Genomic DNA, 72,089 nt, shown 5'->3' on the forward strand with positions numbered 1-72,089 from the left:
GTAGATAGTCCAAGCTAAATAATCGCATAACTTTTGCTAGATGATCGCATAGTTTTATCTAAACGATTGGGCATCGACCTATACGATAGGTCTCTGACTTCTCCCATTTGCCCAGTCATATACGCAATCGTTGTTTCCTTCCTACGTCTGCCTCACACCAAGTCTGAACAAAGCCCACCCTCTAGATTCTCACACCAAGAATACCAAGGTTGCCTTATTGGTGGTACCAGACTTAACTCGACACCGTCGAGGTTTTCTGGAGGTTGTTCCTGGTGCTTTAGAGGAGTCCGTTCATGGTGTTGTGGAGGAGTTCATGTTGCGGAGGAGATCGTGACCAAGGAGATCTTTGAGGACGAGCGTGAAGAGTTCGTGCTGTGTTCGTACGGTGTTGCGATCGTGTAGATTGAGCACTCGTGGTTGTTGTTGTTCGATCAGAGTGCACATCAGAGCATGGAGACGCTTCTGTCATTGTTAGTACAGTTTTTCCCTCTGTACATTTGATGTTTCATGCTGTAATTTCTCTGTAAATTGTATAACTGCTTGTATTGAAGTTGACTATAAATGTTTGTTGATTCATGATTGTAATTTGGAATAGTCTTGTTCCGCTGCTCACGAAAATCATCGTTTCGATTTTTCTTCAATTGGTATCAGAGCCAGGTTCTCTGATATTCCAAATTACAGATCTGAATCGAACGGTTTTTACAGTCGCGGTGGGTTTCTGCATTTGTAGTTAACCGTTTTCTGCATTTGTGGATGAATGTGATGAATGTTTCGGGTTTAAATTGCCTTTTTATTAAAGCTTTCGGTATTACATAATATTAATTTTAAAGGCCCCTGTGTTTGGGCGAAATTAACTTAGCAATTGAGTCTGTAATTCGAAAAGTTGAGTTCATCGAGTCGTCGTGATGAAGCTTCGGCGCATGGTGATGCAGTTCTCAATGAAGAAGAAATCAAGCGTTGATCAGGTCAATAGCCTTAGGTAAACGATCGTAGGGATTTTACTAAGCGATCGTTTAGATATTTTATTCTAGATGATCGTTGTAGTATTTTCTAATCGATCGTTTAGCTAATTCTAAGCGATGGGTAAACCGTTTACCATATCGCGTGGCATTGGTTGCGCGATCGCGTAAGCGTGGTAGACAATCGTAGTGGGAGCATGTGATGCTCGTCGTTTAGTAGAAGGTGCGCACTAGATGATCGTGTAGTTAGAAAGCTTCATCGCTTAGTTACTACCTATGTGATTGCACGTATGCGATATGGATACGCTAGCTAAGCGATTGCTTAGGCGGTGGTGATTCACGCATCGTAGTCGCTTAGACAATCGCAGAAGGTGGGTGTCGTGCAGAGCGCACTAAGCGATCGTGTACTTTAAGCTTCATCGCTTAGTTAGAGTACATGATCATGTTATAATAACTAAACGATCGTTTGGATTTGTCTAAATGATGGTATAGTAATGCTAAACGATCGTTTAACTCTGGGAGTGTTAGTAAGCGATAGAATGAAGGGTTTGTTTTATCGTGTAGACGATCGCGGGGTGCTTAGTACACGGTGGATGGTTGAAGAAGCGATGCTTTGTCGAGCGGTTCAAGACCAGGTTCGCTTGTTTGAACCGAAGACTCCTTGTCTTTGTAACAGTTAGCTTTCCTTTTGTGTTTAAGGTAATTTTACCCGGTTCATCAATTTTTATTGCTTATACATGTGATGTATGGTGCTTTTATGCCAAAGTGTTTGTCATATAGTTAAAAACCCACCTTAGGTTGTGCAATTACTCATGCATCATGTATTATAAATGTTACAATATTGCAAGAAATTACTTGAAAGCATGCACATGCATCATGAAATATAGGAGTTATATTTTGCATGCATTGAGCATTATCATGCATCATCCTTTTATTATAAGTGTTATAGTCTAAGGGTGAATGGAAGCATGTCTTGCTTGTTTCATTGTGTTTTTTGTATAAGTGTTATATAAAAGAACTAGTAATGAATGGGCAATGCATTGAGCATGAAACTTAGGCTATTTATAGTCGTTATGAATGCCTTGCATGTGTTAGCTTTGCATTGTGGTTGTTTCCGTTTATAAGTGTTATAAAGGAAATTAGACCTAAAAATCGATAATTCAGAGTTTCATGCGGACTTAAGGTGAACTCAAGTTTTTTAAAAGGGTTTTAAAATTAGATTGAGATAGACTTAAGTTCAAGTGGTTCTAAAGAGTTTAATAACCTAGATTAATCTTTTAAAATCGGATTAATAGGATTAAATTGGTTGGAATAAAATATTAAATTTGTTGTAAACCTATCTATAAGGGACCTTTTGTCTAAGGCGGGTTCTGGCTAGGCTGGGGTTCTTAAGTTGACGGAAACGTAACATCCCTACCTTGGAACCTACCTGGATAGGTGAATTAGATAGATTTTCAACAATCATGTGACGATTTGGTCAAAGACTTCGTTAAAGAGTTTAATGGATGATGATCAAAAGTTGTTCAACTATCCAAGGTAAAAGTTACTCTTGGGAAAACCTAAAGTCACTTAGTTAAAATCCTTAGTCGTGCTTTTCCTAAGTAAACTAAACCCTAGGTTATAGATACTCAGTGGGAGGAGGAGGCATATCATATATGTCTATGATTCCATTCATGTTTCTCCCTGTATGTTCACACTGTGAGATTCATGCTTGGCCTCGAGATGCCACAGAATGCATCCCCCTTCGGATGGTGTTTGCATGAGTCAATATCAAGGTGGACGGAGAGAGTGTTTATAATAAGTGTGTAAAGGGTGTGTGCCAACACGTCCTATGGTCTCTATCATTGGTTCACACCGTGAGATCATTCTGTACGCCCTCGTGCGCCTTCGATGCGGCCCTCTTCGGTTGGGTTTTGTGCAGTTGGTCAATATCAAGGTAAACTCCATAAATGGATAGGGTCACTTTAGGTTTTTCCCCAATCGGATTTTTTCTTTCGGATTGGCCTTTTGGGACGGACCTTTAGGGCTTAAAATGGCGGGTCACACTTACGGGAGATTGTTAAGTAAGTTAATGATCTCTTGGCCAAATCAATGATGGCTAGTCGTTATAGGAACAAGAGTTGTCCTAGTATTAATGACTAGTGAGTTCTTCTCAATTCAGAGGAGGGATAATTGACCTCCCTTCTACGGCTTTTGTCCTAAACCTTTAAAACATCATTGCGAAACTAGATGTCACATGGGGTTCATGTTAGTTTTGCTAAAACCTTATTGGATGTTTTTGTTTTACAACGAGTATTTGCTTAAAACCTAACGTAGGTCAATGTGTTTTTATTTTCAACAACTCGTTAGTATTTCCATTTAAAGCTTTTAAAAATGACCGATTTATTACAGTGGAAAGAATCGTGTGAAACAAATTTCGTGGCAAACAACCTCCATCCCACTATTCTCCAAAAGAGGAGACAAGATAGTAAATATGATTTATTGGTCTTGGAGACATGTCTGGTAGAGAATGATGATTTTGCCTGGATCCTTGATTCAGGTGCTACCAATCATGTTAGTTCCTCTTACCAAGGATTTAGTTCCTAGCAAACGTTGCCACAGGGAGAAATGACTCTTCGAGTCGGTAATGGTGAGGTTGTTTCAGTTGTTGCTGTAGGCAGGCTGAAGTTATTTGTTGACAAGAAACGTTATCTGTTACTGGATAATGTTTTTGTAGTTCCTCATATTAAAAGGAACTTAATCTCAGTTTCTTATCTCATTGAACAAGGCTATACCGTCTTCTTTTCCAAGAATAAAGTGTTTATTTTCAAGAATGGAATGGAGATTGGTTATGGTTCAATGGAAAATAACTTATATGTACTAAGGTCGTTAGTCATAAAAGCCTTGTTTAACATTGAAATGTTCAGTACGGCAACAACAACTAAAAGACCAAAGGTTTTTCCAAAGGAAAATGCCCATCTTTGGCATCTAAGGTTAAGTCACATCAACCTCAATAGGATTGAGAAGTCGGTAAAAAGTGGACTTCTAAAGAGTTTAGAAGAAAACTCCTTGCCGATATGTGAATCATGCCTTGAAGGCAAGATGACCAAACGACCTTTTACTGGAAAAGGTTACAGAGCCAAGGAAGCTTTAGAGCTTGTACATTCAGACCTTTGTGGTCCGATGAATGTTAAAGCTCGAGGTGGGTATGAATATTTCATCACTTTCATAAATGATTATTCAAGGTTTGGGTATCTCTTCCTAATGCAACGTAAGTCTGAAGCTCTTGACAAGTTCAAGGAGTATAAGGCTGAAGTTGAAACTTGTTAGGTAAGAAGATAAAAACACTACGATCTGATCATAGTGAAGAGTATATGAACCTCCAATTCTAGAACTATATGATAGAACATGGGATTACGTCCCAACTCTTGGCCCCAGGTACACCTCAGCAAAATGGTGTATCAGAAAGGAAAAACAGACCTTTTGGACATGGTTCGGTCTATGATGAGTTATGCTCATCTTCCAGACTCGTTTGGGTTATGCAATGCAGATTGCATGTTATATCCTGAACAACTTTCCCTCAAAAAGTGTTTTTGAAACACCTATTTAGTTATTAAGAGGTCGTAAAAGTAGTTTACACCACTTCAGGATTTGGGGTTGTCCGGTACATGTGGTAGTGACTAACCCAAAGAATTTGAGACCGCGTTCGAAGGTTTGCCTCTTTGTGGGCTACCCCAAGAAAACGAGAGGAGGATACTTCTATGATCCAAGTGAGAACAAAGTGTTTGTTTCCACTAATGCTATCTTCTTAGAAGAAGATCACATGAGGGATCATAAGCCATGAAGTAAGCTCGTTTTACATGAGATCTCTAGTGAGATTGAGACTGCTGAGGGTTCAACAAGAGTTGTTGAACAGGCCGACAGATCAACAAGAGTTTTTGAAGTTGGGATGTCTAGTTAACCAACTCAAGATAAGAGACTACCTCGACGTAGTGGGAGGGTTTTAAACCCACCAGATCGTTACATGGGTTTGACTAAAGCCCAAGTCTATCAGGATTCTCCTGTCCATAGCCACATTTTATGATTATAAAATATGGCAAATAGACGTCAAGACTGCCTTTCTGAATGGTAATCTTGAGGAGACCATCTATATGACTCAACCAGAGGGGTTCATAGTTCCAGATCAAGAGCAAAGAGTTTGGAAGCTTAATAAGTCCATTTATGGGCTGAAACAAGCATCTCAATTTTGGAACATCAGATTTGACACTGCTGTCAAGTCGTTTGGCTTTGACCAGAATGTTGATGAGCCTTGTGTTTACAAGAAGATCATCAACAACTCAGTAGCTTTCCTGGTACTGTATGTGGATGATATCCTACTCATTGGGAATGATGTAGGATATCCCAATGATGTAGGATATCTAACTGACAGTAAGAGTTGGCTAGTTGCCCAATTCCAAATGAAAGATTTGGGTGAGGCACAGTATGTTCTCGGGATCCAAATCATTCGGGATTGCAAGAAAAAATGGTTAGCCCTGTCTCAGGCATCGTAAATTGATCAAATGTTGATCAGGTACAGGATGCAGGATTCCAAGAGGGGTTTGTTACCTTTCAGGCATGGAATCGTATTGTCTAAGGATCAATGTCCTAAGACACCTCAAGAGGTTGAAAAGATGAGATAGATTCCCTATGCTTCTGCTGTAGGAAGCTTGATGTATGCAATGTTGTGTACTAGACCCGACATTTACTATGCAGTAGGGATTATCAGTCAGTATCAGTCTAATCCAGGATTTGATCACTGGACGGCGGTCAAGACAATCCTCAAGTATCTTCGGAGAACGAGGGACTACATGCTTGTGTATGGAGATAAGGATCTGATCCTTATAGGATACACGGACTTTGACTTCCAGACCGATTGAGATTCTCGCAAATTGACATAGGGGTCAATGTTTACTCTGAATACAGGGGCTGTAGTTTGGCTAAGCATCAAGGAAGGATGCATCGCAGACTCCACTATGGAATCCGAATATGTAGCGGCTTGTGAAGTAACTAAAGGGGCTGTTTGGCTGAGGAATTTCCTTACAGATTTGAAAGTTGTTCCAAATATGGATTTTCCTATCACTCTTTATTGTGATAATAGTAGGGCTGTGGCAAATTCGAAGGAGCCTCGGAGTCATCATTGGGGTAAGCACATTGAACAAAAATATCACCTGATCAAGGAGATTGTGCGTCGCGGTGATGTGATAGTCGAGTAGATCGCATCGGAGCACAATGTTGTTGATCCCTTTACAAAGGCCCTCACGACTAAAGTGATCGAGGGTCACCTAGAGAGTCTGAGTCTGCGAGACATGCGACATCTTGTCTAGGGCAAGTGGGAGATGATATTGGGGTATGCCATAATTTATTGTATATTGTACATTTTTATTGTATTGTACATTAGTCTCCCGAGTCATTAGGACAAGTGGGAGATTGTTGGGATTGGTGTCTTAATTCTCCCAGAGTCTCGTTGTTTTGTAAAGATACACATTGTTCAATGAATAAAATAAGTGTTATTTAATTCTGGCATTTACTCATATCCAATAAACAAAGCTCCTTGGTTATCTTATGTGAACTTAAGCATGTATATGTGATATACAAGTGGATCGTGTCTTAAGTGATAACCTAAATCGGTCTGTAGTATAAGGATTAAGGTGGGATACCTGATCTTGGTGACACTACAGATACGGCTCGCTTTGTAGAGGTTTGCAAGTTTGTAAACTACTACAGATGGTTGATTCGAACCATTCGTGTGCAGACGTGGAACGGGGGTGTCCTATACTGTGAACCCTGAATCCTAATTTCTCTACTTGAGTATGTTCCCTACTAAGACTAGTGTGATGAGTAGGTTGATGTGGAAACTAGTGTGGAATGGTAGAGGAAAAAGTGGAGATTTGAAGAAAAGAGGAAATTTGGAAGTTTAACTTTTGGGGAAAATTTGGAAATTTGGCTAAGTATAGAATTTTGTGTGTTGATGCGTTGGAAGAATGGTTGGTGTAGGCATGCGGCTGAAGAAGGGAAAAAGAGATGATGCGTTAGAAGGCACACAAGTAGGCGAGGCATGCATGGAAAGGCAGCCTATGAATCGAGCAGCCTCGACCAGCGCCCATGCCATGCGTCGAGCAGCCTCGGCCAGACGCTCATGTATCAAAGCAGAACGCCTATGCGTCGAAGCACCTAGCCAAGCATCAAGGCGTTGCACGCAGCCCATGCGACCAAGCACGCCCAATACATCGAGCGGCCGGCACACCCATGCGTCGAGCGACTAGCCTATGCAGCGCACCTATGCGTTGATGGCCAGCACCATGCGCCCATGCCAAGCAAGCCGTGCGATGCTACCTAGTGAGCCATGCGTCAAGGATGGACGGTCACCCTATGCGTTGGCGATGGTTAGCTTCTTGCGATGGCTAAGTTGAATTGTAATGAGAGTGAATTGGCTTAGTATGCGTTGATGATAGGCTATGCATTGAGTATGGATTATGTGTTGAACATCCAAGAGTTGGACGCATACAAAGGATGAGATCAGCAGAAAAACATCATCAAAACCATGTGTCTTCTTAGGAGGAAATCCTTAAGCCTTAAGGATTTGAGATAGTGGCATCAGATTGGAGCCTCATGCATTGGCAATGTGGAGGAAGACATTTAGCTTGCGATGATCACAACATTGCGTTGATGGGGTGAGAATGAGACACTTGGCCATGCGACCAAGTAGGTGGTGTCAACTCTAGAGAAGGTTTGAATGCTTATAAATAAGGCCAAAAGACTTCCTTTTTAGATCACAATTCAGAAATACAATAAAAAGAGTGGGAGAGTTGAGCAAACATTGCGTTGGAGCCAAATCCATGCGTTAGTCATAGAGGACGCATTGGACAGTGATGTCTTGCAAAAGGATGCATGAACTTGGGATGAAGAGTTCTCCCAATTTACTCGTGCGTTTGGAGTGATTATAAAGCCACCTAAAATCTCTGAAAGTCTAGTTTTCAGGGTAGGGTTACCAAAGGAAAAGCTCGAAGGGATCGGGCTGGAAACTGAGAAGAAGACAGAAGGGTCAGGCTGTCGGATTAGCTTGGGCTAGTCTTGAAGATTCTGTGATTCCGGCCAAACCATGAGAATTCCTGAGCTCAAATGTTAGGGTAAGCTTTCTGAGAAATTTTAGAATATGTTTGTAGAAGGAAGTATCTCAAAATAAGGTCTATAACTATGAGTAATCTAAGCTAAAATTTGAATCTAGATTCTAGGGGTGAAAAGGGAGCCCGAGGTAGAGAAGGGAGCTACTAAAGTGAAAAGCTCCTAAGCAATCAAGGTGAGTGGCTAAAACGTTTTGACTAAAACATTTGCTTAAAATGTTTGATTACAACATGTTATAGAAAGCATGTTTAAAAGAAGATTATTCTCATGCCAGCTAGTTTTACAAAGTAATTCCAAGCAAACCATGAGTTATGTTTTAAACGCATGCATGTGTGAGAAATTGTTGAAAAGCAATTTATATGTGTTAAATATACTCAGCATGCGTTAGTACCTTTAAAGCCATGTTTTTATATGTGTTATACTTTACATGCTTTAAAGAGAAAGTCATTTATGACTAGTTTTACTTAAAACACGATACAAAATGACATTTGAGAAGGTATCTGCCCAACTAGGTACTGAAGGATATTTGAGAAGGTATCTATTGGTACTGAAGGACGTTTGAGAAGGTACCAAACCAACCAAATACTGAAGGATGTTTGAGAAGGTATTTGAACAGAAGTACCTAAGGTATGACGGTACTTAGTATGGCCACATGCACGTAGGTAGTTAGAGTCAGAGATTGAGCAAAAGGGTTCTCTCTTGACTAGTTGGTGTTGGGATTGTTTTATCCACAGTAAGGGTTATTCTCAAATGAGAAATAGTTTTACTGTTATATGATTAAAATAGTTTTATATGTTTTATGCTTGGAAAATGTTTATACTATAGTACAAGTACTGTAGAAGCTTATATTTCAGTTAAACTCTTTATTGAGATTTTGCATGAGAATCAATTATCTTTCTTAAGTCACTCACTTGGTGCAAGCTTACCCCATTTTCAAATATGTTTCCACCCGCCCCCCCACAGTTTAGCGGTCCAAAATCCTTTGACAGATAGCTCTATATCTGGCTCTGCCACTAAAGGAATAAGAGAATTTGTGATACCCGTCGGTTTAGTGGTTACTTGTTATATTGGGGGTACACATGTTACTGTGTTCATATAAAGGACTAAGGTTTTTTGGGTTTTGGGACTCGTTGAATCTAATGTTTGTAATGACTCTAAATATGTTATGTTTCTGCAATTATAATTTTAGGCACTAAAAGACATTCACACTGTATATAGTTTAATATTATTGGTATCAAGAGTTATTCCGCAAGGAGTTTATTTTTTTTTTTTTTTTTTTTTTTTTTTTTTTTATTTCTTTTTTGTGCAGTAAAGTGTCAGCTCAAAGGTTGATAACTATACAGTCATCCTTTTCTCAGGCTTAGAGGTTAGTCTGGGGCGGGGTGTGACATATACCAAGAGTATGTATAAGAACCTGGACCCAGAGATGACTAGACCTCTATATATAACATCCGTTGATACTAGAGACTTGCATCTCACCTAAACGACCATAGGTGACACACCTCAATCCTAAGTGTTTTGTGAATCTCATGCCTAGTTGAAGGAAATCTTTGATTAGTATGGGTGAGATGTGGCCAGATTGGTCTAATTCAACATGCCTACCTTTTTGGGCGACTTGTCTTGATCTTGGGAGCTAGGAAACTCAAAATTCACAATATGGAATTCACTCATTCCCGAAGCAGGGATAAGTAAAGAGATTGCTCCCATAAGGGCTGATACTAGGGCTTGAACATAGTGCCAAAGCTTCTCTTTAGAAGAGAAGACTCCAGTCATTGTAGGACTATGATTTATTGTTTCATGAGAGGGATCAGCGGTACTTTAAGGAGACAGATGTAACTATAGGGCATAAACGGTTATTGGCCCAGCTGTACTACGAGCGATCTGTGATGGGTTGTCGCACTGCTGATTGGTTAAGATGGGACACATAATATATCTATAAGTGAGGAGAGTTCAATGTCGGTCTTTAGTGGAGTGCCTGGAAGTTAACGGATGGTGGATCCCGTGACTAAAGAGTTTAGTCAGTTATTCACGTACCATTAGAGCTTCGGATCTATAGGTCCATGAGGTTTCCCTTAGTAGCTTGAATTCATGTTGAAGGATCAGTTCTTGGTGTTGATTTGAAATGTTCAAATTGACAAGAGGTATTTTGATTATATATGATATAATCGGTATGATGTATAAGATACATCTAATGGAGGATTGATGTAAATGAGATTTACATTAAATACCATGGAATAGAAAAAGAACTATGGTTTATATGTTTCATGAGATGAAATATTAAAACTATATGTTATAAATATAGTGTGATAATTTGGTTATCATTTATATTTATAATAATATTAATTATTAAATAATTAATACTTTTTCTTTTTAAATAACCAAATATAGTGGGTGGTTATTGCATCATGGTAACCGTGAGTATAAATGAAGTGGTTTCCTATTTTGAAAAAGAATTTTGAGTTTTCTCTCCGGCGAAAAGAAACTTACAGAAGTCGTCAAGTAATTACAGATTTACTAAACGACGGCTGGGCTAAGTAAACAATCATGTAGGTGCTAGCTAAACGATCGTTTAGTATTTACTAAACGATCGCATAGCTTTGCTAGACAATCGCTGGCCCAAGGTAAACAATCGTGTAGATAGACCAAGCTAAACGATCGCATAGCTTTTGTTAGACGATCGCATAGTTTTATCTAAATGATTGGGCATCGACCTATACGATAGATCTCCAACTTCTCCCACTAGCCTAGTCATATATGCGATCATTTTTTCCTCCCTGCATCTGCCTCACACCAAGTCCGAATAGAGCCCACCCTCTGAATTCTCACACCGAGAATACCAAGGTCGCCTTATTGGTGGTCAGACTCAACTTGACACCGTCGAGATTTTCTGGAGGTCGTTCGTGGTGCTTTGGAGGAGTCCGTTTGTGGTGTTGTGGAGGAGTTCATGTTGCAGAGGAGATCGTGACCGAGGAGATCGTTGAGGACAAGCGCGAAGAGATCGTGTTGTGTTCGTGCGGTGTTGCAGTCGTGTAGATCGAGTGCTCATGGTTGCTATTGTTCGATCAGAGTGCACATCGGGCCGTGGAGACGCTTTTATTATTGTTAGTACAGTTTTTCCCTATGTATATTTGATGTTTCATGCTGTAATTTCTCTGTAAATTGTATAACTGCTTGTATTGAAGTCGACTGTAAATGATTTGTTGATTCATGATTGTAATTTGGAATAGTCTTGTTCTGCTACTCACGGAAATCATCGTTCCGATTTCCTTCAGATTAAGCTTGCAAACTTTTTCTCTTGACCCTGTTGTATAAACCCTTCTGGTTGAGATATATAGATACTCTCTTCAAGATATCCATTTGGAAAAGCTGTCTTGACATCCATTTGCCATATTTCATAATAAAAAAATGTGGCTATGGATAAGAGTATTCTAATAGACTTTATCAGGGCAACTGGAGAGAAAGTTTCTTCGAAATCTAACCCCTCTCTTTGGTAAACCCTTTTGCCACTAGTCTAGCTTTATAGGTCTATACCTTACCAGCTTGGTCTCGTTTTCTCTTTTGATCCATTTGCAACTGATGGGTTTTACCCCTTCCCGTTGATCTATAAGATCCCAGACAAAATTGAAATACATAGATTTCATTTCAAGCTCCATGGCTTTAATCCATTGGTCTTTGTCCACATCGTTCATTTCTTGATTAAAAGACAATGGATCCTCTAACCAATCATTTGGTATGATGATTTGAGTTTCAGTTAAACCCATGTACCGGTCAGGCTGTTGCACAACCCTCCCAATACAACAAGGCATTCTAAACTCTTGAGAAGGATGTGAAGTATCAGTTTCATCAACAACTCTGGTTGACAGACCTGCTCTATCAACAACTCTTATTGAAGGACCTACTCGATCAACAACTCTTGTTGATGCATTTGTCATTTCTCTGGACATTTCTTCTATTACTAGATTACTATGAGGTTGATGGTTCTTTATATAATCTTCCTCTAGGAAGGTTGCACTTGTCGATACAAACACTTTACCTTCCTGAGGATCATAAAAGAAACCACCTTTTGTTTCTTTTGGGTACCCTATAAATAGACATACTTTTGAACAGTGTTCCAGCTTTTTAGGATTTTGCACCAACACATGTGCTGGACAATCCCAAATCTTGAAGTGACATAATTTTCCTTTACGTCCCATCCAGAGCTCGTAAAGCATTTCAAAAATGCTTTTCGAGGGAACTCTGTTCAAAATATATACCACAGTCCCAACTGTGTGCCCCAAAAAGAATTTGGTAACTGAGCGTAACTCATCATGGAACGAACCATGTCCAATAAGGTTCTATTTCTCCTTTCTGCCACACCGTTCTACTGAGGTGTGATAGAGGCTGTGAGTTGAGACTGAATTCCATGTTCCATCAAATAGTTCTGGAATTCTATATCCATATACTCACCACCTCGATCCCATCGATCGAAGTGTTTTAATCTTTTTACCTAATTGGTTTTCAACCTCAGCCTTATACTCTTTGAACTTTTCAAAAGTTTCAGACTTTTGGCGCATTAGGTAAACATGCCCATACCTGGAATAATCATCTATAAAATTGATGAATATTCATACCTTCCTCTTGCTCTACATTTAGAGGCCCACAAAGTTCTGAGTGAATAAGCTCTAGGGGTTTTTTGGCTCTAAGACCTTTTCCAGAAAAAGATCTTTTTGTCATTTTACCCTCAAGACAGGACTCATATGGTGGTAATGAACTGTCTTCCAACTTGTTTAGATGACCGTTCCTAACCAATCTCTCAATCCTGTTGAGATTTATGTGACCCAGTCTCAAGTGCCAAAGATAGGCATTTGGAGAAATCTTCCTCTTCTTATGAGTCCCAGCAGTTTTAAACATCTCTATGTTCAAAATAGCTTTGACCTCAATTGTTTTAACATGTACAAGTTATTTTCTAATTTTGCATAGCAAATCTGTTTATTTCCCATTTTTTTTTATGAACACTTCACCATTTTCGAACTTTATAATTTTGTTTTAGCAAACAAGAGACAGATATTAGATTCCTTTTCATAGAAGTAATATACATTTTTCAAATAAATGTACTTATCTCCTATAAATAACTTCATATCTCCCACTGCTTTGGCTGAAACAATCTCCCTGGTCCCTACCTTAAAGACTGTTTCACCTTCTGTCAATTGTCTCCAAGAACTTGTTTCCTGTGAGATAGTACATACATGATTAGCGGCACTTGAATCAATTATCCAGATTTTATCATTTTTCACTAAACATGCTTCGATAACAAGTAAATCATATTTATCTTGTTGTTCGAATTCAACATTCTCATCTACATAATTTATAATTTTAGATGAGTTGGGAGATAGAGGACAATCCTCTGTTAAAGCTCTGTTGGTGTAATCAATCGCTAGTAATTTGTTTGTTGATTTGATTTTACTATTAATAATATCGGAAGTGAGTATTCTAGAATTCGACATGCTGATAAAATTCAAACAAATTCTAATTAGCAAATTGTAACTAAATCCAAAATCAAATTTTTAGCAAAAAGTAATAATGTACCCATAACCATTATTTATTTGCAATGATATTTTAGTGAGTCAGAATATGTGCTACTATGGGGCAGTCAGATACTCCTTCACTAAAACAAACAATTTTAACCAAACACTATCCCCGGTATAACTCTTGTTCCCATAGTTATTTAGTTATCTTTTTCGGTCAAGATCTTTACTAACAACTTAGTACTTCTTGTAAGTGTGACTTGCCATTTTCATATCTTATAGAACGGTATGAACTTGCCTCCAAAATAGAAGACAATATCCAAGACGAAACTATAAAACCTTTTTAATTTTACTAAAGCCTGTGTTGTTCCGAATCCTACGTTACAACCCTCCGAGGGATAGTCGTCGCTAAACAACTAGCAAAGGGCTGCCTAAAGCAAACCAGTAGGCGCAACATAGAAATCTCACGGTTCAGACTAAATGGAGAAGACCATAGGATATATTGATATATATCCTTCACCCACTTACTATGAACTACTTCCTCCATTTCCCTTGATATTGACTCATACAAAAATACTTTCCGAATGAAGGCTACTTTCAGGGTGACACGAATCGTCATATAAATCTCACGGTATAAACTAAGTGGAGACGTGGCAGTTGAAATCTATATATCGAATAATAGATTTATATTTGAACAACTTCCCCTTATTCACCGAAATCTAGATTTAAGCTAAAAAAATACTTTCCGAATGGAGGTCACTTCCAGGGTGACATGAAGTATCGCTTAAATCTGGATTGTGAACTCATAGAGACGTGAGAGCTAAAAATAACATATCGTATATGTTATTAATCTCCCATTGAAGTTTTCTAATAACTCTATCATATAGAAGTTATTAAACTGCCACTGAAGTGTTCAATTGGGTATATTTATACTTAGGTTCTTTTCAGCTAATAAAACAACCCCAGGTCTATGTGGTTTATCCAAGTATAACTCTTATAATTGGATTTTAACCTACGATGTCTAGGTGATAAACCATTTTATTACCTCACATCACTCACGTATGCTCATAAAATCGGTTACCAACGCTCAATTATTCGGCCATAATCCCCAGGTAGGAGGTGTTTCGTAACCCATCAACTTAAGTACCCCCAGCCTTAGACAGGATTATATACCGATTGAGTTTGTAACCTAGGTTTTATAAGTTTTAACAATTAAACAGGTGGTTAACTCTTTCAACCAACTTCTTGTAACAACTACAGAATGAGTCGCATCTAATAGTGTTACCAGGATGAGATACCTAATTTCATCCATATACTTATTAGACCATTTAGGCTATATACTGTCAACTTGATCCTGTTTATGCCATTTATAAAGTTACAACATTCAGACTATAGCCAAGGATGCGTTTATTTCATAATAAGATGCAAAATCAACAAGTCATTTATTGATAAAATAGAATGTTTAACATGAATTGCGAGTTTTAGGACATTCCCAACAACTTCGTGGTTAGGCCTTATACAAACTCTTTGTGCAGGACGCCCACGCTCGCATGTCCCCCCACACGAATGATCAGGATCAGACCATTTATAGCAAGTCACAACACTTGTAACCATTCCACAAAGCGGGTCGCATTCGTAGCGTTACCAGGATAAAGTTTCCCTCCTATATCCATATACTACAAACCATTTTGGTTATCACTTAAGACATGATCCACTTGTATATCACCACATACATGCTTAAGTTACATAATGACAACCAGAGATTTTAGTTTATTGGTTTGTGGTAAAGCAAATAAAACATCTAATGTGCAAAGTCAAGAAGTGAAGCAAATATCATATATTTTACATCACAAACGTTTATACAAACTGTTTACAAACTACAGGACACGAGACTTTAGGGCATCATCCCCAATAGGTCACACACTAAGAAAAGTACATAGAAAGCAAACTAACTAGCAAAAGGAAATACATAAGATGAAAACATAGTAAAAAGTGGTGGAGGTGGATATGCGGCTATAGGCAACATGCCTTGGACAAGCATGACCGTGATATTCTCTCCACTCAATTGTTTGATGTCCCCGTCAACCTACTCTGCTCGAACTCAGCAAATTGTTGAGCAATTGCCTTGAGGTCTTTTGCGCGCTCCCAACGAACTTATCTGTCTTGGAGGCTTTTCCGCCTCTCCAGGAACTCTTCCCATCTTGGTCTTGGTCTTTCCACTTTTTTGCTTCTCCCAGCAAGTCTCTCATTGACTTATTCCTCTATCATTCTCTTCATCGTGGAAATTGGACGGGTCACCACCCTACATCGCTCCTAGCATGGTCGAGATGATAGGGTTTCAGTCTACTTACGTGGATGATGGGATGAATCTCCATCCATGATGGTAACTGCACCCGATAAGAGGCTTTTCCAACCCTTTCGATGACTTCCACCGGTCCTCTAAAGTTTCTCATGAGGCGAATTCTCTTTGTCCTCGACTTATAAACTGTCTTAGGCATAAGTTTACCCGAACCCTGTCCCCTGATAGGAACTCTCGGTGTCTGGGCTTCCTTCTTCTCATTCTTCTGCTATTTAGAGGCAGGGACTTATGTGAACTGTCTAGCTTGACAACACGACACTTCTCTAAGACACACAAAATGTCTTGGAGGGCCATTCTCTTTCGTGGTTTTGACTGGCTCGTGGGAAAGGTCCTTCTCCAATTAGAGAGTCAAGATCATCTTTATCCCCTTCTACTGTTTGATCCTAGCATGCACAATGGTGGGCGTGGACCCTATGATCACTAAACATTTGGCGAGGGGGATTGGTATTACCTTATGTTCAAGCAAGAACTCCATCTCCAACACCACATCAAAATAATCCATTTTAACGATCACGAAATCGGTAAGGCCACTCCAATCCTCCAACTTCATGACTGTTCTCTTTGTCATTCCTGTAATTGGCAAGGCTGCAGAGTTCACAACTTTCATTTTACCTGCGCTTCCTTCCCAACCGAGATTCAACCGTCTGGTTTCTGTTTCGGACATAAAATTATGAGTGGCTCCTGAGTTGACCATGGTACTTTTGGCCAATCTATGGTTGACCCAAGCATCTACATACATCAGCCTGCCCCTTTAGGGCTCATTTGTTTCTCCCGTATTCTTCTGGAGGATAGCTAAAAATCTTAAGGTCCTGACTCGCAGGGTCTCATATTCTTCGACTTGTACCTTCTCATCCTCTACCTGAATAAGTTTGCCTTTCTAGTCCTGCTAATGAGACTTGAAAAGCATTAAAGGCTGCTCGTTTCGAACATTATCTCGCCTTGTGCTGTCCCTTGCATATATAACATGAAAGGGGCCAATAGAAATTCTGCTGATTCTACCCCCGCCACGTATTTCCAATCGTCTGCTGAAATGGTTTTCCATCCCCACTAATGTATCTCTCTCCCCCACTATTCCTCGATGGGCTCGAACCATTTCTCTTTCTCCCCCTATTAGGGGATCTTGAGTGTTGCCTCATCTCTTGAGATTCATTATTAAGTCGAACAATCGTTCGGCCGTCGCGTATGCGGCTGGGAGATCCTGTATTCTCTATTCATACAGTTTTGTCTTTGCCCACGGTTTCAGACCTTCGACAAAATAGAAAACTTTGTCTTTTTCGGACATATCTCTTATGTTCAACATCAACCTGGTAAATTGTTTCACATAATCCCTAATGGTGCCAATATGTTTCAAGTCTTAGCTTACGTTTTGCCAATATCTCAACATTTTGTGGAAGAACTGAGTAAGCGACTCTTGTTTCAGTCTCTCTCATGTGTCGATGGTGCACCGACCCTCTTGGACTCCATGAAACGAGACCTCCACCATCATTTGGCATCCTCTGCTAGATGCACCATCACTAGGGTGATCTTCAACTCTTCAGTCGTTGTGTTCGTAGCTCTGAAATACTGCTCCATGTTAATGATAAAAATTTTCTAGCGCTTTTGCATTGTAAGCCCCACAGAAGGGCTTAAGTTCGAGTACTTTTACCCTGTTGAATTAGACTGCCCCTATCTGGGGCTTGATTTCCCTTCGCTTTCATGGTGAGGTTAACTCTTGCACTAATGTCTGCAATCTTTGCCCGAATGACATCAATGATGGATCGAAAGTCTTCAGATAACTTGGTCACCATCTGAATTAACACTTTCTATAAGTTGTCTAGTTCTTCCACAGAGGCAACAGAGCCCGATGAGCCATCCCCTTGCTTGCGAGGGCCAGTTCTTGTAGCTTTTGCCTTTAGAGTCTCAACTTTTGTCAACAATTCCCTGATGGGCATCCCGTCTAAGTGGCTAGCCACTGCGTCGATCTCATCGGCCTTGTCAACAAATTCTTATAACCAAGTTTCTAGGAACCGAACCTAATCAGGGACTTCTATTAGATAGAGTATTTGCTCTTCTATCTCGACCAACTGGTCAACATAGGACTTGCCCAACTGTTTTGTAGCAAACATGATCACAATTTCTCAACTCCGCGAGCCGACTTGGCTCTGATACCAACTGTCACAATCGCACCTTCGATTGTACGACACTTATTCTCGCCCTCGAATAAGTCAGCCAATCTAAATCCAAATAGCCAATGGCACAATGGGAGTTTCAAACAACCTCCACCCCCCGTTCTTCATAAAAGGTTTTGGGAAAGGGTTTAGAGGAAAAGGTTTTCACAAACATTTGAAAGCATGTGTACACAATGAACATTAGTCGTACAACTCGAAAGCAATAAACAACAACACGACTTTATAGCATACAACTCACTGGTATGAGGATATACTGATTAGTCTTACCCACAAATAATACATTCTGAACAAAAACACATTCGTCACCCTTGCATATGGAAATGGGCGAGTGGTCACATACTAAGAAAAGTACATAGAAAGTAAACTACCTAGCAAAAGGAAATACATAAGATGACAGCATAGTAAAAAGAGGTGGATAAGGACATGTGGCCTTGGGCAACACGCTCTGGACAAGCATGACTATGACATAAGGCAGCATTGCCATGCTGCCCAAGAGCGTTGCAACGCTAAGAAGATTAACGGAGTGCCACGAGCGCACATGGGCAATGCAGCATCGCACCAAAGTCGCAAATGCCACCTTGATGCTAGAGGGCTAGATTGACAAGAGCATTGCAATACTGTACTTATTTTTATAAATATTTTTTCTTCATTCTAAGGTCAATTTCTATGCCGATTTTGATGGAGGCCGAGGAGATGCCTAGTTTTCTTCCTTCCTCTCTATTTTTTGAGCATCAATAGGTTAGATTTTTATTTTTCTTTTGGGTTGTAATCATAAATAAGATTTTCTTCTCAAATTTGTCTATGAATTTGTGAGGTAATTCCTGTCTAATTTTTGTGAGTAAGAGGTTTCATGTTCAATTTCTTGAGATTTCTTTAACTGGATTTAATATGCTTCAATTCTATGCTTTCTTTGAATTTTGATATAATTTAGATTTGCATTTATGTGTTTGACGACCCTATCATAATTGCATATCTTTGTTAGTTAATTTCGAGCTTGTGCATTTCCTTGTGTTCATCTATACTTGAGTTTACCCCGATAACATAGGATTGAAGGTGAATGGTTTAATTTATAGGTTGGCTTGAATCTTAGTAATACATATTTAACCTAGGTTTAAATTAATTGAATAAGGTTGTCCAATCAATTATGGGACACAATTGAATCCTCAAACTTCGTGTATATGAATTTTATTGCAATAGAATTAATAAGCTGGCGCTTCTTGCATCCGACCAAAACGTCACCCGCTCTGGTATCTCGGCTCGGTACCACCAAAACGTTATCTTCTATTCCTCATGCTAATTGCTATCGTTCGTTATTTCAAAGTTTTTGCAGAGAATGGCAATTGGCGCTTCGCTCGTTCGAGTTTCATCATTGAAGCTCTCTTCAGTCTCACATGGTGATGATTTCTCACCTTCGTCAAAGTTGGCGTCCTTCATGGGCGCGCCGCTTAATTTTCTTCCCTCTTATCGCTCTGGTATGTTGGTCCTTCTATGAATGTGTGAACTACCCTCAAATGTTGTAGCCTGTTTGCTTGTGGATTATTTGGAAGCTTTACGACTTCTATTTGTCTTTCTTATCATTCGTTTCAGTAACGAATTGAGCGCATAGGAACTATTTAAGTTCATTTTACGTGTTAATGGGTCGGTCTGATCTTGTTTCACTTCACTCATGTTCATCTTAGTTTTTTCGTTCTATGCAGGGAAACAAAAGAAGTTTCATGAGAATCTTGTCGTTGTATCCAAGAGAATATCGGGTCTGGAGGAAGCCATGAGAATTAGGAGGTACAGCAGACTCGCGGGCTTTAAGGCTCTTTAAACACGTATGGGACTGTTTGATTTTTCTTTGATCCTATACGATTTTCTCTTATTGATTCCGGTCGAATACCCCGCATATATACATAAGTTGCTGGTTCATAGGCTGCTTGATGCCTTGATGGCATTTCTTTATAGTTGTGCCCTTTACTAAGTTATACATTTTATGATATTGTGGAATCTACGTTTGTGAATCTTTGATAAAGAAAATAGATTGCCACCTCTTTATTAGAAATCTTGAATGGTTATGAGAAACCCCAAAAGTTCTGAATTTAAATGAAATTGGTCCTCTATATGTCTCTCCAGAAGATTCGTTGAATGATACGAGGTGTTCCTCTCATTTTTAGAAGCAGTATAGGAGAATTAAGATGACCAATCATTTGACACAAGGAACTGATCAACAATATGATTGAAAAATGGTTGTCTCCTCATATTCAGCAGTGAGAAACAAGAAACGGAAACATTGTTTAGAGATATAGATTACTTGCGAGTAAGTTGAGATAACCCATACTGCCAGTAGAAGTTCTGTTTCCTACAAAAGATTCTTCAGAAGCCCACCTAATGTCAAGTGAAGTCACTTCTGACGCACCAACCATTAACTAAATAGACCATAAGTTCTTTTTGTTTATTTATTATTTAATTATTTAATTAATTATTTTATTTAATTTTTAAATTTTAGTTGTTAGAGATCATGTTTTAAAGTGGAGGTGTACTGGTTTTGAGATAGCTTGGAGGAGGAAGGGAAGCTGGGTTTAAGGGAAGAGAGTCTCTTTGAAGGTGAAGGTTGATCTTGAGAACCAGATTTGGAGGGTGGATATGAGTTGGAGACAGAAAGCCAAGGTTAAATGGGCTAAGGCAGGGGATGAAAATTCTTCCTTCTTTCGTAACTTTCCTCAAGAGAGGAGAAACAAGAAATTGAATGAGTTTCTAGACAATGGGGATATCTAGAAGGAGGAGGAGATCATCTCTTTCTTTTCAACTCTCTATGCCCATTTGCCCCTAGCTCTTTTCGGATTGGTTGGATTAGAGTCCCATCTTTAATAGAGAGAAAGGGTAAAGTTGGAAGCCTCCTTTACACCTGGAAGGAAATTCGGGTGGTGGTCTTTGGGTTTGGCAGAAACAAATCCCAGGGGCCTAAGGTTTCACGATGGCGATCTTTCAGGGTAGTGGGAATGCATAAAGGAGGATTTTTGGAATGTCTATAGCAAGTTTTACGAGGGGGCCTGCTGCTATGAATGAGAGAGTTAATGAAAACCAGGTGAAGGATTTTAGGCCGATTAACCCTGTTACGAGTATGGCTGATCATTTGTAAAAGCCTATAACTGTTAGGAAAGTTCTTCCTAGTACCATTTTCAATTCTCAGTGAGCTTTAATTCCTGGTAGGCAGTTCATTCTAGTATCATTTTCGATTCTCAACGAGCTTTTGTTTTTGTTAGGAAAATCTTAGATCAAATGTTGATTGTAATGAATTCTCAAAATTAATAAAATCTCCTTTTAATATTATTTATATTATTAAAGGTAATTGCAATGGGTAGCATTTTTAGCGACAATAACCAAGTGTATAACAATGTTTTAAAAAAATTGCAAATATAGTAAAGTCTATTAGTGATAAACGTCTATCAATGATATGCTTTATCATTGATAGACTTCTATCAGCGATATGGTCTATCACTAATAGACTATCTAAATTTTTGTCATATTTGTAATTTCTCTACATTATGCTATATCTGCTAATACTTTGAGATTGACTGCTATTTTTGTAACCATCCCTATTATTAAAGCCTTAAAGGGGGTGTATATACAACTACAGAGGACTTAACAAGATAACATCAATTAACCAAGTGATGGTTAAAAAATATAACTACCATAACAGAATATAACAGCCTCTCAATATATATTATTATGCCTCCTCAAACGAAGGATGATGAAGGCATGAGTTTGGAGTGCAACAAAAGCAATCGACCAGTAGACAAAGTCTTTGTAAAAAGACCAGCATGCTGTTGACTAGTAGAAATATATTGCAGCTGGCGATCCATTGACTTTCTCTTGAACGAAATGAAAATCAATCTCAATGTGCTTAGTTCTTCCATGAAAGACAGGATTTCATGCAAGTTCTAGAGCTGATGGATTGTCACAAAAAAGAATGCAAGCAGTAGGTAAGAACAAACACAAATCCTTGAGGACTTGATGAAGCCACAAAAGTTCAGCAGCAACAGTAGTAAGTGTTCAATAAATAGTCAGCTTTCGTGGGGCTTCTAGAAATTGTAGCCTGCTTCTTAGACACCCATGAAACATGATCGTTACAAAGATAAGCATCAAAACTAGTAGTTGATCATTGATCCAAATGACCCCTTGCCCAATTAGAGTTAGAATATTAAAGAAGAGCCAAAGAACCAGGTTTAAAGTGCAGACCAGCAGCCAAAGAACCCTTTATATCATGAAAAATACGCTTAACAGCAGCCAACTGAAGCAAAGTAGATGAGTGCATGTATTGAGACACCTTACCTACAGCAAAGGAGATATCTGGTCTTGTAAACGTTAAGTAATGCAAAGCTCCAACCATACTTCGAGAACACAAGACCTCCTGGGCCACTTGCTAACACCTCCTTATACGAATTAAGATCAACCAAGAGAAAAGGATAGAATTAGATTACCTTTTAGATCGAAGATCTAGAAGCAAGATTAAAAAAATCTTGTTCTAAATTTAGTCACTCCACAATCCAACTTGATCAAGGTTAGATTGAATGGCATAGATGCATTCTATCACAAGAATTGTAAATTTCTAATGAAAAGTCTCAAATATGAGATCTCAGATTTCATTCATAAAATTTCTGATTCCAATGAAAGAATAGGAGGCTTTATATAGTTTTTTAGAGATTGAGAACAATTTAATGTAAATAAACCAAAAGTCAAAATAACTATTGGGACACTCACACTTCTTCATGGTTCATCAACTTCAGAAGAGCCTTAAAGGAAGATGAGATCCTAGAGTTCCAAATCTTATTAGCTTTGTTGGTTAAGCAAGAAATAAACAGTAGGCAAGACACTCGCTTTTGGTCCCTTGAAACTAATGGCTCCTTCTCAGTTAAATCACTGGTAAACCACCTTTCTACGGCCCCTCCACTTTCAGCTAGCCTTCAAAAGGGTCTTTGGAAGACCAACAGCCCTAGGCGAGTTAATATAACAATTTGGATAATGCTTTTTGGAGCCCTTAACTGCTCCTCTGTGCTGCAACGGAAGCTGCCCTCTTTTTATATCTCCCCCAATTGGTGTATCCTATGCAAATCAGCTGAGGAAGATCTCCAACACCTTTTCTTCGATTGCATTTTTGCCAGGAGAGCATTCCTCAAATGCTTCACCACTTCTTGGGTCTTCAACAATTCCTTTAAAAACAATGTACAACAACTACTTTCTGATCCAACTCTCAAGAAAAACTCAAATTTACTTTGGATTAATGGGACAAAAGTAGTGCTGGTTGAAATTTGGTTTGAAAGAAACCAAAGGGTGTTCAACGGTAAGAAAACTCCTTGGTTTGCTCGATTTGAGGCGGCAAAACTCATTGCTTCTCTTTGGTGCTCCCTATCTAATTGTTTTGAAGCTTACTCCTTACAAGATATAAGTTCAAATTGGCAGGCATTCATTCAATTGGAAGCATAACTGGCGGCTCTCCTAGTTCAGTTGTTTGATGTGGCAGCAACTTTAGATTTTTGTCATTTTGGTTGTGATTATTAACTTTGTTGTATTCTTGGTTTTGTGCAGCTTTAGCTTGTGAAGCTTTTAATTGTTTTCTTTTCATTGTTGTTAACCTTTTTGCTAGTTTATAAGGTTTCATCAGTTTTGTTGGATATGATGAGGGCGCTATAGGAGTGTTAACCTAGTTGAGATGCCTGGGTGCACCTGCTGATCCTTTGGTTTCAATCTTGGTTATTTGTATTCGCCTTCATTTTCAAGTACACATCTCTTGTACTATATCTTAATGATTAATAAAGGTCGTTTCCTTCTAAAAAAAAAAAAAAAAGAAAAAAATAGAGTCAAAATAACGCACTAAATAAGTCCTCTTCTCAATCTCCATCTTTCCAACTACAATCTTCAATGCATCCTCATTAAAAGCAACTTCCATCTTTCCAACAACCATCTTTAATGCATCTCCATGATTACTAAGACTTAACACTTAAAAAGCTAGAAATTAATTAAAAACAACAAAAGTTTATTAACGGAAACTCAATGGTCATGATTCATATCATTCCAAGTTGAAATCAGGAAGAAAATAGTGTAATATTATTCTTCTATATTATGATAAATCAAATACAAGGTCTTCGACCAGCTACCAATAAAGAAAAAAATCTTACAATCACAAATGATGAATATACACTTAATAAACAGCTAATATTACAAGAGATAAAAGAAATCCAATAGATAGAGTATAAGAGAGGCTTTTACATTTCCATTTAAATGCATTGTTCTATGAAAAATAAGAAAAGAGTAATCACAAATCTATATCTAATATTAGGCTCTTGCATAATTAGTTGGTATAGATGAATGTTGTCATTACTTTTTTCCCATTGGACTGTAGAATCCAGAGCCTTTAGTTAATTTTGACTCTACCACAAACATCAACACGAAGTGAATGTTGATAAAAACTTATGAAAACATTAAAACTCAACCTCCCAATTTAGTGATGAAGTTGGTGTGTAAAAGCTTCTTTATACGTCTTCCAGACCAGTTATGATGGGCTGTATCAACATTAACTGTAGGGTTCCAAAAGAAATATGTAAATAATGAAGCAAGAATTTCATGCAATTGTGTAAGTTATAGGTCGATAGTTCCCAAATTCCCAACTATGGCAAAAAGTTCAGTTTTGAGGCAATGTTGGATTTTTTAGATAAAGGAAACATTTCAATGATAAACGAAATTCGGAGATAACCCCAAATATCTAGAGGTGATTACATAATAGTGTCAATTATTGACAAAAAGGATAAGGAAAGGAGAAAAGGGTGCTTTGCATTACACCAAGTAAAAGGAAAAAACAAGGTCCATAAAACAGTTAAGGGGGGAGAGTTGCACAAACACCAAAAGAAACACCACAACCAACTAAATCATTTTCTTTGTACCACTAAAAAGGCCCACCAACAAGGAAATCAAGAAGGTGACTGATTGGCAAAGTGAACATTCCAAGTAAAACCATCATTGATGAGTTGTTGCATCCTCTCTAATAGCCAAGGTGGCTGATTTGTCATAGTGAACCAATGTGTAAAAGCCTTGTAGTTCTCTCTGGAGCTTCGTCTTTTTGCTAGTTGTTTGTGGGCTTTTAGGTCTGGAGGGAAGAGGGATGGATGGGATTGCCATAACACAAAGTCCATGATTTGACAATAAGGAAGCTAAATCCCGAAGACTAAATGGCAATGATGATGAAACTAAAGATGGCTATGAGGTGAAAGTCTTTGTAGATGAATTAGGATTCTTCTCAATGTCAAAGGGATTGTGTGGGTAGAACTAAGGTCAGATGGGAGAATACAAGGTGCCAGTTTGTGAGATTCGTCTAGTTGGTCTCCAAAGGCATCTCCATCAAGAGGATACTTGGAAAATTCTGCCTCTTTGGTAGGGCTAGATAGGTATCCTTCCATGTTAGAACCAGCAAAAGGAATATTTGTCTTGTTGACAAAGGTGGAAAATTGATTGCCAATGTAGAAGGTGGTAGGTCTTTCTCGGAATGTGACCGTGGTGAAAGAGGGTTATGAAAAAAGAAGGCGAAGGCCAATTGATGGTGCTAGGGTTTTGATTTTGGAAACTAAAGGATACTGAAGGCTTAGTTTGAATTGGTAAAGGTTGTGGGTCCACCGTTTAATTTGTGGCAAAGGAAGTCCCATATTTTTAGGAGAATCGATCAAAGGAGCTGAATATGTGGAGGGTTGTGAAAATGAAAGAGAAGCCGAATTGTTGGGGCTAGGGTTTGGATTTTGGTTTTGGAAACTAAAAGATAATGAAGGCTTGATTGAATTGGTAAAGTATGAGTCCACGGTTTGATTGGGCAGGGAAAGAATATTTGATTGCTCCATATTTTTAGGAGAATCGATCAAAGGAGCTGATAATGAGGAAAGAGAATGCACAACCAAATTATTGGAGGAGGAAGCAAGTGAAATACCTTGATCACAGTCCGGAGAATCAAGGGGATGATCGGCCAAAATATGCGATGATGAGGCATGAGATTTTCCAAAATCCCGTAAATCATGGGGATCCTTATTTTCAGGAACCGCATTAACAATCTTTCCATGTGACAATTTCCGACGGCCACGAGCTCTGATGGTCATGGGTTGGATGTGGATGGTGAGATCAACGCCGGCCTAACTCTAAGGGTAATCGAATCTCATGTGGAATGAAGCCCCACTCATTTTCCTTGACCTTCATGCGTGCATATGAAAGATTCAAACCTCTTTCCGTTTGATTTGATGGTTGAAGATAGCCACTACAAGAGTCACCAATAAGTTTGAAGACCGTTTTTGATCGAAGTGTCATTGGTAGGCTAAAAATGTCAATCCAACCACCATTGGAGGCCACATATGCTGCTTAAAAGATAAAGGGCTCATTGGAGTAAAGAATCTCAATTTGTGTTGGTCGATAACTATCCAATCGGTATGAGCACATAGAGTATTTGAGATTTCTGAGTTGTAGACACGTAGCAAGGCTTTTTCATCTGAGATGGGGTTAATAGTGCAGCAAGTAGAGCGAGATAGATGTATTGATTCACAAATAGATGGCCAAGAATCATTGGCATTGTAGCGTTGAACAATCACCATCGCTTTCCAGTCTAATTGTGGGTGAGTATGGGATGCAGATGGCATGGGATTGATTTGATTAGGTGGGGTTGCAGCTTTGTTTAACAATGGGGGTGAGCAGATTTAGGTTGGATAGCAGCCCTCAAGTTTGGGGTTTTGGGATGGTGTTTAAGGTGATGGAAGGACTAGGACTACTTGGGTAGTCGGAAACCAAGGAGAAGAAGGAGAACCATACCATTTTGTTCTCCATAGATGGAATCAGGATGTTGGTATGTCGGCCAGATTGCTCCAAAAGGTTGAGTTCCGCAACAAAACCATTCTTGTTATTGTGTTTTTCAAGCCACAAGGTATCACTGTCATCATTCAATTTCCCGAAGAACATATGGTTGCAAGGATCTTTGTAGAGAGAATTGAAAGATGAAGCAAGCCAATCAAGAGTCTTCCATGAAACAAAAATTGTGTGTGTGTGTGGTCGGCTCTGTATGGTTATCTTGAATTGTTTCCGTGTTGTTGATGTAGTCGGGGAGAGGGGGAGAATTTTCCGATCAATGTGTATTGATAGGGTGTTGGTAGAGGTCGAGGTTGCGGCGGAGGAAGCATGGTTGACGGAGCTAACTATGGAAAGGAGTGTTGGATCAACACCAACACGTAGCGAATGGAACAGGATCCATAAGCACTCTAATTTATTAATTTTGGTTGAGAAGAAACATGCTAAAACAGAGTTTAATGGGTTTCAAGAACATATCTTGGCAGAACCGTTGAAATCTCTATTTCCAGTTGCAAAATCCTCCAAATCCTTGTGTAGACCACCAAAGATCTTCCCTACTACCCTCTTGTGCTCTAGATTGAGTTGTGGGACTCAAAATAAGCTGGAATCAAAGGGAATATGGAGAAAGCTCACTGAATCAACCCATTGAAGAACACCTTCTTCATCCGAATTTTTCAGCAAAAAATCAATTGGTTCATCACTTAATTCTTCACTCTCATCTCTTCAATATATTGCAGACTATCATGCAAAGAGATGTGCTGCATGGGATGCAACTCATGCTTGGAGTAAATCAAGGAAGAGGTGGTGGGTTCCTAGTGAGCAAGTTGAAGATGAACTTGAAAAACCCATTTTTCAAGTTTGTGTAATTTTTCAATTTCCAAAAATCCAAAATTGATTTTAAAATCATATTTTATTTCTAAAATCAAAATTTATTAATTTTACCAATTAATTTTCTAATAAAATTAATAAATAATTATTTAAACAATTTAAATAATTCTAATTAATTTAATATCCAATATTAAATTAATTTTTACACAAATTCNTTTTTACACAAATTCATCTTCATATATTTAAATCATATTTAAATATATTTTCTCCAATTCCGTTTGATTCTAATTTGAACATTTCAAATTAACTTATCACGCTACTCTAGAGCTAATCCATTTCCGAGCTAGTAGGGGGACCTCATGGACCTACAGATCATGGACTCCAACGATCTGAGATTAATCAGCTAAACTCATTAGACCGATCTAACTCCTATTCGTTAACTAATGGATCACTCCATTAAAGCCCATAGTTGAACTCCTCTCGCTGTAGATATATTATGTCCACTCGATATGATTAGTAAGTTAACCCTTCACAGGTTGTTCGTAATAACGGTTGGGTCAACTCTCTGTTTTACCCTCGAAATTACCTCTTGTTCCTTAAGTCCCCACTGATCCCCTAATGAACAATTGTTTTGTGATCCGATCAACAAAACCGAGTCCTTCTCATGCCAAATGAGAGGGCGGGATCCCTTGTTCAAACCCCAGAATCAGTACTTAAGGGAACAACCTCTCTACTATCCTTAAAACGGGTAGGAGTGAATTTTATCTTGCACCGTCCCCAGTTATCTATCCAGTCTTACCTCTGAAATGACAGTCTTATTGAGCCGGCGCTGTTGAGCGAACCCTCACCTATGTAAATCTAAGGGTAATTCCAGATAAACAGGAGTTCATAGTTAGCTTAGGATTAAGGTCAAGTTACCTAGGTCATCGCTTTGAAATAGTCAGTCTTAAATAGTAAACAGCGTTATAAAGTAAGAGTGACTCATTTCGTGGTCCGATCTTGTACAAACTCTTTTGCACAAGGATACCCCCACTCCTTATGTCCAACATGAATGAATTAGGATCACTTCGTTTGTAGCATTTTACAACTCCTTGTAACAACTACAGAGCAGGCCGTATCCAATGGTGTTACCAGAATAAGGTACCCAACCTTATCCATATACTATAGATCATTTTGACTATTTACTTGAACCTGATCCACCTTTATATCTCCACATAAAGTTCAAGTACTCATCCGATAGTCAAGGGACTTTTAGATTTATTGGATTTCTATTCAAGCAATAGATCTATTCAATAACACCTTTATTGAATTTTCAGAATAAGTTCCATTGTTTACATACCACGAATTTTAGGACATAGAACCCAACAAGGAAGATGATTTATGGGAGAGAGGAAAGAGCCATCCCCACCCCCCCCAACTTGGGTAATGTTGAGGCAACGTCGGATAAGGTTCCAGTCTACTCACCTTCCTTCCCAAAACTTAGTCTACCATATTTTTAGCCTTGCAACAACTTTGTTTGTTTGGAAAAAGGCGTGAGCTGTGAGACGAAAGAATTGCAACCACCATACTGCAATGACTGGCGTGGTGAATGACTAGGCTTGGACATAACAATTATACGGATAGGGCTGGTTGGAGAATTAGAGAGAATATTTAAAACCATTTTTAATTAATTTTTTTGCCAATTAATAAAAGAATTGTTATGCCAATCAATCTACATAAGTAGATAATGATCCAATATCATTCCGTTAGGTTCACATATGCCCATGTGTTGTCTGTTTCTGTTGAATGTGTCTGATACCACCACTTTACTAAAAATGGTGTAAGCATGCTTTCTTGTCCTATCTTTCTTAGATATGTTCATTTCATTTAAACAAGCAGTCTTAGTATGCCTGAACACAGTTCAATTATTGGTGTATTATGTGGCCATATAGGCCCTTTTGATTGTAATCAGATGTCATTTCCTAAAAGTCGTTGCTTTTGTTGTAGTTTCCATATTATTTTATTATAGCTCTAGCTACTTTAATAGTTTATTTATTTTATCTTGTAGAGAGCGAGAGCTTGAAATTGTAAGAAAAGTTAGAAAGAGACAACCATTGAGGCGTGGGAAGGTATCTCCACGTCTCCCTGTGCCCGATCATATACAAAAGCCTCCTTATGTTGGTTCTTCTATACTGCCAGAAATTTCAAGTGAGTATCAAATGCATGATTCTGAAGGAATTGCTCAAATGAGGGCTGCGTGTCAGCTTGCCGCTCGTGTGTTAGACTATGCTGGAACTCTAGTTAGAGTAAGTTGTTGGCTTCTAGGTTCAATATTGGTTGCTTTATCATCTAGTACATTGGTATTGGAACCCTGGTTATAAATAGTGTGTAATTGTTTCTGATTTAATTTTGTTTAGACATCATGTTTGGAGGATGTGGATGTGTTAAATGTTAAATGACATTTGAGTTGCTCTTGACACACGTTTTTTGTTTCAGCCCTCAGTAACAACCAATGAAATTGACAATGCAGTGCACCAGATGATTATTGATGCTGGTGCTTATCCTTCACCTCTTGGCTACGGGGGATTTCCAAAGAGTGTTTGCACATCAGTTAATGAATGCATGTGTCATGGAATACCAGACTCTCGTCAATTGCAGGTTCCATATTTGTATATCAAATACTTACATAAAATTCATGTTTTTTACACTAACAATAACTCTTTTATGCAGAGTGGTGATATAATAAACATCGATGTGACGGTCTATCTAAATGTATGTTCTTAATTGTTCCTCATTCTAGATTTTAGTCCATCACCGTATATGTTTCCTTCTTTTTTTCGTACATATAACATTGTTTGTTGTATAGCAGTGCTCTTTTTCCCCTTAGTTTTAGCACCTCTTTGTTCTAGAATCTACTTAAATGTTTGATTTAGTTAACTCTACCTACATGCTGGAAACCTCTATTCTGAAAGCTATGTTTATTTCCCAATTCAAAGATGAGGCGGATTAGAGGGGAGAAAAAATTGTTGAGTGAAATGTCTAGTCTCTACTGTTTAGTCACCATAATACCAAAACCAAATAAAAGCATGAATCTTAGTAGGGTTTCCTTTAAACCAAACCAAGCAGGGAGATTCAAATCTTGGATTAATAAATTATTCACATAATGATAATAAGACTGGCAATATAATGTTTCATTACCACCATTGAAGGGACGATAGTAACTTGAATAATGGACATGAAATACTAAACTCTTATTGGCTGTTTGGCCCAAGAAGTTGGAGTTGGGGTTAACTTCACTCCTTGTTTAGTCCAAGGAGTTCGTGTGCCCCACAAATGAAAAACATCAATTTCACGCCCTATTAACTCCTTGCATTGTGGGTCCTACTACTAAACAACTCCTCAAATTTCACAACTCCACTCTTTGTCCCAAACACCCTCTTAAAGATTTGAAGCAACCTGTAAATGAAAGATTCCAAATTGACTTGATGATGAGAAGGAAAAAAGGAAGGAGATAGTGGCAATGATCCAATTGCAGATCAAAGGAAATAAAGATGTAGAAGTGAAATACTAAGGGGAGTTGGGGGGTTGGGGGAGTGAAGTTGTCAACTCTCCTCCTCGTTTGTCCCAAGGATTTCATGGTCCCACGACTAAAAATATCAATTTTATGTCTTAACTCCTTACACTGTGGGCCCATGATTAAACAACTCTCAAGAATTCACAACTCCACTCCTTGTCCTTGAACACCCTGTAAATATCTACCGGTACCGGTAATTTAGTTTTGATCAATTAACAAGCGTTTCTATTTTGATAACCCATGGGGTCTGTTTCGTTTTATAATTACTAAAGGTCTTGACCATTGAACTTGAGCTAACATTGCATGGGTGGCTATCCCAGCTTGTGATAAGGCAATCCTAATCCTCAACCCAAAGATCCAAGCTTTCGTTGAAGCAAGAACCCATGAAACTAAGAAACTAACTGATGCAACCTGGATTTATTGAAATGTAAATAGTAATGGAACTATAAGATAAACCAAGTTATTTGAAGTACTTGGACCCTCGAGGTTCTTTCCGGTACCCCCTTCTCAAATTCCTCCTAACTTCTCTTCTTTATTGAAAAATGTGGTTTAGTTCTTGGACAAATATCTCATCATTCTCCTGAAGCTAAGTTTTCATATGCAAATTTATTCCAAGAGATGAAATCCTGAAAGTTGGTTAACTTGGCAGATTAAAAGGAGAAAGACAGCCTCGGTTTTCTTTTCTTTGTAAAGGAATCTCTGAAGATCTTAAAAGATCTATTACAAGGAAAAGAGCGTGGATTGAGATAATCTTCTGCGTAAAAGATTGGAGTTTTCTTTGCTCAGTTTGAAGTTTTAGTATCTATTTTTACAACCATAAGCTTTATCTCCTTCAGTTTCTGTCTTGTGAAGATTCCTCGTATGGACTTTGTTTTGGAATGTGCGAGTCTTCTCAACAGATTTTTGAAGTTTTGGGTTTGAATTCAGAAGATTTTTTTCCTCTGCAGTTTTGGCTTCTAGTAAGGCTGTGGTATGCATTGCAGGCCAGCTTTTCATGCTTCGAGTTCATGTTTTGAATACACATTGAACACCTTTTAATTCCCAAAGTTTCATTTGAAGATTCAAGTTCAACACTCTGCTGGATGTCGTTCCAATTCCATATTCTATTAATTATGGTCTCTTTGATTAGCAAAGCCTTTTTTCTTTTAGATGGATTAGCCTTTCAGTTCTTTCATTGTATTTTTTTTTTTTGTTCTTGTATTTTTTTCACTTTTATTTTTGTTTAAGCTTCTTTTTGTATCTTGTATTTTGTATTTTGAGCATGAAGCTTATTTCATTATTTCAATGAAAAAGTCTTGTTTCCATTTTAAAAAAAGGGGGTATTTGGACCCTCCCAATCTTGAGATCACACTCAAGCCTTAATTCATTCACTAAATATTCCCTATCTTCCCTATTCTCCTTATCTCTATTTATAACCTATTGGATGATATAATATTAAATTTGCTTTCACCCATCAGCTTAAGCTTTTGGGTCAATTGGTGATTTAAGATGGTATGCGAGCATCTAATGTTTTAACCCTAAAAACCCTAATTTTCTGAAAACCAAAAAACCCTAGCTACTGCCACTTCCACCGCCAGTCATCTCCAATCGCTTGTTGCTGCTGTTCAATCACATCTCTGCCAGATGTTGGATCTCAGCCATCGATCAATCACCTTTTGCCCCGATGTTGCATCTCAACCACCTGGTTCGTTCGTTTGTCGTGATGTCTTTGGATCTCGTCAGTTGTTTGCGAGTTGTCACTGTCGGTCGTCCTTGTCTGTCGTTGGTCCCTGCTATGCACTGCCCACCATTTCTTTGACTATTCTCCTTCATATTGCAATGAAGAAGTTAGAATTGCATATGATAAATTTTCACTAATTGCAGGAGGAAGCATTACGTTAATTAAAGATATAACTCTAAAGTTTGGCCTCTATGTTCCTAAATTAGCCTGTAACCTCTTATCTGTCAATAAACTTTCAAAAGATTCTAATTGTCATTTTACTTTCTTTGAATCCTAATAGCTCCCTAAAAGAGCTATTTTTTCTAGCCTAAATCGGGCTAGCTTTTATAAATTTAATGTTTAAATGTGTTTTAAGGAGACTTTCGAGACATTTTGGATGCAAATCGGGCCAAAATAGAGCAAAAAACGACAAGAAAAGATCAAAATGATCAGAATGCCCTTGGTTGTATTGCCACACTATCATGCGGTGCTGAAGGCAGAGAGTAGCAAAATGGAAGGACAACGCTGCAACGCCATTCACCATCAAGTAGGTGATGCACGTTCGCGATCGGCGTTGCACACAGAAGGCCCCAGATCACGTGTGCAATGTTGCGGTAAAAGGTCTCAGCATTGTAGCACCACCCTCGACGACGACGCCAATTTAATGTGACCAAGAATGGACCTGTCGTGGAGTCCTCGATCATCAAATACATTTATCAGTTATAATTACCGATCCTTGCAACTAGCCAACTACTACTACTAACGGGTAGTATTAGCGGCAAGAGTGGGTTGATCTGCAAGGAAGTGCGAGATTTGTTCATTAAGCTGATTCTTTAGTTAAAGTGGTCTATGGGGGGTTGTGTGTGGTTATAGAGAAATAAAGTTCGGAAAATGAAGGACAAAAAGGTAAATGTTACATAAGATTGGATTAATTTAGTCTAGGAGCAGGTAGTAATCCGATGGGATTTGATCAATGAATCTCATAATAAAACATACATTCAATTTGCAAGCACAGAACAACTTACTTGGCTCAACGAACTTGTTTGCGCAGCGCCAAGTTGTTGGAAAAGCCAAACATGCGCCCGAACCATCAATTAAGACTAGCATCCTAATTAAACTAGATGATTTGTCCTATTGGGTCGATAGCATTAGTATAGATTATAAATGTATGCTTTAAGGTTTATGGTTCCATTGAGACGATTAACTAATTGGATTCTAATTAACCAACTGGTTTGTTCTTTGAAGTTGAACTTCGGTTGAGCATGCAAGCAAGAACTATGGATAGCCTATATTTTTAACATACATGGATTGAACTTTTGCCACTTAGGCGATTAAAGCGAAACAAAACATGGGAGGAATCATTCAAGCCCAAATCTAAAGTTAAGGACATGCATAAGGGTCCAGGGCGTCAATCCATTCACAAATACATATTGAAATAAATCAGAGTTCAAAGATGCAAGAAATCTCAATGCATTAAACCATGTGTGAATTTGAATGGAATATAATATTTTGTATTCCGTTGAATAATTGTAAGATACATAGCCTTCTTATATAGGAGATAGGCTAAATACATAAAAGGAAAAAATTATAATGAGAATAAAATAAAATCTTTGGACTTTGGTGATATTACAACTAATTATCTTATTTACAACCAACACTCTTCCTCGAGCTAGTTTAAATATATCTTCCATTGCTAACTTGGAAACCATTTTATCGAACTATAATTCTCGTAGTCCTTTAGTCAACACATCGGGAGTTCAGTACTGGGCAGATATGGAATACATATCACACCAGTTTCAAGTTCTTTCCTTTTTCCTGCCCTAGCTTCATCTTACAACTCAGATGCATAGTGACTGATCTTCTTTGCAATCTTTGCTTCTTTCTTTGTTTCCCGACCTTATTCTTCATTGTTTCTCCTCTTTCAGTGTTGGCCTCTACCACAACACTTTGTATAGCATCTACATTTTCTTCTTTAATCTATGTGACTTCTTGAGGAGTTGTATCCTGAAAAGACTGGAATATCATCTTCATGTTCTTCCTCATCTCCAATCGATCCATCACCTTGTCCAACCGTTCACAAGCACTCTTCACTATTTCTTCACATAAGCTCTTATTGAAATCAATGGTCAGAATTGAACGACTCTAATACCAATTGGTCGAACCCAGATATATTGAAATGTAAACGGCAAACGGAATTACAAGATAAACCAAGTTATTCGAGGTACTTGGACCCTCCCATTCTTGAGATCACACTCAAGTCCTAATTTACCCCAAATATTGCCTATCTTCCCTAATCTCTTTATTTCTATTTATAACCAAATTCCAAAACCAACTCCACTAGCTTATTACCAATATACCCGTGATATCTCTCTAGCACCCTAATACCATTCCTATCATTGTTGATAGAATCCAAATATATTGAGATATAATCGGTAGCAAAAATACAAGATAGACCGAGTAATTCAAGCTACTTGGACCCTCCCAGTTTTGAAATCACACTCAATCCCCAACTTACTCACCAAAATATTGCCCGTCTTCCAAATTCTCCTTATCTCTATTTATAACCAAATTCCATAACCAACTCCCCTAGATAATTACCAATATACCCTTTATCCATCTAACACCCTAATGCCATTCCTATCACTAACACCTCCATATACAAAATTTCTCAATCAAGAGAACAGACTAGAATTACCTCTTAGTTTGAAGATTTAGAACCAAGATTTGAACCTTCTTCTAGATTGAGTCACTCCACAATCAAACTTGATCAAGGCTTGATTGAACGGTTTGTATCATTCTATCACAAGAATTGCAAGAAGAACTTAGAAAATGCAAGGATAGTTACTGAATACTGAGTATAGAGACTCAAACTTGAGTAATGGTTTCATTCTTTACATGCTAATCTCGTGGCCTTTTATAGCCATCACATAAAGATAACTCCCAACCCTTCCAATTTCCAAAAACCAGATACAAAAAGACATGGCCATCATTGACAAGTTTTTTAACCCCTAAAATTAATTATCTAGACAATTTAACAGTTAAAAGCTGAAAGTTAATTAAAGACAACTAAAGTTTATTAATGGAAACTCTATGCTCTTGATCCATATCAGCTTGGATTCTCCACGATTATGATAATTACTTCTAGCTTTAGGAATAAGGTTGCAAGGAACAGTCTATGTGCATGACTATGTTACTCACCGTCACTGGGAGAATCATGCGAGCAGGGGTTGCGAAGAAGAATGTTAAAGGGAGAATGTGGAATCACTGATTTAAATTTAACTTTTTCTTAGTATCTATTTTAACGAAAAAAGTTGGATTTAACATTAAAATAGTTTCTTTTACATTGATGTAATTGTTTCAGTCTAAAAGGATTTAAATAGGGTATAGGTATTGTTGAAAATAGGAATATTTATTTTTTGTAATTACTAGTTTTTTCCTTTGCTGTAATTTCCTTTTGTGCATATTTAATTCTTTTGATCTTTCTCCTCATTGTACCGTTGAATTATTGCCTTTTATGATTTCTACCTCTCTTTAAATTTAGGGTTCTACCTTTGTATAGGGGATGAATAAGAAAAATTCTGTCTACCAAAACTTCATGGTATCAGAGCATTTTTTTGAAACCCTAAGCTAAGCTTTGCATCAGGAGCCATAGTCTTCAAGAACAATTTAAGTTTCGCGCCAGAGGCAATAATCTTCAAGAAAAAAATCCAACTTCGTGTCAGAAGCTCTTAAGTTCATTCTTCAGCATCACGTCAGAGCCTCACCTTCAGCTTTGCATCAGTTGGCAATTTGAAAGCATTGGTCATAGGCAAAGAGGAAGAAGAAGAAAAAATAAAAAACTGGAAAATCATTGCTGATCTAAGCCTTTCTTTTTTCTGACGAGGAGGAAGAAATTTTTTGGGATTTTTCTCTCATCGTGGGTTGCATATTTTCTGGAATTTCTGAGACCTTCTCATGCAGTTTGTGGGTTGCAGACCTCTCTCTCATCCAAGCTTGTAAGCTATATTCTGTCCGTGGCAAGCTCCTTTTATGGGTCAGTTTCTCAGATTACTTGCAAATTTTAAACTTGTCTGAGCAATTAGGTTAGGCCCAAATTTTATTTTGCAATCTATTCTTTTCTAGCTTAAACTACAAAAAACAAAGCCTCTTCATCAATGGCATTTCCACTCACAACAATCTTGAGGGAACCTTACTTCCAATCGCAAATCACAAATTAAATGGGAAGAATTATCTCTCTTGGCACACTTTGTTATGATGTTTATTTGTGGAAAAGGAAAGGAAGATTACCTATCAAGCAAAACTTCTATCCCAGACAAAGATGATAAACAATACAAGGTGTGGAAAGCTGAAAACAATATGGTCATGTCATGGCTAATCAATTCCATGACAACTAAAATTGGTGAAGGATTTTTACTCTTCTCAATTGCGATTGAAATTTGGGAAGCAACTCTTGAAACTTACTTCGATCAAGAAAATACTTTGGAATCCTTTGAATTAGAAGGAAAACTTCATGGCTAAGGCAAGGTGATATGCAAGTTACTCAATACTTCACCCAACTTTCTCGTCTATGGCAACAACTTGATACTTTTGAAAGTCATAAGTGGGAGTGTACTAAAGATGCAACTACATACAAACAAATTGTTGAAAAGAAATGGGTGTTCAAATTCCTTCTCGGTCTCAATAAAGAATTAGATGAGGCATGGTTGAATCCTAGCTTTTAAACCCTAACCTAATATTAGAGAAGTTTTTGCAGAAGTAAGAAGAGAAGAAAGCAGAAAAAAGCTAAGTAGAAGAAAGCAGAAAGAAGAGAAGAAGGATTCGCCTTACTTGTTTGAACTCTTGGTAATGAGGTCCACACTCCAAATACAAGTTTCCATGATAACCATTATAATCGAAATTAGAATTACAATGGAAATGAAAATCGACCACGAAAGCCAAGGCCATGGTGTGAGCATTGTAAAAACCCAGGGCATACCAAAGATATATGTTGGGTCTCTTCATCTTGATTGTTCCCAAGTCTCAAGTTAAGGAGTTAGGTGTTAACAAATCTATTTTTGTTGCTTCTAAAGACAATTATGATAGTAGAATAATGTTATGGCATAAACGTTTAGGCCATCTCAATTTTATGTATTTGAAACGGTTTTTTCCAAACCTTTTTAGTAAATGTTCTCACGTACAATGTGAGTTGTGTGAATTGGCTAAGAAAACTCGATTTTTGATGAAAGTAATAGGAGAAAAGTAGAAAAGTGCATGCAGAGTTTACGTGGAAAACCGTTGAACAGGGAGAAAAAACCATGATGTAGAACACTTTCTATTATTTTCTAATACCACATACGAGAGAGGACACTCATATAAATAGACTAGTAGGAAACCCTACTATAGACTAGGGCAAAGGTAAATTACTAAAATGCCCTTAGGGCTAAAGTCCTCTATTTTCGACACTCCCCCTCAAGTTGGGGCATAGATATGAATAAGACCCAACTTGTTAATACAAAAATCGAAGCTTTGCCTGAGTAACCCTTTTGTGAGGATATTTGCGACTTGTTGACCAGATGGAATATACGGAATACAAATATTGCTATTGTCGAGTCTTTTTTCGAGGAAGTGTATCGATTTCCACGTGTTTTATCCCATCATGTTGAACAGGATTATTTGATTTGCTTATTGCTGCTTTATTGTCACAATAGAGCTTCATTGCTATCTTGACGAAGATTTGACAGAATTTTCTTCAATCAAATTTCTTCACATATTCCTAGACTCATAGCCCTGAATTCTGCTTTAGCACTGCTTCTAGCAACCACCTCTTGTTTTTTATTCCTCCAAGTAACAAGATTACCCCTTACAAAGGTATAGTACCCAGACATTGACTTTCTGTCTACAATCGAGTCTGCCTAGTCAGAGTCGGTGTACGTTGAAATGCACCGTTTTTTAGATTTTCTGAACATCAAACCCTTACCAGGAGTAGTTTTCAAATATCTCAGAATATGTTCCACAGCCTTCATATGCTCTTCGTAAGGTTCTTGCATAAATTGGCTGACTGCACTGACAGCATAGGATATGTCCGATCTAATATGGAATAGGTAAATTAATTTCCCAACAAGGCGCTGGTATCTCTCTTTATTGACTGGAACTTTGTTAATAGAATCACCAAGCTTAGTATTAAATTCCACAGGAGTATCAACATGCTTGCATCCAGTCATACCGGTTTCTTTTAGTAAATCAAGCGTATATTTCCGTTGAGAAACTGAGATCCCCTCTTTTGACCGAGCTACTTCCATTCCTAGAAAATACCTTGGTTTTCCATGGTCTTTGATCTCAAACTCCTCAACTATTTTCTTTTTTAGCCTGATAATCTCGGTGGCATCATCGCCGGATAAAACAATATCATCTGAGTACACAATAAGAACAACAATCTTCCCTGACACTGACTTTTTTGTGAACAGAGTGTGATCAGAGTGTCCTTGAGTATAACCTTAGGATTTCACGAAGGTAGTGAGTCTGTCAAATCACGCTCTTGGAGATTGTTTCAACCCATACAGGGACTTCCTTAGTTTAAATACTTGGTGATCAAATTGAACCTCGAAACTGGTGAAGGACTCATGTAGACTTCTTCTAACTCCCCGTTAAGAAATGCATATTTTACATCAAGTTGATGGAGAGACCAGTTTTTGCCTATAGCCATCGACAGGAAAGACACGAACGATATTTAGCTTTGCTACAGTAGAGAAAGTCTTTGAGTAGTCTATTCCAAAGGTTTGAGTGAAGCCTTTAGCAACCAACCTAGCCTTGTACCTGTCAAGCGTCCCATCAGACTTATACTTTATGATGAACACCCACTTGCATCTGACTGTCTTGTGCCCTTTAGGAAGAGAAACACGATCCCAAGTATTGTTTTTCTCAAGAGCTCTCATCTCCTCCATAACTACAACTTTCCACTCAAGAATCTCCATTGCCACATGTATACTGCTCGGTATCGTTACTATATTCAGGCTCGTAGTGAGAGCCTTGAACTCAAAGGACAAATTACAGTTAGACAGATAACTGCGCATAGGGTATTTAGTGCAAGATCTGGTACCTTTCCTTAAAGCAATGGGAATATCAAGGGAGGCATCATGGCCTTTTGTTCTGTTTGATCCTTCATCAATAACACCACATTCAGTCTCCTGCTGTAGAGTTCCATTTATTGAAACTTCTTTCACACACTCATCCTTACTTACAACAGTATCACCTTCTGGATTTGTTTCCTCACAGCTGTTACTTTCAACAGCATCAACATCACACATGGTGTCCTTGGTATAGTCATCAGTACTGTCGGAAGTTTTCTCATTCTCACCCACATTACACAAATCATTTTTAGTGCAAACATCAATATCATTAGAGACAGAAATACGACTACCTTGAGCTGATGCTGGTTTGACTCATGGGCCAAAATCGGAGAAGCAATAGGTGATACTATTTCCTTCCTGAGATTCTTCCTGTAGTATGTTATCCACGAGACTTGTTTGATAGGAAGGCCAGTATTGTTAATAGACAAGATAGGTTCAGGTTCAGGAAGTAAATCTAATGAGATCGAAGATATGGACTAATTAGTCTCTTCACTAGAACTCTCCCCCTGAAGATGACTAATGGGAAAGAAGGACTCATCCTCGAGAAAGGTAACAACCATCGAAATGAAATACTTTAGTGATAATGGGTGGTAACACTTATATCGGCGTCGATGAAGGGGATATCTAACAAAAACACATTTCTGGGCACGAGGGGTAAATTTGGTGCGATTAGGACCATGAGCATGAACGAACAACACACCCAAACACCCGGAGAGGAACGTCAGGAATGAGGCGTGTGGTTTGGTATGACTCTTTAAAACACTCAAGAGGAGTGAAATTTTAAAACACGTGAAGGCATGTGATTAATAAGATGGGCTGCGGTTAAGACCGCATCCCCCCATAAGTAGAGGTAGACAACATGAGGGAATGAGCAACCTCAACCAGGTGGGGATTTTTCCGTTCAGCCACCTCATTTTGTTGAGGAGTATATGCACAAGCAAGAGCTTTGATGAACAATCCCTTTAGACGATAAAAATTCACGAAAAGTATTATTGAAGAACTCTCGCCTTTATCACTTCGAAGAATGACAATTTTGGCATTAAACTGAGTTTCCACAGTGGTGTAGAACTGTTGAAACACTAAGGACGCCTCAGACTTATTAGTAAGAAGGAAAACCCAAGTAAGCCGAGTGTGATCATCAATAAAGGTCACGAACCAACGTTTGCCAGTAGAGGTAGTGATTTGTGAAGGACCTCAAACGTCACTATGGATAGTGAAAGGTTTAGACGACTTGTAAGGCTGGGATTGAAACGAGACCCAATGTTGTTTAGCACGAATACACATATCACAAGCCAAAGAGGAGATATCAACATTAAGAATTAAATGTGGAAACAAATATTTCATATATTGAAAACTATGATGCCCAAGGCGAAAATGCCATAACATAGTCTTTTTCAAGATAGAATAACAGGAAGAAACAAACTAGCCTTACAACAGTTCCTAGAGGAAGCATCAACATTAAGGAAATAGAGCCTTCTATCGTGCCGGGTAGTGCCAATCATCGTCCTCGAGCTCAGGTCCTGAAATAAAACAGTGTCAAGTGAGAAAACAGCTTGGCAACCCAGATCTCTCGTAATCTTACTGATAGACAATAAGTTGTAAGAAATTTTGGAACATGTAACACATCCTGTAAAGTTAAACCCTTAAATAGTGAGAGATAGCCTTTTCCAGCAACAGGAGCAAATGACCCATCTGCAATCGTAATCATTTCATTACCAGCACTTGGACATTATGAAATGAATTGATCAGATGAGCCTGTTAAGTGATCCTTAGCTCTCGAATCAATAATCCACGGTTTTTTACCATAGACACTAATAAAACCAAAGGACTAAATCGTACCTGACTGAGCAATGGCACCAACAGCACTCAGATCATTCTGACTATTTACTTGAGGTTGAGAGCTCCCATTTGTTGAATCACTCACAAGAGCTCGTCCAGAATTTGACTTATCATGTGACTGACGCCGTCTACTATTTGATAGTCTCCCATGCAACTTCCAACACTAATCTTTAGTATGCCAAGGCTTCTTGTAGTGTTCACAAACCGGAGGTGGCTTACTATTTTGCTTATCACCTTCAAGTCCAGATGACTGCGCATTAAACACAGCAGAATCTGTTGAAGAGATAAGAAGATTGTTCATGGCACTGGACCTATATTCCTTGAGATGAACCTCAGAGCAGACTTCCATAAGAGAGGGTATTGGTCGCTGTCCCAATATCTGACTACGTACCATATCGAATTTAGAATTCAAGCCAGTAAGAAAATCATAAACTCGATCTGTTTCCTCAATTTTTGAGTACTGTACTCCACCACAAGGATAGTCCCAGACAACTTCACGACACAGATCCATCTCCTGCCAGAGCAAAGACAACTTGTTGAAATAAGACGTCAAATCCATAGTTCCCTGTTTGCATTCATGGACTTGTTTACGTAGCGTATACAGTCGAGAAGCATTCTGTCTCTTTGAGTATAACTTCTGAATTGCGTCCCAAATATCCCGAGCCATCACAGCATACAACAGGGGTTTGCCTATCTGTGGTTCCATGCTATTTACCAACACAGACCGGAGTAATGAGTCATCTCCTTTCCAGATGCGTTCTTGAGGATCACCAGGCCTAGGTTTCGGTATCTCACCCATTAAATACCCGAATTTATGACGTCCCTCAAGAGCCATCTTGATAGACTGAGACCACGAGAAATAGTTCTGACCATTCAATTTCTCTCCAGTAATAAACCTTGCAAAATTTCCCATTGATCCAGACAAGAAATTCGTTGTGGGTAAAGCAGGGAAAGAGGTTACCGGATTTTCTGAGGACATCGGCAGGTTAGAAGAGAGATCTGTCTGGATGTTCATGGTTGTCCCAAGGGCTGTCTCGAGAGCTGCTATTTGTTGCGGAAGATGAGTGAACTGTTGTTGAACCTCTATGGGAGATAGATTTGCGGAGCCTATTATGCCTTGACCCCCTGGAATAGAGTGCATAGGTTGTTGTCCGAGATAGGGTGACGAAGACTCCCCAACCTCAAAACTACTCCGCTTGTTATTGTTGGTGCCACTGTTCAATGTCGTCGGAGGATAATTTCTGCCGCTTGGAGCTGTCGGAACCAGATAATTGTTGGTTGAATGCGGATGGTGACCAAACCTAGCTGGATCAACAGATTGAAGCTGAACCGGCGTGCCAGGAGTAATATGAAGGCTAGGTTGTGGGTTGTGATAACTGGTAGAAATACAAGTTATTATAGCTCAAATAAGTAAAAACAATGAGAGAATGCGATGACAAAATAAGTAATATCATGTTCGAAAGTGCTAAACTGATAGGAATTGCGATCGCAAGCGCTCATCGCATAAAAGCGGTTAATTTACTTATTTTGTGTAGGAAAAATGCGATGGCGCAAGGGAAATTGCGATCCAAAGGAATAAGGCGTCAGTGCGCTTGAAGGTTGCGATTTATGAAGCACAGACACAGATATGGCTATACATACTGATACGATCGGATATGGCAATTTGTCAATTTCTAAAAATCTAAGATACGGATACGTCTAAGGATGTGTCATTTTTTTATATATATTTTTAATATATATATGTCTAAAAAACGAGGATACTGATACGTTGAAGATACATCTTTTTTCTTTAAAAAAGTCTAGGATATAGATAAATTTAGCATACAAGTTAATAACAATAGCACAAAATAGAATACAAACACAGAAATACAATACAAAAAAAGCAACATCTAAGATGTTGAAGTACAATAGTTAATAAAATGCAATAGAAAAGTGACTCATGTTGCAAAGAAGAAGAAGAAGAAGATTAGAGAGAGAAGTATAAAGAACTTATTGTTGAAGATATCCAAATGGTTTATATTTTGGTGGACTTTGTGGGGATTCAAATGTGAAGCTGAAGATTAGATGATTCTAGTCTAGGGTTTGGTCCGTTATTATTATTATTTTTTTAAGTTTTGAACGCGAGTTGTGAGCTTTTTAAATAGGTTGTCTAATTTTAGATTAGGAAAGATTTAGATGAGTTACTTGTCTTTTTTCTTAAGAAAAAATGTACGCATAGAAATAGATACGTCAAATCGCATGTCAGATACGTATGAAAGTATAGATACGTCAAATCGCGTGTCAGATATTTATCTGGGAAGTATCTGGAAGTATTGGTATCTGATACGTGTCTGATACTGATTCTTTGCCTCACATATCTGTGCTTCATAGGTTGCAATCGTGAGAAGCTTCTTAAAAAGGTGGTCGCATAAAGACTGCGCATCAAGGTGACAGCATAATAAATCACGATGGGACGGAAAGCTAATAACGGTTGAATCCGAATTTAGTTGACAAGCCGTTAAAGCCACACTGTAGCAGGTACACTCAACTTTTGGTGACCACTAATCGGCGCATTAGAGTAGGGGAATTAATGACGTCCATCATTGCAATCATTAGTAAGAAAGGTTGCTTCACCTTGAGCTCTATAAATACTAAAGGCCATCAGTGTAAAAGGGTTAACAAGTTAAGAAGTTAGAGAGTTAGTAGTCTGTCACGCACATACTCATACATATACTTAGAGGACGGAGAAGAGCAAGGAGACGAGGAAGTCGAGAGATCATTCCCAGACAAATCGAGAGACTACCGTTTGTTACTGTTGCACCAATAGTAACAAGCAGAGTAGTCTTGAGGTTAGGGAGTCTTCGTCACCCTATCTCGGACAACAACCTATGCGTGCTAGGAGTAATATGAAGGCTAGGTTGTGGCTGGTGATAACCGGTAGAAATACAAGTTTAATTATAGCTCAGATAAGTAAAACAATGAGAGAATGCGATGGCAAAATAAGCAATATCATGTCCGAAAGTGCTAAACTGATAGGAATTGCGAACCCGTCTAGAGGCTTGGATGGCTCGGCTCGATTGTGGAGAAGGCTGGCTGGACCTGTTCGAAGAAAGTCGGCTGGAACGAACCCTCTAGAGGCTTGGACATGCTGGTAGTGCTCCTCTCGGCTGGTTAGCTCCAGTAGGGCCAGTCGGCTTGAGAAGGTGAGGAAGAGCAGTCTGAACATACCGTTCTACGACGGTGTGCACAACAGTGACTATGTTGACAGTGGTGGCACCACTGTTGCTGGCTGGTGGTGATTGTGACTCCCCTGGTTGATTTTCATTGATAACGGCTAGGGTTTCATCTCCATACTCTGATACCATGATGAAAGTTAGGAGAAAAGTAGAAAAGTGCACACATAGTTTACGTGGAAAACCCTAGAACAAGGAGAAAAAACCACGATGTAGAATACATTTTATTATTTTCTAATACCACATACAAGAGAGGATACTATAAATAGACTAGTAGGAAACCCTACTACAGACTAGGGCAAAAGTAAATTACTAAAATGCCCTTAGGGCTAGGTCTTCTATTTTCAACAATTTTCATACCTTATAAGTAACTACAAAACCCTACCATCCTTTTTCAATGATCCATAGCAATGTGAGCAGGGCTAGTAAGGTTAAAAGCATAACAGGAGCTACACCGTAGGAAAAGAAAACACATTTGTTAATAAGGAACAATATCAAAGATTCGTTTGGATGTTGATTTACTTAACTCACACTAGATCTGATATTTGTTTTGTAGTAAGTTTTGTGAGTCAATTTATGAACAATCTTATGAAGAAAATATGCAAGCTGTTTATAGGATTCTCAGATACTTAAAAGGAACTCTTGGAGAAGGATTGTACTTCAACAAATCAGAAAAAAGAGACGTTGAAGTCTTCACAAATGCTGATTGGGCAAGTTCAAAAGTCGTCAGAAGATCAGTTACAGGATATTGTACCTTTGTGTGGGAAAATTTGGTCACTTAGAGAAGTAAAAAGCAATCAGTTGTGTCTAGGAGTAGTGCTGAAGAAGAATTGAGGGCTCTTACTCAAGGAATATGTGAAGGAGTATGGCTCAAAAGCATCTTATCAGAATTAAGAATCATGTTTGAAGAACCAATGAAGGTCCAATGTGACAACCAAGTAGCAATAAGTATTGCTAAAAAAACCTTGTCCATCATGATCGCATAAAACATGTGGACATTGATTGACATTTTATCAAAGAAAAAATCGAAAATAAAGCATCTCTCTTAACTACATACCCACCAAGATGCAGACTGCAGACATACTTACCAAGGCTTTATTCAAAAACGTCTGTGATGCATTAAAGACCAAGTGGGATTTAATTAACATCCACAACCCAGTTCAAGGGGGAGTGTTGAAAATAGGAATATTTATTTTTTGTAATTACTAGTTTTTTCCTTTTCTGTAATTTGCTTTTGTGCATATTTAATTCTTTTAATCTCTCTCCTCATTGTACGATTGAATTATTGCCTTTTATTATTTCTACCTCTTTAAATTTAGGGTTGTACCTTTGTATAGGGGATGAATAAGAAAAATTCTGTCTACCAAAACTTCAGGTATCATATATATTCACACACAAGGATATATATAATGCATTTATATTAATAGATAGATATATAACAAAACTTGCTTTCTCCTTGCACCCCTGATATGTTGGACTTCAAATGAAGTACAGCACAAGTTAGGGTTAAATCGCCCAATTGTCTGGTAATGAGGTTTCAAGTTCCCAGTGAATTTCTTTAAGTTAAAAAATTTGCATGCACAACTTCATGCGAGACCTGCCCTAATTCATTGAATTTTGATTAGTTGAAATGCAGTATGTACGTGTTAGTTTTTTTCACAGATGGCTAACATTTTCCCCTCAAATGTTCAGGGATATCATGGAGACACATCAAAGACATATTTTTGTGGAGACGTAAGTGACGGAATGAGGCGTCTGGTGAAGGTACTTTTTGTTAATTTCGGAATAAGTTATTTTATAATGAATGGCTTAATATTGAAGGTTGTTCAAAGTTTATAGTGTAATCATCGAATGCATCTCCTTTGCCACTTCTTTAGTAGGCTTATCGTTTGCCTCTTTTTCATAGTTTTTGGGCAGCCTCCCTTAATCCGATCCCCTAAGACGTTCCTTATTGATTTGATTATATCTCTGTTTCGTGTAAAAGAGAAAAGAAGAAAGAAAAAATCTCTTTGAATAAATTGTTCATATCTTCTGTACTAATTTCTTTCTTTCTTTTTTGTTATTTTGAAACAATCTTGTGTACTAATTTCAGTTCTATACTAATCTAATCCTAGTATTCTATCTTATAGTATTTATTTTCTTTTTCCCCTTTATTTTTTAAATTCTTTTGGTGTTTCAGGTTACAGAGGAATGCCTCGAGAGAGGTATCGCTGTATGCAAGGATGGTGCTAGTTTTAAGAAAATTGGGAAGAGAATCAGGTATTTCATATACTCTCAATTTGTTTTATGGGTGGAACTACTACTTGTCCGCTGATGGAGTGCCAATTCTTCACCTCTCCCTTTTTTAATAAAAAATAAAAAAATAAAACGAAATTTCTTCAGAAAAAATTAATACTGTCGGGTCATTCATTCAAAACACTTGTGTCAATAGTTAAGAAACAGAGGATCATGGAAGATTTTCTCCCCCCATTAATCATCTCTTTCCAAGTTTTTCTTAGCACTGTTAATGAAGTGCCGATATGAACATCAACACCCAGAAGACAAAAAAGAAAAACTGCTGATAAATTCATAGGGGAAGTTGCTCAATTTTGTTAAGAGTCTCCCAACTATCCACTCCCTCGTCAACTATTTCCCAAGAAAATATATGACAGTTTTCTGATTCTCAAGGCTCTTGATAGGAATTCTAAACACAAACAGGCTCTTTTATAGCGCAATTTTAGTAAAATGATGAAATGTACAACAGGAAAACTCCAATTCAAAGGAATAAAACCACCTTCTAATTTTCACATATCAGGGAGAGTACTAGTACAAAAAGAACTAAGTAGGCACTTTGAAAAATGGCCACAAACATACTAATGTCCCAAAAATCTCTTTTGAAAAAGTAATGTCCCGAAATCCTAAAAAATACTACAAGTTCTTGAAAGGCACCAGTTCTTCTGGAACCATAGCTCTTAATAGATAGGCCCACCACATTTAGCGATAAATTTCTGCCTTGTTCCTAAAGGGTGGATATAAGGCATGACAAAGGGGAGTCCCCGAGGCTGCTAGGAAAAACCATGTATGTATGTATGGGATATACTAAAAAATTTTAAATCCTCTGCCACACCTTGAGAGTAAGAGATGAGCTACTGACTACCATGAAAAAGAGAGAACTCATTTAACTCTATTCCTGGTTCAATTTTAAGTGGACCTAGCATTTTCTCTATCCTGAATGGCTTACTAATGTATTCCAATAGTTCACATGTTTACACGTTTATGCAAGTGTATATATTTGATCAGGAGGCGATAATTTTTTTTACACAATTCACTTAATTGTCAATTAATAAAGCTGTAGATTAACTGTCCTACTAATTATAATTCAGTGTGGTTATCATATATATAAGCAATGTGCTCCCGCTGTCAACTTCATTACTATGATGCCTTTTGTTAATTTTATCCTGTGTTATGTTAAAAGATCGATATTTTTCTACAATCTACACTGTTTCAAATGATCTACTATGCACAATTACCAGTGAGCATGCTGAAAAGTATGGCTATGGGGTGGTGGAGCGTTTTGTTGGTCATGGTGTGGGATCTGTATTTCATTCTGAACCACTTATATATCACCACCGTAAGTTGTCCTCTCTCTCTGTCCTTTTTGGGGTATCCTTTTGCTGCATCTTACCTAAATGATTCTGTTTTTTTTCACTTTGTAACTCATTGTTATTTGGTATGGCCAGGCAATGAGGAACCTGGACATATGGTTGAAGGTCAGACGTTTACCATTGGTGAGTGGTCGCCCTTATTGCTCTAAAATCAATATTGCCTTTCTGGCTAAATTCAGCTATAGAAGCTGTTGCTAACTTTGATCTTTAGCAAATTTAATGTGTTCGTTAGACGAAGGCGTAATTCTGTTAACATGGGCACTACATTGAATTATCAAGAATAAAAAAGGAGAAAAATTAATTTTTCACTGGACCGCAATTTAACAAAATGAATACATGTGATGTTTGTGCGTGCTGAATTTATTAAAATTTATCAAAGGGATGTGGCATATATTATTGGTTGAAGAAAACTAATATATATTTTATAATGTCATTTACTCGTAGGAAATTTCTTTTTCTACTCTTTTCTGCCTCAGAAAAAAAATGGAAAGAAAGAAAAGTCATCATTAAAGGATCAAATATAGAAGATAGGGAAAACTAGTCCTTCTGCAGAAAATCCACAGGAAGAAGGTCCTCCGATTGCTTTGAATATATATATATATATGTATATAGCTAGCATGAGTCAAACCTTTCATTGATAAGATGGAAAGAGAGACTGTTGCTCAAAAGATATAAACTCCAAAAGGAGTGAAAAAGAAGTAAAGAGAATATAAAGAAACTGCAACCTAACAAATGATAGGCTTAAAAACTTAACAAAGAATTAATCCATTAAATTGAATCAAGAGAATTAACATCAAACTGGCCATCCATCGAATATGGACAAAGAATCTCAACCTTCCTTTTAAGTAACTTTATTTGATAAAGAAGCTTCTTCTTGCGAATTCTATCTAATTTATTGTCGATATTCGAGATGTGAGCCATCCAAGCTGAAAAATTAGCATTAGATATCGAATGACTCCATAAGAAATGTTGAAAATCAATATCAAAGAGAGCCAATGAAGATACAATTCACAGATCTTGAAAAGGAATATCCAGAAAGGAGAAATGCCAAAAAACTTTTTTTGAACTTCCAAAAAGGATTCAGTTTTCTCGAATAATGAAGGTCAATAAAGAATTCGAGAGAAATTATGCTAGGCCAAAGAATTCATCTATGTTATAACCCATTCTAGACCATCCCTCTCAGTATAATTACTTCAAAAGCTCAGGTTTTGAGCTTGCTCGGCACTCTATATATATCTTTTATAGCATTCCAATGGCTGTCAGCCACAGAATAGTTGTGTAGTTAATCTAGGATCGAGTATGCGGAAGGCTAGCAAGCTCTCCAAGTATCCTTAGAAATGAATCCTTCAGTCTAAACAAGTTCTTGCCCTTTGTAATATGAAATCATGTTACAACTCTAGCTGAATCTGCAATAACAAGTAAAAACCCCCCTGTGGGCATCAGTTCCATGCTCTCAATAATCCAGTGATGCCCTTCAGTCTCCGCAGCCATTTAGAAATAAAAGCTAGTTCTTTGCTACTCTGAATATGAGGCTCTTCGCAGTTAACGTTGTCAACAGAGTGCTGAGCAAGCTCGAAACCTGACATAGATAACACCCACTCTCCCAATGACAAAAAAATTAGTTACTCCTCTCCTTATGTTTGTTTTTGGCTGTGACATGGTTAATTATGTGCTGTGGTGAATAAAAAACTACTGCTCCATCTAAACCCGACCTCTTTCATTTTCAATCCTTCCAAGACACTGAAACTCCTTATGTCTCGATAAGTTATTCTCTATTTTCTTATCTAAGGAGTATGTACTTTCCTCTCTGTAGTTTGATAGGAAGAAGAAACCACTGTGCACAAGTATGTAAGGTTAAATCTGTGTGCATGATTGCATGTTTAATAGTAATTTTGAAATAGTTAAAATCATTTTCGGCATGCTCAAAATCACCCTGAAATACACATTGAATCACTTCAAATTAATTTAATATTTAATTTTACGCTTTTGAACCCAATTTTCATTTCATAATAATTAGTTTTTGAGTCATTAAAAACATGTTTCATAATAATTTTAAAATTGACAAGTGATTTCAAAACATGTTTTATGATGCGGTGATTAGTAAGGAAATTACCTTTACATAAAAGTTCAAACATGGAAATAGAGGAAAGATGACTATTGAAATTCTGGCTGTTTCTCTTATGAAACTTTTTTGAGGGAGGGAGGGGGAGTGCATGCCAATTACGTGTTAAGCTTGCTTTAGCCTCTCTTATGGAACGAAAATGGAACATGAACCTAGACCGACCATTTTATTTCAACCTTATATTCGTAGTTTTAATTTGTTGATTGCAGAACCAATTCTTACGATGGGAGGCATTGACTGCATTACATGGCCAGATAATTGGACCACTTTAACAGCTGATGGTAGTCCAGCTGCTCAGTTTGAGCACACTATTTTGATAACTAGAACGGGAGCTGAAATTTTGACCACCCCTTGAAATTTCATGTATCTACGCAACTAACTCTCTATTAGCTGTGATATATGTCTACCACACATCCATTAGTCCATTGCACATATGATTTAAGCAGCTCTGTCGAGAATTATGCGCCATACATAGGGTAAGATGGTATTGTTGATTGGAACTTATTCGAAGTCATCATGCCACTCGTGTTCTAGGTGACATGAGAAGATTCATAGTACTACGATATTACAGTCTTTCCATTCGATATTTATCACATTATTAGATGATATTTTATTTCATCTGTTGCATTGTTAAATGCAATTTTTTTTTAACGAAGAATTACACAAAAAAAAAAAAAGAAAAAGAAAAAAAAGAAAAAAAAGAAATATCCTGTAGTAATAAATTAAGGGTTAGGAGATAAACAAAAAGGGCTCCAAACTTCCAAAAATATTTTGGAAGATCCAAAATAAATGATATTGGTATTTACTAGCAACATATAACGAAGGAAGTTCAATTGATACGATTGATTCGACAGAAATAAGGAATACTGTTACAAATGTCAATTATGGAGAAAATTTTCGGCTTTAGCACGACTCAAAATCCTGTAGAATCTTTATTCCATATTTACTTTTAAGTTGCTAATTTGTATATTTTAATGACATATATCGGACTTGATATTTTTCTTGTTTATTAATAGATATTTAGAAAGATAAAGAGAATTATAGGTAGTTACAAAAATCACAATGGATATTGTAATTTAAAGATGGCTTGAAGGTCAAATGGCGTCGACATTGATAAAGTTGATATTCTTTAAGATTCTGGATATTTTCTAAAATATAGGTTCGAAATGACATATTTTTGCAGTTAACCCTTGATTCAAATCCAATATTTTTATTGGGATAATGTCCTCGTTGAATAAATTAAAACTCATTTTATAAAAGTCATTACTTTTACTTGGACGGTTGGTTAATTTATTTTTTCTACACTAGTTTTAATTCTAGATCTATATTATACTTTTGTTTTTAACATTTAATTTATTTCAAAAACAGGCCAATAGAATACAAATTTTTACTAAAATTGGTGTATATTTATCATTTAGGTCTCATCCACATTTTTTTTTTTATAAAACAGAAAAATTAAAAAAATGTTTGATTCTCTCTTCCTCATGCACAATCTTAGGACTTCACGTCTATTGATGTTTTTTAGAAAAAAAAAACTATTTGGGATCTTCTTCCTCCTCCCTCATCCTTATTCTTTCTTCCTCCTCCTCCCTCCTTTATTCTTTCTCCTCCTCTTTTCTCCTTCTCGACAATGTGATTGTAGACGGACGGCCTCGCCCAAGGCAAAACTTCCAATGTCGGGCAGGAATCTGACACAGGCTCCAGCAAACGATGATGTGGTTGCAGGCAGACTGTGGGAGGTGGCGTGGTGCGAGAGCGAAGCTTCTGGCATCGGGCGTGTGCAAATCTGATATGAACTCGGGCAGATCTAGTTGAGGGTGGCCCAAGCTCAAGTAAACAGATGGTGTGAGACAACATGGCGAAGCTTCTGGCATCGAGTGCAATCAGATCCATGTGCGGACTCGGGCAAATCCAGGCGACGGAGCTAGGCAAGAAGATCTGGTTAGGGGGAGGGGGTGTTGGATGAGATGAAGATGGGAAGAAGAAGAGATGATGAGGAGAATTGTTGGACACACAAAACAAGAACAAATGTATATTCATATATACTTTGATATATATAATCATTTATTTTATATAAATGATGACGATTTTTGTATTTAGATTTCTTGTTTTGTGATATATACGCTTATATATATGTTCCGTGTTGAACACTAAGCCCATCTGTGTTTTTTTTGAACTACTTTGAATTTATGATATATGATATCATTTGTATATATGCTATGAAATTTATGTTCTAAGGTATATTTAAAAATAATCATGAATATTTGAGTAGATATTAAATATATTTATTAGTATATTTCATATATTTGTTTAGAATGTTTCCAAATAAACAATGGAATATACTACATGCACAAGTGAACAAACAATGGAATATTTCATATAATATAAAAAATCAACATGAAAAACGAAATGATGATTTATGTCAAGAATTGAATCAATTTCTAATTTATATATAGTGATATATTTCTTATATTTGTTAGAATATTTTTAAATATCTAACAAAATGTTCTGAGGTATATTTTATATAACCATGAATCCGAAAAAAAAATTACGTGAAACCAACAAAAATAGAAAATAAAATTTCATTAAATGCATTTTCTCTCTCTGATTAAATTAAATATAAATGTAGATTTTCTCTCCATCGTTAAGAAAGCTTCGTAAAAGGATGATAAAGAAAGGTAAAGTTGTCCAAAAATAATACTAAAAGCCTTTCTTGAAAAAAAATTGAATTTAAAGACATTTTTGAAATATATGGCCTAAAAAGGATGTTTTATGTAAAAATATATTTTAAAAAAGGAATAAAAAATTTTTGCACAAAAAATTATGAATGGAGAATCTAGTGGGATACAAAAATTAGATGCTACCCAGTTGGAAAATTTCTAGTACTCTCGTAGTGCCATACTTCCGGCGTTTGCATTGGAAACTTGTCCTAATAAATATTTGTGGACTCCACATACATCAATTCGAGTGCTCCCATAGTGTGGAAGATTTTTCTACCTCTTCCATCAAATGGGTGTCGTGTGATTTCAATGTCATTTCAATTTTGATATATATATATTTTTATAGCTAACTGGGTTAATTGGAGAATTATGGTGCCTTTTGTTGTTAATTTAGAAAAAAAAAGTTAATTTAAAACTATTTATGATAAAGGAGTTAAATTTTTATCCTTATTAGAATGCGTCTATTAAGGAGAAGCATTCTACACTATACATACACACACACATATATATATATACTTTAACTTGTCAAAACTGAATGCATCTCTTGAAGACACACATTTAGTTTAAAAAAAAAAAAGGAGAAAAAGCGACGCTCAATATATCTATTGAGTATACGCATTCAATATACCAAGAAAAAAATTGATAAAGATGGGTCTGTCTTTTTTAATGGATTTTTAATTCTTTTAGAATAAAATGAACCATCTTATTAGCTTTGTTTTTTATAGTGATAATAATGACTCATTTTAATTTGATTTACACAATAATCTTACTTTGATTAAGAATTTCTATTCTTTCATTAATTTAATATACTTGATATAAATTTCTTGTAAAATAATGTTCAATTTGTTTAATTCCAAACTATTGTTATTGTGTTTTATATAAAAAAAAAAATATAAAAAATAATGTTCAATATCTTTTCCCTAAACTTCTTCTTCTTCTTCTTAAACCTCTTCTTCTTCTTAAACTTCTTCTTCTTTGATAGGAATTTATATAAAAACATTGATACTAACTTTCAACAATTGCATCAATAATTTTGAAGGTTCTTTAATATGCTGAGATATTTGGATGTAGACTAAAATTGCATTTTTTATACTTGAATTTCATTAATGAATTTGATTACAAGTACAATGTTCTTATTAATTAGTAGAAGAAAATCCTCTATTACACCTAAATCGATCTTGTTGAGTCACAAAGTATCCATGATCACCACGACCTTTTACACTTTGTGATTGGCCCTCCTTTGTAAAATGTACCCCCTCGCCATGATGTTTGTTTGTCACATATTGATCATGGATATCTTGACGAACATCTGAAGTTTGTCTTTCTTCCATACTTAGCATAGTGAGGGTTTTTGGAAAATTTCAAATGTTGAAGGGGATGACATCATGGAACTATGTGTAAAATAATCGAGTAGGGTTACTGGATATTCATTTTAGACACTAGGTCGAATAGGAACATCTTGATGTCTTGTTGGATTACCTTTTTCTTCAATTGGAACATCATCATTGAAATATCGCACTCGATATATAGAGGTGAGTCTACGCAAAGTAAATACAACAAGAAAACCCAAAATAAATTTGATATTCAAACATTCAATATTTCTAAAAATCAATGATGAAGGTAATTTAAAATATGTCACACTACTACACACCAACATCACTGTTGATTTTATTTATATTCTTAGTTTTTTTTAACACAAATCCCCAAGGTTTTTCACAACGAAGCAATGTTGTAATTATTTCTTAGAAAAAAAAACAATATCCAATATTAGACCAATGTAAACAATAATATAGGTCTTTTGAAATAAAAGCAAATAACTAAATTATAACCTTTGAATAATCGTTTGTAGAAATTTTCTCGTAAATAATATCCATTGTAAACAAAATAATAATAATAAATAAAATAAATATAAAATCATGTTAAACTTAATTTTTCATATATAAAAAAATATATTAACTTATCAAAAGAAAAATGTTGCACTAAAATTATTATTGAACTGATTAAAATAAACGAAACAAATGATGAATATGAAGAAGATGAGAGTGATAGTTTGAAATAATGAAATGGTAAGAAATAGAGTATTAATATGAATAAGATGAGGAAAATGGTAAAAATTGAGATGGTTTTCGGATTTGGGGGGAGAATTATGAAGAAGATGGTAAAAAGATGGCTGTTGGGGGGAGAAAATAGGAAGGAGATGGTAAAAAAAGTTGGTCGTGGGCTTTGGGGGAGAAAAGATGAAGAAGATGAAGGAAATGATGAAAATGGTTGGATTTTTAGGAGGGAATGGAGGTGGAAATGGACAAAATCGGTGAAATAAAGTGGCACCGTCAATGAGGTTAGCTTTTGCTGCAGATCTCGAAAGTTAGCAACTGAAGACGTTTGTTCAATTCTTTAATAAACTGAATGTGTAGACATTCTAATAAGGACAAAAATTTAACCTATTTTTCCTAAATAGTTTGAATCAATCTTTTTTTTTTTTTTAATTAACTTCAAACATCACCCTATTTTTTCAATTAATCCAGTACTCTCTCTCTCTCATTTAATTATCTTATTTTGCAGATGAGTTCCACCTGATTGTGACTCGATTTAAACTTACCATTTACCAAAATTGCCAACTTTTCCCATTCTTTCATTTTTCTTCTTAAATTTAATTTCCAAATCAATTTCAATGCTTCAACACTCTTTAGTCTTTCATCTCCATCTTCTCTAGTCTATACTTTTTTAAGTTTATTTAATTTATGATATTTAGCATCCATTTTTATGTTTTATGTTTTATTTTATGCTACTTAACTCATTAATATATGTAGGTAATTAAGTACGTAACAAGTAAAACCAAAGTATATAAAGGTAAATAAAAGAATTATTTAATTATTCAAATATAATATAATAAATGAAAAAAAATATTGTTTGCATGAGGTTTCAGAGAAACTTGTTTCGTAGAATTTGAATTTGTGCTTGTGTTGATGTTGATTTGATACAGATGTGGTTTAATCTCTAGTACTTGATTATCTGATTCTCTCTCAATTGAATGCGTACACTTGATGTATGAAAGCAGAGCATGTAGATATTCTTGAGCATGAAGTCTTGGAAGAATGCTTGTATCTTCCAAGGATTTCAGTCTTCAAGTATGGTCAGCTTCAAGAGTTGAGTTTTCTAATTGTTGGGAGAATTCTCTCTAAGTCTTCTAGAGTGTAGAATTGTCGATCCCTACAAATGAAGAGAACTCCTCTATTTATAGAGTTTTGAGGTCGGCTTCGTGGGCTTGGGCTTGGTCCGTTCATGGGCTTGACCCAGGCCCAATTAGTTGGATTTGGGTCTAATTTGACATTTGGGTTAAATTCAGACTATTTTTAGGCTTAAATGGACTTTAACCCAAATAATAATATCAAATTAGACCAAATCAATTTTATCCAATTCAACAGTGTCATGATGAAAACACAAATTGGTAGCTCTTTACAAGACCTATCAAGAGGGCTAGATCATTTTTACTTTAGAGAGGGTCAGGTCATCTTCTTCTAGAGAAGGCTGGATCATCTTGTCCTTAGTGAGGGCCGGATCACCTAACCTTGCTAAATCATCTCGCCCTTAGAGAGGGTCAGATGATCTTGCCCTTAGTGAGGGTCAGACCGTCTGACCCTTAGAGTTGGTATAAGCTTGGTGAAACATCGATGGATCTTCGGGTGTAAGCTTGGTGAAACATCGACAGATTTTCAAGCATATGCTTGGTGAAGCATCGATGGATCTTCAACATCAGCTTGATGAAGCATCGACGAATCCTTCGCACTTAAGCTTGATGAAGCATCAACGAATCCCCAGCACTTGAGCAATGAAGCATCAACGAATCCTCCGCACTTGAGCTTGACGAAGCATTGACAAGTCCTCTACACTTTGAGCTTGACGAAGCATTGGCGAATCTTCCACATTTGAGCTTGGTGAAGCATCAACAAAATCTTCGAACATAAGTTTGATGAAGCATCAACGAACTCTTCAGACTGAAGTCGATCTCGCATTCGAGGTGAAGCTCGACGGATCGGACTTGATCTTGTATATGATGCAGAGAAAAGTAGACTAGACTTAATCTTGCATACGAGGTGGAGCCAGGAAAACTGGAGTTGATCTCGTGTATAAGGCGGAGCTAGAGAGCCCAAACATGATCTCGCGTATGAGACAGAGCCATGAGGATTTGGACTTGATCTTGCATATGAGGCAAAGCCAGACGGACCGAACTTGATCTCATATATGAGGCAGAGCCAAGAAGACCCGATGTGATCTTGTAGATGAGGCGAAGCCATGAAAACTAGACTTGATGAAGCAAAGTCACTTCAGACTTGACTTTCCGTTATTTGTATCGGACTTGATTTTCCACCCTCCACATTGGACTTGACTTTTCATCTTCCACATTAAACTTGACTTTGTGACTTAAGCATCAAGATGACATTGCAAAGCCTCCAATCTTGACATGAAGATGGAGTATCGATGAAACCTATAAACTTGAAGATGGAGGAGAATCGATGAAGCCTTTGAACTTGAAGATTGAGAAGCATTGACGAAGCCTTTGAACTTGAAGATGGAGGAGCATCGACGAAGCCTTTGAATTTAAAGATGGAGAAGCACCAACGAAGCCTATGAATTTGATGATGGAGGAACATCGACGAAGCCTCTGAACTTGAAGATGGGGAATCATCGATGAAACCTCTGAACTTGAAGTTGAGGAGCATTGATGGAGCCTCTGAACTTGAAGATGGAGGAGCATCGACGGAACCTTTGAATTTGAAGATGGAGGAGCATCAATGGAGCCTCTGAAGTTGAAGATGGAGGAACATCGATGAGGCCTCTGAACATGAAGATGGAGGAGCATCAACAGAACCTCCTAACTTGAAGATGAAGGAGCATCGATGAAACCTTTGAACTTGAAGACGGGGGAGTATTGACAAAACCTCTAAACTTGAAGATGGAGGAGCATCGACAAAGCCTTTGAACTTGAAATAAATGATTGACAAATCCTTTCAAACTTAAATTTAAAGAAGCATCGACGAAGCGTCCTAACCTGAATTTCAAGAAGCATCAGAAAGACTTCTAAACTTAATCTTAAAGAACATCTATAGCTGAAGATAAAGAGTCGAACTATAGACGAGCGATGCTTCAAACTTGAAGTAAACAACGCCCAACACTGCTTATTTATTTAAGTGAGCGAAAAGATGATTAAATTTTCTAGTGATAACCTTATTGTACACATCCAACTTATGTAGCATCGTGTAGACAACATGCGTCTTCAATTTGTTGTATTACCCGTAATAGGGATGTACATCTTCGATTCTCAGTTGGGATGAACATCCTCAATTTTTTGTCTTGCCCCTAGTAGGGATGAACATCCTCAATTTGTTGTGTTGCCTTCAGTAGATATGAACATCTTCAATATGTTGTGTTGCGTTCAATAGAGATGAACGTCTTTAATTTGATATGTTGCCCCACCAGTAGAGATGAACAACATCAATTTCTTTCTTTCTTTTTTCTCTTTTTTTTTTTTTTGTGTGTAGTGCCACATGTAGGGTGATTATGCCACTTCTTTTTGATGCACTGAACTTAAATTTCTTTAAATTACCTACGTACCCTTGAAGAAAGAGATCAAGTCATGACATAGTTCATGAGAATATTTTTTTTCCCTTTTTGTCTAGACTGAACTTAAAGTTTCCTTCAAATTGCCTACGTACCCTTTACAATGATAGGAATCAAGTGATAACATAGTTCAAAAGATTCTTTTTTTTGTTTTTTTACTAGTCTGAACTTAAAGTTCCCTTAAGCTACCTACGTATCCTTTATAATGATAGGAATCAAGTCATAACGTAGTTCAAGAAAAGTTCTTTTTGGCACCATCCACCTTTTAAGCTCATGCAGGCAAGGAGCAACATCCAGTTAAAGCTCTTGCAATAAAGAGCTGTAAACCCCATACTCCATTTTTCCTACATAAGTGAGTAATGAGTATGTTAAAGTAAAGTTGTGAAAGGAAGTAAATAAAGTAGGAAGATGGAGGAAGAAAATTCTAAGTAATGGAAAAACCTAGTCTTGGGTGAGTTTTAGATAGTTTAACAAGTGGAAAATTGGCTAAGTATGGAAGCCAAGAATAGGCATGCATTGGTATTGAGAAGTATGGACGCAGGTTGTATATGTACCAACTAAGGCTTGTAGAGGTTATGCGAGGCTAAGTGTTGAAGCCTAGAAAAAACAATGCGTTGGAGCTAAGGATGAACGCATGAGTTGATGGATCTTGAGCATGATGCCTTGACAAGCTAAGGGGCTTGCAAGGTTAGTGAGCTTACGGGCAAGGTAGGCTGGGCGTTAGTGCAAGGCTAGGCGCTGAACATAGCGCACGTGTACAAGGGATGCATTGAGGCTTGCGTGATCGTGTAGTGAGGAAGAAGCTGGAGCCTATGCACTACCGAAGAATAGACTTGATATAATCAATCGATTGCATAAGATATGCCAAAACCACTTACTGGTCTTTCCAAACGGAACATCATAAAGAAAAAAAAAAGACCCCGTAGCTACTTGTACTAAAAAATAAGTAAGCGTAATTCCTCCGTCCATCGTGCAACGAGTAGTCCAGAGCGAGCGAGAAAGCGCTCGGTTGTGCATGACCAAGGCGCTGTATGTTGAGGCATTGCGTGAGGGTAATCGCATAGGGCATGCAGGGCTACACGATAGGTGCTAGATGATAGGCATTGACCACTAGACGATGGGGTATACACTGTGTGCAGGGCTAGACAATGAGCGAAAGGTGCTGAGCGTTGAGGCTGGACGTGCGTGCTAACCAGTGTGCGGTGTTAAGTGCAAGATGTTGATACTCGGTGCACGCTAGAGTTATGCGATGGAGTGAGTAAGTATACGATAAGGTAGGCAATTGCACTAGAAGGCTGTGCGATTGTTTAGAAGCATTGGCAATCTTTGCGTGAGGTACATGTGGCATGCGATGTGATGCTGGGTGGTTGAATGTTGAGAAAGGCTTAACGCTTGATTGATGGTATGTTAAGACTAAGCTATGCATAGGCTGAGACATGCATTGGCTTAAGAGTATGTGACCATAAGAATGGCGTGATAGCCTCAAGGTGAGCTATGTGTTGGCCAAGTTTGGCGATGCATGGTTTGAAAGAGGCATACGACCAAGAAATTGCAAGCATTTTCTTAAGAGTTGACCCTTCCATTGATGACCAAGAGGAAAGGATTAGCTTAGTGATCGAGTAGCTAAGCCAGCTGTCATGCCTAGGTTTGTTGTTATCTCTTTAAGGATGAGTTGACAGCTTGACATTAAGGGGTTAGCATGTAGCTGCTAGTATAAAAAGGGAAGCTTGGCTTTGAAGAGAGGGTTTGAGTAATATACTCGTGCAAATGGAGTGATTCCAGAGCCATTCAAACCCTGAGTATGTCTAGTTGCTGAGGTTGAATTTTCGGAAGGAAATTCCAGAGGATTCGAGCTGGATAATGAAGAATTTGGATGAAGGTCGAGCTCTCGGGTAAGCTTGGGCCAGTCTTGATGATTTGAGAATTTCAGCCAAACCACAAGGAATTCTAAGCTGAACGTTTAAGGTAGGCTTGCTAAGACATTTAGGAAGAAACTTTGTAGAAGGAAATGTCTTGAGAAAAGGCTTGAAAAATTAGTTATTAAAATTCAAATTTGAATTTGGAATCTTGAACAAGCAGGCAGCTGCTTAAGTTGAACAAGCAAGCAACTTGAAGGGCCAGACGGTGATGCTGAACGCATGCGTTGAGGGCTGAGTTACATGCAAGGGATATGTTGGCGCAAGGTTACACTGAAGCATGCGACATGCGACTAGGTAAACGCATCGAGCATGCGTTGATGTGCCACAAGTTAGGCACATGGACTAAATGGTTGGCACAAAGGAATAGCTATGCGATGGGCCATTCGATGGGCTGTAGGTGTGGGTTGGACACTTGAATGCATATGAGGCTTGAATGCCTAAGGTAAGACATGGAACATGGTGAAGTTGTTTTTGACTAGTAGAGCTAAGACAAGACCGTGAGTGACTCTAAATGTTTTCTAAAAGCTTTATGAATGATTGTTCAACTTATGTTTATTGAACATACTTACATGATGTTTACTATACATTGACTATGATGTGTGAAAGAATGGCTAAGAGGTTTTGACTAGTCATAAGTAGGCGATAACACTAGGTGCTATTGAGTTACTGAATCCTAGTAGAGCTAAGGTTGTGCCTTAAGAAGTATTAGAGGCTCAATAATGAGGGACCAGAGGAGAAGATACTTGAGCCAAGGACTAGATATGAGTTGGAACTGGAAGCCGGGCCATGAGAGCTTATGGACTTGGACTTGGACAGAGGAGCCATACAACTCAGGTGATGAATAGAGAAGTCACACCTTGAGGGAAGGCATTGGACAGAGGAGCCATACATCTCATGTGATGAACAGATGAGTCACACCTTGAGGGGAGACATTGAACAGAGGAGTCATGTCTTAATTCTAGAAGCCACACTTCAGGTGCTGAACGGAGGCGTCACACTTGAGGAAGGTGTTGGATAGAGGAGTCACACTTTAACCCTGAGTGGACGAAGGCGTCGCACCTTAACCTAGGAATTACTTAGAGGGTTGGAGTGGAGGTTTTCTTCCCTGGTACAGTGAACCAGCAGGGCTGGAGTAGAGAGTAGAGCTTACGAGCCACTCTCAGATGAGGAATAGCCAGTTATATTCTAGTGCGAATACATTGTGATGTATTATGTTGCGCTAATATTTATGTGAATGCTATTTATGTTTTTAGCTAAAGCTTTCAGTATTGATTCCCAGTTTTAATGCATAATTTATGGTTTTAAAATTTAGTCATTCACTGGGCCTCTAGCTCATGTTTTCAAATGTCCCCCCTCCCCTCCTCCCAGGTAACAGTCACTTCCCAGAAGATAATCTGCTACTACTCTGGCACTCAAGACTTAGGTTGATGGAAGACAAAACTATTGTTTTACTTTATGTTTGTACACATGTGTGGGTATTCAGGGACTAAGATATGTTGTTGGGCTCATTGTGTAAAGTTTGTATGTTTTATTGTAAATAGTTCTGTAAACCCTGTGTTATGTTAATATAATAAAGTTCTGGTTAAGTTGTACATTGTATTGAGATTATATGTATTCAAGGTTTAATCAGGTTAAGCAAGTTAGTTAGACAGTAAGTTGCAGCGCTAGGCTGGCAACGGCTGTAGTCATACTCATTTCCAGGTTTAGAGAGTAATTTGGGGTGGGGTGTGACAGGAGCTTCTACATTTAAACTTTAGAAGCTCTTATTTCATCGTGGTTTTGATCATCCTTTTCATTTGTAGGATTCGTCAATATGATGAGCTTTGGCTTCATCATTGAGCCACTTCATCCAGGTCTAGCTTAATCTTCTTTTTGCGAGCTAACTTTAGGATTAGCTCCTTTAGCACAAAACATTTTTCAATTGGGTGATTGACGACCCGATAATATTTGCAATAGTTGGGATCATTGACATTCTGGAACTGCTTTGGATTCTTGCACTCTGACAATTGAATGTGTTGTTTCTCTAATAGTTACTCCAACATGTCTACCACATCAAAGTCAGGGAATGGATAAACTTTCTCCTATCTTTCTTTAAGAGTTGGGTGATGCTTCTCGCCCTCATTATGTTTTCTTTCAAATTTTGTTTGTTTTCCTTTAGAAAAAAATTTCATTGAGGTTGCATGAATGACCATAGATTCTTTGGTGGCACTATCCACGATCTTTTCCAGTGCCCTTGGTTTCATTCTTGTCTTTTCTTCCTTCAGGGACTAGGAAATATTTAGTTCCCCTGTTGGCGATGCTTAGCTCCATGTCATGAGTGCGTGTCGCCAACTCCTCAAATGTACAAGGTTTTATTCCCTACAGAATGTAAAGAAGCTTCTAGTGCATGTCTTGGGTACACATCTCCAATGCGGATAACTCTGTGAGTCTATCTTTGCAATCTAGACTTAGAGTTCTCCATCGGTTCATGTAGTCGATGACGACTCTCCCTTCTGTTGTTTGGTACTTGTCAGCTTCATCATGCTAACGATACGCCTTGTGCTATAAAAGCTACTGAGGAACTCTCTTTCCAATTGTTCTCTTATCAATCGCTTCAAGCTCTGGATCAGTATACCAATCGAGTTCATTTCCTTTCAAGGTATGGATGAACTGCTTGACTAGTTGGTCTCCTTTAGTTCCTGCATTTTCTCAGATTTCGACGAAGTGAGCAACATGTTGTTTGGATTGCCCTTTCCATCAAATTGTTGGAACTTTGGAGGTTGGTACCTAGTAAACATTCTTAGGTTGTTGATTCTCTTCGTCTATGCCTTGGAGTACCTAAAATAAGTTTGAGACAGGCCTCCATTCTAAGCTCTGATGGAGTTAGTGATCATATCCTGTAGTTGCTGAACCGACAAAGAGACTATAGAAGTTGATTATTGTGGTTGGTTTTCTTGTAACATGGTTTTCCCTTTGTCATTGGCTTTAACAACATGAGTTTGACTCGACTCAACAGCTTCACGAGCCTGCATCTGTTCTCTTAAGACAACGATTTCATGATCTCGCATCTCTACAACTTTCATTTAGGAAATTTATCTTTCTCTTCATCTCTGCCATGGCCGACTCAACCGTTATGTCAGCCATCATGACAGATGCTATATCAAAGTATGATTCTTTCTTTGATTGATCAGAAGTAGGAGCATAGTTCTCGAACAAGGGATTTTCTCTGATGAAGATCTCGCCTTTAGAAGATTCCATCAATTGTTCCCAGCTTTTCTTTTTGAGGATAGAACCTTGTTCTTGTTCCTGCATGATCTCTTTTCAATAGATGCGGGTGACAGGTTCTGTGTAAGCATTGCTTGCAATGGTAGCTTTGGATATGACTTTCTTTAGTGCCATTTGTTGTTTTGTTGATTTGGATGACGAGAAAGAGATGAGAGGTATCCTACTAGGCATGCCAATTTCTTCGCACAAGGTTTCTGGAGAAACTTAGTTCGTGGAATTTGAACTTGTGTTTGTATTGATGTTGATTTGATGCAGATGTGATTTGATGTCTAATACTTAATCCTTTGATTTTCTCTTGATTGAATACGTACGCTTGATAGGAAGCAAAGTGTGTGGATGTTCTTGAGCTTGGAGTCTTGGAAGAATGCTTGTATCTTCAAAGGACTTCAATCTTAAAGTGCGGTCAGCTTCAGGAGTTAGGGAGTCTTCTAATTGTTGGGAGAATTCTCTCTAGGTCATATGGAGTGTAGAATTGCTGGCCCACACAAATGAAGAGAACTCCTCTATTTATAGAGTTCTCAGGTAGGCTTCGTGGGCTTGAGCTTGGTCGGTCAATGGGCCTGGCCTTTGGGCCCAATTAGTTGGATTTAGGTCTAATTTGACATTTGAGTCAAATTTAGCCCTTTTTTTTTGTCTTAATTGGATTTTAACCTAAATATAATATCAAATTGGACCAAATCAATTTTATCCAATTCAACGGTCATGATGAAAACACGTGGCATCATCGGAATCTGTCAATTTATGTCTTCAATTTCAATTTGATACACATGTGAGCTTTTAAGTGGTCCCAAATTTGATGATTTGTAATTTTGTCATTAATTTGAGAAATGAAAAATCGTGACTGATAAAAAAAATTCTCATTCAACAAATATCATAATGAATAATAGTATTTAAAAGTTTTGTTAAATAAAATATACCAATAGTCTTGGGTTTTATTTTCAGGCGGAGTGAGAACAATAAAATTAAAACTATAACACAAATATAATAATTAAATTTAAATAAACAAATATTCTTGTTTGTTTTATTTTTATAATATACAAAATAATTTTAAGGAGTTGTGAAAAGAAAAAAAAAGGAACAGATATAAAAGTGTATGAAATTGGTATGAAAAATACAAGTTAAATAGAAAAGGAAGATTTGGTTGTCGGGTAGAGATGAATAACTCATATATTGATGAATTAGAAAACAAGTAAATAAAAATGTAAAATTATTAGAAATGAAGAGAAAAACAAAGAATTAATGAACAATTAAATGAAGAAAAAAGAAGAAATTGACAGAGAAGAAGAAAATGAGAGAGTGAAATTGATTTAAAAATAAAAGTCGGAAAGAAAAAGGAAAAGATGTGAAGAGTTGGAAATAAATTAAATGAGAGAGAGAAATAATGGACTAAAAAAGTATGAAAATCATGACTTAAAAACAAACATAAACTTAGGTGGGACCCATCTAAATACCAAATAAATGTTTCTTAATTTTTAAAATTTGACTTAAATTTCAAAGGCATTCATAAAATATAGACAACAAACGTAAACAATGGTGTAAATAGTGTTTATAACTAATTTTTAAAATTAGAAGTAAAAAACTAAATTCTATTTCATAATCATTTCATTTTTAATTTTTTATTTTTGAAAATTAAGTTTATTTTATGTTTTATAATGATTTACACTTATCTTAATTATAAGAGTTGAATTATTAGTCATATATATATATATATATATTTGTAAAAACTACTTTTTTTTTTTTTTAGTTTTTAAAATTTGACTTAGGTAAAAAATAAGACAACAAAGAAAGAAATTTAGAGGTGAAATGATGTTTATAGGTTTAAGTTTCAAAAACTAAAAATTTAAGACTAAATGATTACCAAAGGTGGCATAAATGATTATCAAGGTTTCTAAAAATTTGTTATTGTTTTTGAAACTTGGCTAAGAATTCAAATAAATTAGGAAAGATAAAAGAGACAAAAATTAGTAAGAAAACAAACACAAGTTTAAAAAACCAATAATAAAAATCATCATAAGGATCAAGCCTAAAAGCTTTCGATTGAATTTTAAATAATAAATAATTATCATGAGATTTGAAAAGACAATATGAAATCCAAATATGTAAATCATGAATTTCAACCGTTTAAAAGATAACAAATTTTGTAACATCTTTCATTAAAAGAAGCTATGACCCAAAAAAAAAAAAAAAAAAAAAAACCTAAAAAGACTAACTTTTTGTTAGGAACAGGATAAAAAGAAGAGAAATTAATTTAAATGACAAAACATTTGAAAATATTTTCAAATATAACAAAATGTCACTACTGTCTATCACTATATTGATAGTCATCTATCAGAGTCTATCAATGCCTATTAGTGATTGATGATAGTAGTATCAATATCTATTGCTGATAGATTGTGACATTTTGATATATTCATAAATATCTATTGCTGATACATTTTACTATATTTGATAAGATCCTAAATAGAAATAAAGAGGAAAAAAAAAACAAAAAGAAAGAGCAAAGTGGTTCCTCTATATCAATATCTAAATAAAAAGAGAGTAAATGTATCTATCCATTTCAATTTATATCTATTACCTTTTGTGGGTATATAAAAATGGTATTGAATCATGTATTCCTTTTAATAGATATATTTGATGACAACACAAAAATAGAACTGGAAGAGACCAAATAAGAATAGATACTAAAAATTATGAAACTCAAGGAAAATGTATTGTGAACCAAAATTAAAATTGATCAAATTTAGAGAAGGGTTAGAAGAAATAGTTTGATTGTTTTAATATGATACTAAAATGGAAGCCAATTATGAGTGATAGTGAAAGCGAGTGTTCACGAGACAAATGTCATCACGTGTGTGTAAGTCTGAATTCATTCATTGCCTTTTAGACTTACTTTTATGTGTCTTTTTTGGCCATTTACTGTCAGCTTTGATCAATTTCTTTATTTTACCCTCATGTCATTTTCGTTGCAACTTGTTTTATTTAATACCATGTTCCCTTCCTCCGTACAAATAATAATAATAATAATAATAATAATAATTTGTTTAATTATTATTTAAAAATTAATTGAGACGTGATAATTTTTAATTAGATGTAGTAGTAGCTACATAATGGATCGATGGGTATAGCTTAAACTTCACCAAAATTTTTTTTTCACCTTCAATTTGCCTAACCTAAATAATCACATAAATATAGTGAGCTAATTTATAGAATATTGTCAAAACGAGCGTAGCTCAATGAATAAATAACATATATGGTTGAAGATTTTAAATTATAAAAATCAAGGAATCTCATAATGTTTGTAAGAAATATGAACTACTTCTCTCATTCTTAGATAATTTTGAGATGAAAAAATTTGACTAAGCGATTTGTAGTTTTAATCTACTAAAAAATATTATAAAAAACTACTATAAAGCATTAAGAAGAATGGTAATCTAATCTTTGAACTTTTTTCAAATATTATTATGCATAAATTAATAATCTAATCTTTGAACTTTTTTCAAATATTATTATGCATAAATTAATTTTAAAAATCAAATTTATTTGTTCATAAAAAGTATCCAACTTAAAAATTATGAGATATGTCTCTATTTTAAATAAGTTTAAATTCCTTATTATTAGTATTATTAATAAATATGAGATCATGTCCATTCATTTTCATGTAAATGCTAAACACTTGGATATATTGAAGATATTGATGGAAATGTCCGCGTACTAAAATGAAAATTTAAAAATACCAATCATAGCATACTTCATTCTTTCAATGTAGCTAGCCCTTAACACGTGCACGTGACATATTTATTTTTTTATTTTATAAATGATTCTAAGAAATTAACACCTGATTATACCAATTTAGATAAAAAAAAAATGCTAGAATTAGATTACCTCTTAAATCCAAGATCTAGAAGTAAGATTTGAAAATTTTGTTGTAAATTGAGTCATAATCAAACTTGATCAAGGTTAGATTGAATGACTCACATGTATTCTATCACGAGAATTGCAAATTCTAAGGGAAAAATCTCAATGTGAGATCTCAAATATCATTCATAAAAAGTCTGATTGCAAATGAAAGGATAGAAGACTTTATATAGCCTCGTAGAGATTCTAATCTATCTAATGTAAATTCCAACTGTTAAAATAAGATATTAAAGAAGTTCTCCATCTTCCAACCACCATCTTTAATACAAAATCCATTAATGACAAGCACCATTTTTCAAATACTACATTTAATGCATTTCTTCTAGAAATATTGACTAGACATAAAATTGAAACAATCTAAAAAATTACAATAAGAAAATGCTATGATAACTATTAAAAGAATTCTTCAAAATGCTTGGACTTAATCAATAATGATGCCCGATCAGGCTTTATTCCGATCTCCGATCAGTGGAATATCGTGCAAACCCACTTGGTTTCCCCCAAGGAGGGGCTCGCGTCTGATTAGCTAGTTGGTGAGGCAATAACTTACCAAGGTGATGATCAATAGCTGGTACAAGAGGATGATCAACCACACTGGGACTGAGACTTATTGTTGACCTGTGTATGTAGCAATGCTATAGGGAAGCACTGACCTTTAAAACTCCAAATGGTCCTTCATCTCTTGAATTAGCATGTAGCACATGAAATTAAGGAGGAACCAACACTACAAGAATTTTCACCCTTTCCCACGCAAAAAAATGTTGGGATAGGTTATGCCAATGAATTTTGTTGTGTCAACATAATCATTGCCGTATCCATGTCGGGAGAAATGCCTTCCGACAAAAACTATTTTCGTCGGTGCAAATACCATTTTTGCCAACATAATATATTGTGTTGACATATGTGTTTTCTCGATGAAATACATTTTATGTCGGTAAAAGCATATATTTAAACAACAAAAAATTTTAGTTCAATAGACAGATTTTTGCCAACGTTTATTTGCGTCGGCATAAATTGTTTAGAATTATATATATAATTTGTAACAATTAAATAACCACAATTTTATTTTCTTAATACCTAATTATGTACAAACAAAAAATAATCTTCAAACAAATTAATTGTGGACAAATATAACAAAAGTAAGCTTATATTAAAAATAAGACTATCATTCAATACACAAAGTATAAAATTCTATGAACAAAAACTGTGTATACAAGAATTTCTAGCTTCTTACAAATTTTGCTACACAAAAAAAGTTTAATATTCTTAAGCCACAATACCCTAAGTAAGTGAGATACTAAACCAAAATAAGTAACCATCTCAAATCTTTTCGCAATCTCCAAGAAATGATCTTTAAGAATTTACACGAACAACCTAAAATAGGAAAAACAAAGAAAAATCAACAAAGAAAAATGCTTAAAAGGATCTCAACAATCACACAAAGACTTAAATAAAATGTTTAAAATGGTTACGAGGAATGATTCCCCTCTCAAGCTACAAACATGTCGTCAATGTTCATAATTAATATATGGACACCACAAACAACCATTTTACTATCTAAAAAGTGACTAAAATGATTATATTTAAGACATGAACCCCTCCCCCACGCTATGAACGTGTCGTAAATCCACTTAAATAAATACATAAATGCCATTTAAACCTAAACAACTATCGGATCCCCACAAATAAGCCAAGAACAAAGTTCCTTTAAAGTGCACAATTAGGCTTCAAAATAACCTAAAAAACAATTAGAACATATCTCCCTTCTCCCCTCCAAGCTACGAACGTGTCCTAGTTCTACCTAACCGCCATTTAAACCTACAAAGTAGTAACAAATATCTAAAGCGTTGAAGTGAACCACTTCCCCCTAAATCCACCTAAATTACTTTCAAGACTAAACCTGTTATTCGATAGTCTTAAAAGCATATAACTCAATTCTCGGATCCCTACAAATAAGTCAAGAACAAATTTCCTTTAAAGTGCACATTTAGGCTTCAAGAAAATCTAAAAAACAATTAGAACATATGCATTCCCCCTTCCCCCACTACGAATGTGTCCTAGTTCCACCTAAACGCCATTTAAACCTACAAAGTAGCCACAATTACATAGAAAGCATCAAACTGAACCCCTCCCCCCAAATCCAAAATTTCTTTCAAGACTAAACCCGTCATTCGATAGTCCTAAAAACATGTATCTCAACTCTCGAATTCCTACAAATAAGCCAAGAACAAAGTTCCTTTAAAGTGCACATTTAGGCTTCAAAATAATCTAAAAAACAATTAGAACATATAGAACCCCCCAACCTACAAACATGTTTTAGTTCCACCTAAACGCTATTTAAACCTATAAAGTAGCAAAAAATAAATAGAAAGCATCAAAGTGAACCTCTCCCCAAGCTATAACGTAATTCAATAGTCTTAAATGTCATTTAAACCTACAAAGTAGAAACAAATATACTAAACATACATATTTAAAGTGGCTACCATAACTGTAGGATAGCCACAAAACAAACAAATGAAGTTCATAAATCCACTAAAACACTCATATTTGAAGTGGTTACCATAACTGTAGGATAGTCACACAAAAACCGAATTAAGTTCCTAAATCCACTAACCATAACTGAAAGTTGTCATAACTTACATAGTTGTTCGAAGGTCCATCTCTTTGCTTTTGTTGCACAACAAACTATCTTGTGATTTCAGTCGTAGTCTCAATGGTGTTGCTAAACTTTGTAGTAAATGATGGAATACATAAGCATGCAACAGAAGCAAACAGAATCATAAACACTCTAATTACATTTAATTTGAGTTCTAAAGCATGCTATTTCAGAAAATTGAAAAGGGTTTCAAGATAAACATACCTTTGATGATTTCTCCCAAATCCAAGTTGCTCTTCATTCCAAATTAGCTTCAAATTGACAGTGAACCACCAACTCCAAGAGATCTTCTTTATTATTCCCAACATTGAGTTTGAGTGGTGGAACTCGAATTTGAGTGAATTAGATGAAGGAATTTCTGGGTTTGAGAGAGAGAAGAAGATGTAGCAGAAAAAAACCTTTTTTCAGCTTACCATCTTTGTTCTTCTTCATCATTTAATGTTTTTAATCACTGAATACATGCAAGTAGCATTAGCGACTTCATTTCGAGTAGCTGCTTCTATAATTGAAGTGGGATTTGTGTGACTGTGCATGAAAAGCACCTCATGCTTGAGAAAAATGGGAAAATCCCACTTTCTCAAATTTAAAATTTAATTTCCAAAAATCTAATTAATTATAAATTAATTAGATTAAATTTGATTAATTCTATTAAACAAATTCAACATTTCAATATTTACAAATTGAAATTAATTTGATTTTTAATTAATTAAACATATTTAATTAATGGTTGTTTTTAAATATAGAAAAATGAACCAAAATATTTACAAAATATAGAAAAATTATAGAACTATCAATGATAGATGCTGATAGACTTCTATAAGTGTCTATAAGTGACATTGATAGACACTGATAGAAGTCGATCAGTGTCTATCAACGTCTATCATTGATAATTCTAAAATTTCGCTATATCTTGTAGATATTTTCAATAGTTTTACCATTTGTAATAATTTTCCTTTAATTAATTAATCAATTTAATATCAAATATCAAATATCAAATTAATCACATATCTAAT

The 72,089-nt window shown here is 36.7% G+C and overlaps 1 protein-coding gene across 1 annotated transcript; it reads left to right on the forward strand.

Moving 5' to 3' along the window:
• The first annotated feature begins 19,350 nt into the window (after positions 1-19,350).
• On the forward strand, positions 19,351-51,603 carry LOC120067154 (methionine aminopeptidase 1B, chloroplastic). The gene is made up of 10 exons (XM_039018606.1): positions 19,351-19,602; positions 19,828-19,909; positions 29,856-30,093; positions 30,284-30,445; positions 30,518-30,559; positions 46,910-46,981; positions 47,397-47,476; positions 48,730-48,827; positions 48,937-48,984; positions 51,193-51,603. The coding sequence occupies exons 1-10, from the start codon at positions 19,464-19,466 to the stop codon at positions 51,336-51,338; spliced, it is 1,107 nt and encodes a 368-aa protein (XP_038874534.1). The 5' UTR covers positions 19,351-19,463; the 3' UTR covers positions 51,339-51,603.
• The last annotated feature ends 20,486 nt before the right edge of the window (positions 51,604-72,089 follow it).

This window comes from Benincasa hispida, chromosome 12, assembly GCF_009727055.1.
Source record: "Benincasa hispida cultivar B227 chromosome 12, ASM972705v1, whole genome shotgun sequence".
Taxonomy (NCBI): domain Eukaryota; kingdom Viridiplantae; phylum Streptophyta; class Magnoliopsida; order Cucurbitales; family Cucurbitaceae; genus Benincasa; species Benincasa hispida.

Excerpts from the sequence above, each read along its gene's own strand:
- LOC120067154 (XM_039018606.1), top strand. The coding sequence starts at position 19,464 with ATGGCAATTGGCGCTTCGCTCGTTCGAGTTTCATCATTGAAGCTCTCT. Across the intron at positions 47,477-48,729 it reads AAAATTGGGAAGAGAATCAG|TGAGCATGCTGAAAAGTATG; the intron begins GTATTTCATATA and ends CACAATTACCAG. Across the intron at positions 48,828-48,936 it reads ACCACTTATATATCACCACC|GCAATGAGGAACCTGGACAT; the intron begins GTAAGTTGTCCT and ends TGGTATGGCCAG.